General features: G+C 39.1%; 1 pseudogene; it reads left to right on the plus strand.

Annotated features, from left to right (window-relative positions):
• Positions 1 to 20020: 20020 nt before the first annotated feature.
• On the plus strand, positions 20021 to 56569 carry LOC119522345 (annotated as a pseudogene).
• Positions 56570 to 72089: the final 15520 nt, after the last annotated feature.

Raw genomic sequence — 72089 nt, forward strand, 5'->3', positions numbered from 1 at the left:
TGGTATGTAAATCAACTTCTTACTTCCTACAGGTGTTAAAATGCAAATGCAGAAAAAATAATGATAAATCTAAGTTTTTGGACATACAGTGTACAAAGGTATAAAGATATAAATGAAACAAGAATAATGGTGGAGGGGAAGAGGGGTATAAGAAAACTATATGTCCATGATATTGAAGTTAAGTTGGTATCAAATAAAGTGTGATTGTTATATATTTAGTATGTTAAGTTTTAACCCCATGGTAACCAGAAAGAAAATAAAAAATACATCCTGAAAGAAATGAGAAGGAATTCAATTTGGTACAATATAAAAAATCAAATAAAAATGAAAGTAGGCATTAATAGAAGATTGAGGGGGAAAAAGGTATAAGACTTAAAATGAACAAAGAGAAAGTGGCAGAAGAAAGTCCTGTATTATCAGCAGTTACTTTAATTTTAAATGAATTAAACTTTCCAGTCAAAAGGCAGAGATTTGCAGAATAGAAAAAAAGCATGGCCCAACTATATGTTTATAAGACACTACCTTACAGTAAAAGACATAAGTAGGTTAAAAGTGAAAGGGCATAAAATATTATATACCTTGCAGGTAGTAACCAAATGAAAGCCAGAGAAACTATAATAATATCAAATAAAATAACCTGTTATGAGGGAGAAAGACAGTCATTATATACTGATAAAGGGCTTAATTCAATGAGAAGATGTTACAATTATAAATATATATGCATCTAACAGCAGAGCCCCCCAAATATATGAAGCAAATACTGACAGATTTGAATGGAGAAATAGAAGGTTCTACATTAATAGTAGGAGACTGTAATGCACCACTTTGAATAATAGATAGTACATCTAGACAGAAGATCAATAAGGAAATAGAAGATTGAACAATACTCTAAACCAACTAGACTTAACAGAAATATATAGAGCATTCACACAACAGCAACAGAGTAAACATTCTTCTCAAGTACACATGGATCATTCTCTAAGATAGGCCATAATTGAGTCATAAAACAAGTCTCAGTAAATAAAAAAAAAATTGAAATCATGCAAGGTATCTTCTCTGACCACAATGGGATGAAGCTAGAAATCAATTACAGAGGGAGAAATGAAAAATTCCATAATACGTGGAAATTAAACAACATAGTCTTAACAACCAAGGGGTTAAAGAGGAAATCTGGGGGGTGGGAGGGGAGAATCCAAGATGGCAGATTAGGAGAGACAGAGCAAAATGCTTCTCCATGAAAAACACTAGATAAAAGACAGAAAGTGCTCCAGAATACCAGTTCCAGGGTTCTACTGGCTGGACAAGGTCTGCTACATCCACAGTGACTGTGCCCTTGGTGAAACCAAGAGTCAGTGTTCAGAATCAAGTGAGTGTTTGAGGATGCTGGGGAAACAGCAGCCAAGCCACACTGTGGTGGGGAGAAACCTAGGGTCAGTATTTGGAAGCAGGTTAGTGTAAAAACCCAGAAAGTGGCTGTGGATCTGGCAGAGAGAGCGACACAGTCAAGTGTAGTGTGGAGTGCCTTCCATGCCCCAGGTACCCACCTCAGTATCTAGCGTGGATGATCACCTTTCACACACCCACAGCTAATTGTCCCAGAGAAAGGAAAGGGCCACTGCTGCAGGCAGAGGAATGTGGAAGTGGGAAATTACCACGCAACATACAGCCATTTTTCAGTGGGCTGGGAGACACCCCTTCACAGTGTCATGGCTTCTCTTGGGAATTCCACTCACTTGTGATGTTGCACAGTCTTCCTCTGTGGAGGCCCATGGAGTATATAACTTAGAGGGAAGGTCCCACATGGAAGTGCCAAGAACCCTACACCAATCCCAGGGACTTGAGGGCCTGTAGCAGTGAGAGACTATGGGGAATCTGAGCTGAGGGGGTGAACTTGTGCAACAGCACAAGGGTATTCCAGTCACAGCCCCAGGAATGGCTGGGTGATCAGATTCTTAAAGCTGTCTTCCCTGCCTGACTGCACAGGGCACAATCCCCACCCTCAGGGCTGGCAATCCCAATTGCACATGGAAAACTGGTGGACTATTAGGACCTCCACAAGGCTTGGACACCCACTCACAGCACTGATGAAGTTGGGGAGAGCTCACTTGAGGGTAATAAGTGGCTTGGGGGTGCCATCTGTTGGTAGGTCAGGGAAAGTGCACTCCAACAAGCTGTAGCTCTTTCAAATTATAGACAATTGTTCAAATAAGTCTGCATATCCTAAAAGAACCCTATCAAGATAAGCAAATGCCAAGAGGACAAAAACAACAGAAAATTCTAAAGCATATGAAGAAACCAGAAGATGTGGATAACCCAAATGCACAAATCAAAAAACCAGAGGAGACACAGAACTTGGAGCAATTAATCAAAGAAGTAATCATAAACAACAGGATCATGGCACAGGATATAAAGGACATCAAGAAGCCCCTAGAAGAGCATAAAGAAGAATTTGCAAGAGTAAATAAAAAAATGAGCTTATGGAAATAAAAAAAACTGTTGATCAAAATAAAAAGATCCTGGAAACACATAGCAGCAGATTAGAGGAACTCAAAGAATGAGTAAGCAAACTTGAAGAAAATGTTCTGGAGAGTGAAAGTACAAAAAAATGAATGGAGAAAAAATTAGGAAAATTTGAAATGGATCTCGGGGATATAATGGACAACATGAAGCTCATAAATATAAGAATCATTGGTTTTCCAGAAAGGGAAGAGAAGGGTAAAGGTCTAGGAAGAGTATTCAAAGACATTGCTGGGGAAAAATTCTCAACCCTTTAAATGACATAACTATGCAAACCATAGATGCCCAATGAAATCCAAATTGAATAAATCCAAATAAACCCACTCTGAGACATATTCTGATCAGATTGAGAAATGCTGAAGAGAAGGAGCAAATTCTGAAAGCAGCAAGAGAGAAGCAATTCACCACATAAAGGGAAACAAGATAAGACAAAGTAGTGACTATTCAGGGCCACCATGGAGGCAAGAAGGCAGTGGTATGAGATATGTAAAATTCTGAAGACAAAAGTTGCCAACCAAGAATTCTTTTTCCAGGAAAGCTCTCCTTCAAATTTGACAGAGAGCTTAAAATCTTCACAGACAAACGCTGAGAGAATATGCTAAAAAGAGAACTTCCCTACAAGAGATACTAAAGGGAGCCCTACTGGAAGAGAAAAAATAAAATGAAAGGATAGAGAGGTATGGAAAAGGGCTGAGAAATAAACAGTTTTAGTAAGGGTACATTAAAGGAAATAAAGAGATGGGGGAAATAAATCTGACAAATAAAAACCAAAGGATAGGATGGCTGATTCAAGAAATGCCTTCACAGTAGTAACATTGAATGTGAATGGATTAAACTCCCCAATTAAAAGATATAGGTTGGCAGAATGGATTAAAAAATATGAACCAACAATATGTTGCTTACAAGAGACTCATCTTAGATCCAGAGACACAAAGAAATTGAAAGTGAAAGGATGGAAAAATATTCCATGCAAGCTACAGACAAAAGAAAACAGGAGTAGCAATATTAATCTCAGATTAAATAGAATTTAAATGAAAGGATGTTATAGGAGACAAAGAAGGTTACTATATACTAATAAAAGGGAAAATTCAACAAGAAGAAATAATAATCATAAATGTCTATGCAACCAATAAAGCTGCTTCAAAGTACATGAGACAAACATTGGCAAAACTGAAGGAAGCAATTGATGTTTCTAGAATTATCATGGGAGACTGAAATACACCACTCTCTCCTATAGATTTAACAAGGCAAAGGACCAAAAAGGAAAGTGACAACTTAAACAATGTGATAAATGAATTGGATTTAACAGACATATATAGAACCTTACATCACAGGTGACCTGGATACACGTTCTTCTCTAGTGCTCATGAAACTTCCTCCAGAATAGATCATATGCTGGGCCATAAAAAAAGCCTCAATAAATGTTAAAAGATTGAAATTATTCAAAGCACATTCTCTGATCACAATGGAATAAAATTAGAAGTCTACAACCATCAGAGATTTACAAAATTCACAAATATCTGGGGGTTAAACAACACACTCCTAAACAATCAGTGGGTTACAGAAGAAATAGCAAGAGAAATTGCTAAATATATAGAGATGAAGGAAAATGAGAACACAACATATCAAAACTCATGGGATGCAGTGAAGGTGGTATAGAAGGGTAAATTTATAGCTCTAAATGCATACACTAAAAAGGAAGAAAGAGCTAAAATCAAAGAACTAATGGAACAATTGAAGAAGCTGGAAAATGAACAGCAAACTAACCCTAAACCAAGTAGAAGAAAAGAAATGACAAGAATTAAAGTAGAAATAAATCACAGAGAGAAGAAAAAAATAGAGAGAATAAATAAAACCAAAAGATGACTCATTGAGATCAACATTGACAAGCCCCTAGCTAGACTAACAAAATAAAAAAGAGAGAAGACCCAAATAAACAAAATGATAAATGAGAGAAGCAACATTCCTGCAGATCCCAAAGAAATTTAAAAAATATATAAGAGGATACTATGAACAAATGTATGCAAAAAAACTAGATAATGTAGAGGAAATGGACAATTTCTTGGAAACACATGAACAGCCTAGACTGACCAGAGAAGAAAAGAAGACCTCAACAAACCAATCACAAGCAAAGAGATCCATCAGTCATCAAAAGACTTCCCACAGATAAATGCCCAGGGCCAGATTAGGGGAATTCCAACAAACTTTCCAAAAAGAACTAACACCAATCTTACTTAAAATCTTTCAAAACATTGAAGAAAATGAAACAGTACATAACTCATTTTATGAAGTTAACATCACTCTAATATCAAAACCAGGTAAAGATGCTACAAGAAAGGACAATGAGAGATCAATCTCCCTCATGAATAGAGATGCAAAAATTCTCAACAAAATACTTGCAAATTGAATCCAAAGACACATTAAAAAAATCAGGGAGGTGTGGCATGGTGGTGAAGTGGTGAGGTGTGGGTTTTAGTTACTCCTCTGGGGCAGCTGGTTGATAGCCAGGAACTGGGTGGACCAGACACCACAGAGGAATTTGCATTTGGACACATGTCATACAACACTCAAGAGCATGGGGGTAGCTGAGATCAGTGAAATCTGTAAGTTCTCATGGCCACGGGGGCCCATGACCCTCTCTGCTAGGCACAATCCTGAGGGAGGAGGGGCCATTGGTACTGGGAACCAGGAGAGAGAACTGCAGTTACAGAAATGATTAATAAACTCTGACTGCTGAACAAAAACTCCAACCATAGATAAACTGAGGCCAGACACCTGAGAATGTGGGAGCAGTCAGTCTGGTGGAGGGGAGATAGGGCTAGCAAAAATACAAAAATTAACACAGAGACTTTTGGAGTTAGGGGTGAACATAATATGAGAAGAGCTGGGCTCAAAAAGAATCAGGCACATATGCAAACCAAGGGGACCAGGGCCCTTCTCTGAAAAGCTGTTTTTTTTTTCTGGTTTCTTGATTGTTCCTCAGTAGCTTCTAACTCCTTGTCTTTTTGCATTTCAGTAGCCCATCAGAACTGCAAAGACTGAATTAAAGGGCTTTTCTTTAAATGGTCTACACTGGGGCCTTGTTTATCTTTTCTTTATTTTTTTATCTTTTTCTCTTTTTTTAAAAAAATAACTATTCTAAGTAGCCCATTATAGAAAACCACAAAGACTTGCAATTTGGGGCCAGGCAAGAGTACAAAGCAATAAGTCTATTGGGGGAGAAAGTCCTCTAAAGGCCAAAACTTCCCAAAGAAAAGGGAGGCAAAGCCCAGCTCCAATGGCAACCTTACTTTGGGGAACTCACACCACAGGGGCTGGAATACAGAAACCAGCTTCAGTCAGCCACACACCTGACAGGGTCAGGGTTACCAGGAGAACTAAAGGCTCCATGTCTCCTCACACTAGTTGGAGAGCTGTGGGTGGGTAAGCACCACCTGCATGACAGCATAGAAAAAGCACAGAGTCTAAAGGCCTCACAGGAGGGTCTCATTCTCAAGGAAACTCCATAACCTCCTCCTGAGACCTGGGCCTCTCTGGACTGGAAAAATCTGACTGGAGTTGACCATATCTGAGGAGACACACACTAAAAGGCTACATAAAAGCAGGGCTATGTAGAAGCTATGTAGAGGCAAGGCAAGAAACAGAAAAACAAGTGTTGAAAAACTCCAATCAGCAAAATAGAACTTAAGTTAGAGGCCCAGAATAAGCTGAAATAAACAACAGTTATAGAAGAAAGCCAACCAACAAGAAAACCCTGGGTAAAAGAGTGAAAATGAGTTTCACAATAAACTAATCAAGAAACTCGGATGCCTGGACAGCTCAAGATAACAAGACATACTAGGAAACACAAAAAAAATATGGCCAAGCCAAAGGAAGAAACTACTAGGTAAAATGAGATCCAGGAGTTGAGGCAACTAATGCTTAATCAATTCAATGAAATGAAGGAAGAACTAATTAAAGATGTTCAAACAAATCTAAATCAATTCAAAAATGAAGTCAATGAACTGAGGGAAGATATAGCAAAAGATATTAAGGATATAAGGAAGACACTAGATGACCATAAAGAAGAATTGATAAACTTGAAAAAACAAATGGCAGAACTTATGGGAATGAAGGGAATAATTCAGGAGATGAAAAAGACAATGGAGGGTTAAAAGAGTACATTTGAACAGGCAGAGGAAAAAATCAGTGAAGTGGAGGACCAGATCTTTGAATTCATACACACAAAGCACAGATGGTGAAAAGAATGGAAAAATATGAGCAGGGTCTTAGGGAGCTGAGTGACAGCATGAAGCACATGAATATATGTGTTATGGGTATCCCAGAGTTAGAAGATGTGGGTAAAGGGGCACAAAGAATAATAGAAGAAATAATCACTGAAAATTTCCCAACTCTTAAGAAAGAAAATTACAGCTTCAAGAAGCACAGCACATCCCAAACAGAATAGATCCCAATAGACTTACTCCAAGATTCTTATGGATCAGATTGGCCAATGTCAAAGACAAAGAGAGAATTCTGAAAGCAGCAAGAGAAAAGCAATCCATCACATACAAGGTGTCCTAGTTTGCTAATGCTGCAGAATGCAAAACACCAGAGATGGATAGGCTTTTATAAAACGGGGGTTTATTTCACTACACAGTTACAGTCTTAAGGCCACAAAGCATCCAAGGTAACACGTCAGCAATCGGGTACCTTCACCGGAGGATGGCCAATGGCATCCGGAAAACCTCTGCTAGCTAGGAAGGCAGCTGGCGTCTGCTCCAAAGCTCTGGCCTCAAAACGGCTTTCTCCCAGGACATTCCTCTCTAGCAAGCTTGCTCTTCTTCAAAACATCACTCCCAGCTGCACTCAGTTCCCTCCCCCTGAGTCAGCTCATTTATATAGCTCCACCGATCAAGGCCCACCCTGAATGGGTGGGGCCATGCTTCCATGGGAACATCTCATCAGAATCATTACCTACAGCTGGGTAGGGCACATTCCAAGCAAATCCAACCATCACCAAAACGTCTGTCCCACAAGACCACAAAGATAATGGCATTTGGGGGACACAATACACTCAAACCAGCACACAAGGGAAGCTCAATAAGACTATGTACAGATTTCTCTGCAAAAACCATGGAGGTGAGAAGACAATAGTATGATATATTTAAAATACTGAAAGAGAAGAACTGCCAACCAAGAAATCTATATCTGGCAAAACTGTCCTTCAAATGTGAGGGAGAGATTAAAATAGTTTCAAAGACAAAGACAATGAGAGAGTTTGTGAATAAGAGACTGGCACTACAAGAAATACTAAATGGAGTGCTACAGGCTGATAGGAAAAGACAGGAGGCAGAGGTTTGGAGAGGAGTGTAGAAATAAAGATTATCAGGAAGGGTAAAAGGAGAGAGAGCAAAAAATAAGACATGACCTATAAAATCCAAAGGACAAAATGGTAGAAGAAAGTACTGCCCTTACAGTAATAACACTAAATGTTAATGGATTAAATTCCCCAATAAAAAGACACAGACTGGCAGAATGGATTAAAAAACAGGATCCATCTATATGCTGTCTACAAGAAACTCACTTTAGACATGAGGACAAAAATAGACTGAAAGTGAAAGGTTGGAAAAGGATATTTCATGCAAACAGCAGCCATAAAAAAGTGGGAGTAGCTCTATAATATCAGGCAAATTACACATTGGAAGTAAAACTATTAAAAGAAACAAAGAAGGACACTATATATTAATAAAAGGGCCAATTCATCAAGAAAACAATATAATCATGAATATTTATGTACTAAGCCAGAGTACCCCAGAATTCAAGAGGCAAATACTGAGAACATCGAAAGAAGGAGAAAACTCTAAAATAAGGGTTGGAAACTTCAATACACTGCTCTCATCAATGGATAGAACATCCAGACAGAGGATCAATAAGGAAACAGAGATGTTGAATTGTACAATAAATGATCCAGACTTGACACACAGTTATAGAACACTACACCCCACAACAGCAGGATACACATTTTTCTCAAGAGCTCATGGAACATTCTCTAGGATAGACCCCATGTTCACATGTGTCACAAAGCAAGTCTCAACAAATTTAAAAATATTGACCGTATAACAAACACTTTCTCAGATCATAATGGAATGAAGTTGGAAATAAATAACAGGCAAAAGGTTGTAAAATTCACAAATATTTGGAGACTGGAAACTCTCTTAGAAAAGCAGTGGGTAAAGGAGTAAGTTACAAGAGAAATTAGTAAATGCCATGAGGCAAATGTCAATGAAAACACAACATATCAAAACTTATGGGATGCAGCAAAGGTGGTGCTGATAGGGAAGTTTATTGCACTAAATGCCAATATTAAAAGAGAAAAGAGACCAATTGAGGAATTAACTGTCCACTTGGAGGAGCTAGAGAAAGAACAGCAAACTAACCTCAAAGCAAACAGAAGAAAAGAAATAACAAAGATAGAGCAGAAATAAATGAAACTGAGAACAGGAAAACAATAGAGAGAATCAACAAAACCAGAAGTTGGTTATTTGAGAAAATCAACAAAATTGATGGAACCCTAGCTAGGCTAACAAAAAAATGTGAGCGGGTGCAAATAAATGCAATCAGAAACAAGAAAGGAAACATAACTGCTAATCCTGCAGAAATAAGGGAGATAATGGAAGATACTGTGAGCAAGTATATGTTAATAAACTAGACAACTTAAGCAATCAATATTGACCCAAGAAGAAATAGACAACCTCAACAAACCAATCACAAGTAAATAGATTGAGTCAGTCATCAAAAAGCTCCCCAAAAGAAAAGCCCAGGCTTCACATGTGAATTCTACCAAGCATTCAAGAAAGAATTAATAACAATCCTGCTCAAACTCTTCAAAAAATTGAAGAGGAGGGAAAGCTACCCAACTCATTCTATGAAGCAACATCACTGTGATACTAAAATCAGACAAAGATACTTCAAAAAAAGAAAATGATATGCCAATATCTTTAATGAATATAGATGCAAAAATCCTCAACAAAATATTCACATATAAAATCCAGCAGTACATTAAAAGAATTATACACCACATCCAAGTGGGTTTATTCCAGATATGCATGGCTGGTTCAACACAAGAAAATCAATTAATGTAATACACCACATCAATAAATCAAAGCAAAAGAACCACATGATCATCTCAATCAATGCAGAAAAGGCATTTGACAAAATTCAACATCCTTTCTTGATGAAAACACTTCAAATAATAGGAATAGAAGGGAATTTTCTCAATATTATAAAGGCAATATATGAAAACCCCACAGTTAATATCATACTCAATGGGGAGAGACTGAAAGCTTTTCCTCTAAGATCAGGAACAAGACAGGGATGCCCACTCTCACCATTGTTATTCAACATCATGCTGGAAGTTCTAGCAAGGGCAATTAGGCAAGAAAAAAATAAAAGGCATCCAAATTAGAGAGGAAGAAGTAAAACTTTCACTCTTTGCAGATGACATGATTCTATATGTACAAAATCTAGAAAAATCTATAACAAAGTTATTAGAACTAATAAATGAATACAGCAAAGTGTCAGGCTACAAGATCAACATCCAAAAATCTGCAGTGTTCTTATACACAAGTAATGTGCAACAAGAGGAAGAAATCTAGAAAAAAAAATCCATTTATAATAGCAACCAAAAGAATCAAGTGTTTAGGAATAAACTTAAGAAAGACCACAAAAGACCTATACAAAGAAAATGGCAAAAAACTGCTAAAAGAAATTGAACAGGATGGATTGAGAGACTAAATATAATATAATTAAGATGTCAATTCTACCTGAACTGATTTATAGATCCAATGAAATACCAATTGAAATCCCAACAACTTACTTTACAGAAATAGAAAAACCAATAAGGAAATTTATTTGGAAGGGAAAGGTACTCCAAATAGCCGAAAATATCTTCAGAAAGGGGAAAAAAGTGGGAGGTCTCACACTACCTGACTGAAGCATGTTACAAAGCTACAGTGATCAATATAGCATGATACTGGAATAAGGATAGATATACCAACCAATGTAATCAAATTGAGTGTACAGCAATAGACTCTCACATCTATCGACAATTGATCTTTGAGAATACCATCAAGCCAAAGCAAGTGGGACAGAGCAGGCTCTTCAATAAATGGTGTTTGGAGAACTGGATATCCATTTCCAAAAGAATGAAAAAGGATCCCTATCTCACACCTTATACAAAAATTAACTCAAAATGGATCAAAGACATAAACATTAACACTAAGACAATACTCTTAGGAGAAATGTAGGGCAATTTCTTAAAGATCTTGTGACAGGAGGTGGTTTCCTAAACCTTACACAAAAAGTGTGAGCAACCAAAGAACAAATTGACAAATGGGATCTCCTCAAAATAAAACACATTTGTACATAAAAGGACCTTGTCAGAAAAGGAAAAAGGCAACCCACACAATGGAAGACAATATTTGGAAACCACATATCAGATAAGCATTTAGTGTCCTGAATATATAAAGCAATCCTTACATTTGTAAGCCTATGCTTATCGTGGCATTATTCACAATAGCCAAGAGATGGAAACAGCCCAAATGTCCATTAATGGATGAGTGGATAAACAAACTGTGGTACAGACACATGATGGAATATTATGCAGCTGTAAGACAGAACAAAGACATGGAACATAGAATAACATGGATGAAACTTGAGAATGTTATGTTGAGTGAAGTTAGCCAGAAATAAAAGGACAAATGCTGTATGGTCTCACTAATATGAATTAACATTAATGAGCAAACTTTGAGAGTTGAAAGCTGATAACACAGGCTACCAGGAGATAGAAAGAGGGTAGAGATTGGGGATTAGATGCTGAAGGACTACAGAATGTTCAGCAGGCCTGATTGTATAGACCCAGAGATTGATAGCATAATACTGTGTGATGGTAGCACAATATTGTAACTACACTAAACAAAGATGTCCATGAGTAAACCTGAAAGGGGTGGGTTAGGCACATGTATGACACCTGAGGTAAAGGTAGAAGATAAAGATTGGGACAGTTTAATTTAGCAAAAACTGGAGTGCTCAATAATTATTACTAAATGTACAAATATAAAACAGTTCTTGCATGTGAGAGAACAAATTAATGTCAACCATGCAGAGTGTTGGAAAGGGGATAGTAGTAGGGAAAAAATATAATCAAAGCAAACTGGAGTCTATGGTCAACAGGAACATTGTAATATGCTTCCATTAAATGTAACAAAGTCAATATACGAAAGCTAAATATGTATGAAAGGGGGATATAAGGGAGGGACATGGGATTGTTGGTAGTGGTGTTGTTTCCTGACCCTAATATTATGTTCTATTGTATTATATTTTATTTTTCTTTTTATTATCTTTTTTATTATTCATTAAAAAATCTTTATTTTCATAGTAATCAATAGGTTCAAGTGCTGAATGTGGTGATAAATGCACAACTGTATGATAATACTGTGAACAACTGATTGTATACTGTGGATAATTTTATGTTATGTGAATATAGCTCTAAAAATTGTATGGAAAAATACAAACTGGGATAAAAGTGATGGATAAAACATGGAGAGAGGGATGTACAAATTTACTGTTGGTTATGAGGCAGAATGGTATAGCTTTTCTGGAGGACAGTGGGGTGGTTCCACAGGAAGCTAAGCATGTGGGTGCCATGAGGTCCTGCAACCTCAGAAGGGGGCATTTATTGGAGGATCTGAGAGCAGGAACATAAATGGACAGTTGCACACTGGTGTTCTTGGAGAGAGTATGCATGATTTGCAATGGATAGAGGTGGCCTAAGGGTACATTGGCTGAGGAACAGAATGGTGAACTGTAGTGTGTGTATACAATGAAATAATGAGCTACTGCAAGGAGTGAAGCTGTGAGACACAAAATAAGGTGAATGGAACCTGTAGACAGTATTTTGTATGAACTACTCCAGAAACAAAGGCAAACACTATAATGCCTCATCAATATGGACTAACTACAATGTGTAAACTCTGAATTGAACCTTAGAGCACAGCTTATCAGGGGAATGCTTATTGTAATTGTCCCTGGATTGTAAGCCCTTACAGCAGTCACATCTATTCCTGAATTGTAATGGCTATCTCCAGATTCCAAGATGCTGCTCCCTTTGTGTATAACCAGATCAATCCCTGGAACTTTGGGTATCTGTGTGACACCTGAAACTCAGAGCTAGAACTCAGCAGATATGAATGTCAGTATTAGCACATATAGGAACTGTTAAGAAAACTGAAAAAAAGAATCCAGACTTCAAGTAGAGATATGAATGAAGCAGATGTGGTTAGGACTAGGGCATATTGGGCCATAGGGTAAAGGACAATGCTGACTGCATTTTAAAACCACAAATTCCATGTGAGACCAAGGGAAAAGATGTTTAATTGGTGCAAGATCTATATTACCTAAACAATTTAACTCAGTTCATTCTAATATCATAATTACATGGAACTTTTAATAGGAAGTGAGACCTGATAGGTTTGCATAGTTTAGTGTGAAATACTGACACACCCAAAACAAGTTGAACAGAGAATAAAAATATATATGCAGGGCCTCCCTGAGGAGCTGGGGAAATGCAGAGGTGTTGGGATTTCTTACCTGGATTGTTGCTGATGTTCTCACAAACATTTGAGGACTGGTGGTTTGATGTGCCAAGCCCTCTATCATGGGACTTGCACTTATGAAGCTTGTTATTGCAAAGGAGAGGCTAAACTTGCTTGTAATTTTGCCTAAGAGTCTCCCCCTGAGTACCTCTGTGTTGCTCAGATGTGGCCTTCTCTCTCTAGCTAAGCCAACTCAATGGGTGAACTCACTGGTATCCCCCTACATGGGATCTGACTCCCAGGGGTGTAAATCTCCCTGGCAAGGTGGGATATGACTCCAGGGGATGAATCTGGGCCTTACATGGTGGGATTGAGAACATCTTGACCCAAAGGGAGATGCAAATTAAATAAAATAATGCTTCAGTGACTGAAAGATTCTGAATGGAGATGAGAGGTCACTCTCATGGGCATTCTTATGCACTATATAGATAAACCTTTTGAGGTTTTAATGCATTGGAATAGCCAGAAGTAAATTCCTGAAACTAACAAACTGCAACCCAGTAGCCTTGACTCTTGAAGATGATTGTATAGCAATGTAGCTTACAAGAGGTGACACTGTGATTGTGAAAACCTTATGGATCACACTCTCTTTAGCCAGTGTATGGACGGATGTGTAGAAAAATGGGGACAAAAAACTAAATGAAAAATAGGGTGGGAGGGGATTTTTGGGTGTTCTTCTTTTCTTTTAATTTTTATTCTTATTTTTACTTTTTCCTGGTATGAGGAAAATATTAAAAAATATATTGGGGTGATGAATGCTCAACTATATGATGGTATTGTGAACAACTGATTGTACACTTTGGATGATTGTATGGTATGTGACTATATTTCAAGAAAATTGAATTTAAAAATATCATACACCATGACCAAGTGGGGTTCATTTGAGGCATACAAGCATGATTCAACAGAAGAAAATCAATCAATGTAGTACAACACATTTACAAAACAAAAGGGAAAAATCAAGTGATCATCTCAATAGATTCCAAAAGAGCATTCAACAAAATCCAGCATCCTTTTTTTTTGATAAAAACACTTCAAAAGGTAAAAACTCAGGTAAACTTCCTGAATATGATAAAGGGCATATATGACAAACCCACAGCCAGCATATTACTCAGTGGTGAGAAACTGAAAGCCTTCCCTCTAAGATCAGGAATGAGACAAGGGTGCCTGCTTTCAATACTGTTATTTAACATTGTGCTAGAAGTGTATTCAGAGCAGTCTGGCAAGACAAAGAAATAAAAGCCATCCAGATTGGAAAAGTAAAACTGTCATTATTTGCAGATGATATGATCTTATATCTGGAAAACCCCGAGAAATTGATGATACAGCTACTTGAGCTAATAAGCAAATTTAGCAAAGTAGCAGGATATAAGATTAATGCACATAAGTCAGTAATGTTCCTATACACTAGAAATCACCTAACTGAAGAGACACTCAAGGAAAAGATTCCATTCGCAATAGCAACTAAAAAATCAAGTACCTAGGAATAAACTTAATGAAAGATGTAAAAGACTTATACATAGAATACCACATAACTATACTAAAAGAAATAGAAGGGGACCTAAAAAGATGGAAAAATATTCCATGCTCATGGATAAGAAGCCTAAATGTCATCAGACGTCAATTCTACCCAAACTCATCTACAGATTCAATGCAATTCCAATCAAAATTCCAAAAACCTACTTTGCTGACTTGGGAAAGCTAATTATCAAATTTATTGGGAAGGGAAAGATGCCTTGAATTACTAAAAACATTCTAAAAAAGAAAAATGAAGAGGGAGGACTTACACCCTCTGACTTTGAAGCTTATTATAAAGCCACAGTAGTCAAAACAGCATGGTACTGGCACAAAGATAGATGTATTGATCAATGGAATTAAATTGAGAATTCAAAGACAGACCCCCAGATCTACAGTCAACTGGTCTTTGATAAGGCCCCCAAAACCACTGAACTGGACATAACAATCTATTCAACAAATGGGGCCCAGAGAGCTGGATATCCAAATCCAAAAGAATGAAAGAGGACCCCTACTTCACACCTTACACAAAAATTAACTCAAAATGGATTAAATCCTTCATTATAAGAGACAATACCATAAAACTCCTAGAAAACAACATAGGGAAACATCTTCACCTCCTTGTACTAGGAGTTCACTTCTTAGACCTTACACCCAAAGCACAAGCCACAAAAGAAAAAAATAGATAAATGGGAATTCCTCAAACTTAAAAGCTTCTGTACCTCAAAGGAATTTGTCAAAAAGGTGAAGATGCATCCAACTCATTGGAAAAAAATATTTGGAAACCATGTATCTGACAAAAGACTAACTTTTTACATATATATAGTAATCCTACAAGTCAATGACAATAGTACAACAGCCAAATTATAAAATGGGAAAAAGATATGAAAAGACAGTTCTCTAAAGAGAAAACACAAATGGTCAAAAAACACATGAACAAATGTTCATCTTCACTAGATTTTAGGGAGTTGCAAACTAGACCACAATGAGACATCATCTCACACCTATCAGATTGGGTGCCATTAAACAAACAGGTAACTACAAATGCTGGAGAGGTTGTGGAGAAATTGAAACTCTTATTCATTGTTGGTGGGACCATATAATGGTTCAGCCACTCTGGAAGACCGTCTGGGGGTTCCTTAGAAAACTAGATATAGAGTTACCCTTTGATCCGGCAATTGCACTTCTTGGTATATACCCAGAAGGTCTGAAAGTAGTGACATGAACAGATATTTGCACACTGATGTTCATATTGGCATTATTCACAATTTCCAAGACATGGAAACAACCCAAATATCCTTCAACAGATGTGTGGATAAACAAAATGTGGTATATTCACACGATGGAATACTATGTGGCAGTAAGAAGGAATGAAGGTGTGAAATGTATGACAACATAAATGAACCATGAAGACATAATGCTGAGTGAAATAAGCCAGGCACAAAAAGAGAGATATTGTATGTTCCACTAATGTGAACTCTGTGAAAAATGTAAAATAAATGGTTTATATTGTAGAATGTAGGGGACCTAGTGATAGACAACAAATAGTGAAAGGGGAACAATAATCTAATAAGAACAGATAACTTATGGAGGGTAAACTTAATGATATGGGAATGTTCAGGAAAGACTATGGTTTGTTAGTCTTTGGGGGGTATGTTAGGAACAAGTTGACAGAAATGTAGTTATTTTAGGTTATTTGTTTTTCTTATTCCTTTGTTCAGTTATGGTTCGTTAATTTTCTTGGGGTGTGGTAAGAACATTTTGGAAGCAATGTAGTTATTTTAGGTTAGTTATTTGTTTTTCTTATTGCTTTGTTTTGGTTTTATGTGAAATGTTTTTTATTGTTGTTTTAATTTTTTGATAACGTTTACAAAAATAGAATATAAAAAAATGCAAATTGTCCAGTAAAGGAACACTGTTGTTTGTGCCTAAATATGAATGTGTTTAAAGAAACTTCTCCCAAAAAGAGTGTTCACAAGGAACAGGATAATAAAATGATGATAATGATTTAAAAAAAGAGGAAATCAGAAGCAAAATTAGGAAATATCTTGAGGCAAATGTAAATGAAAATACAACCTATCAAAAATTATGGTTTGTATTTAAGGCAGTGCTGAGAGGGAAATTTATAGCTCTGATAGCTTACATAAAAAAGAAGAAAGATTTCAAATCAGAGTCCTAACTTCAAAACTGGAGTTACTAAAAAAAGAAGAGCAAACTAAATGCAAAGTGAGCAGAAGGAATGAGATAAGAAAGATTAAAGCAGAGATAAATGAAATAGAAAATTAAAAAACAGTAGTCAACAAAATCACAAGTTGGTTCTATGAAAAAATCAATAAAATTAACAAAATGTTAGCTAGACTGATGAAGAAAAAAGAGGATACAAATAACAAACATAGGAAATGAAAAGGGGGACATTACTACTGACCCTACAGAAATAAAAATCAATATCAGAAAATTCTATGAACAATTGTAAATGAACAAATTAGATAACCTAAATGAAATGACAAATTTCTAAATACATACACACTATCAACATTGAGTTAAGACAAAATAGATCTCAACAAACCAATAAATAGTGAATAGATTGAATCAGGAATCCAAAACCTCACAAGGAAAAGCCCAGGACTACATGGCTACACAGGGGAACTTGACCAAGCATTCCAATAAAATTAATGACAACACTATTTAAAATCTTCCAAAAAATTCAGGAGGAGGTAACTCTCTCTAACTCATTCTATTGAGGCCATCATCACCCTCATATCAAATGAGATAAAGATACCACAAGAAAAGAAAATCACAGACCAAAATCTCTTCAGAATATAAATGAAAAAAATACTCAACTAAATACTAGCAAATGGACTTTAACAGCATATTAAAAGAATTATACAACCTGATCAAGTGGTATTTATTCCTGCTATGCCAGAGTGGTTCAACATAAGAAAATCAAGTAATGTAATAAACCACATTAAAAGAATGAGGGTAAAATACCACATGATAATCTCAACTGATGCAGAAAAGGAATATGACAAAATCCAGCACCTCTTAAGGATAAATCCTCTTAGAAAACAAGGAACAGAAGGAAACATCCTCAACATGATAAAGAAAATATATGAAAAACCCAAAGCTAACATCATATTCAGTGGTGAATATGCTTTCCCTCTAAGCTCAGGAAGAAGACAAGAATGCCCACATCACCACTGTTATTCAGCATTATACTGGAGGTTCTAACCAGAGCTCCTAGGCAATAAAAGAAATAAAAGGCATCCACAATGGAAAGGAAGAAGCAAAATTCTCCCTATTTGCAGATGACATGATCTTATATAGAGAAAATCTTGAAATTTCCAAAGCAAAGTTCTTAGGGCTAATAAATGAATTCAGAAAAGTGTATATTATACTAATACTGAAAAATCAGATGAAGAAATCAAGAAGAAATCCATTTACATTAGCAACTAAAATAATCAAATATCTAGGAATAAATCTAACCTAAGATGTAAAGGAATCGCACACAGAAAACCAGAAAACATTGCAAAAAGTCATCAAAGTAGATCTAAATAAATGGAAAGGACATTCCATGTTCATGTATTGGAAGACTAAGTATTGTTAAGATGTCAGTTCTATACAAAATGATTTACAGATTCAAGCAATCCCATTAAAAATTCCAAAAATCTTTTTAGAAGAAATGAAAAAGCCAGTCATCAAATTTTTATGAAATGATAAGGAAAAGAAGAATGAACTTGAAGGACTCCATTTTCCAATTCTTAAATCTTATAACAAAGGCACATTAATCAAAACAGCATGGTACTGGCACAAGAACAGACATACAGACCAAAGGAATCAAATCAAGAAGTCATAAACCAACCCTTACATTTATGGACAACTGATTTTTGAAAAGGGGGCAAAAACCACTCAATTAGGAAAGAATATTCTCTTCAACAAATGGTGCCATGAAAACTGGATCTCCATATGCAAAAGAATGCAGGTAGACCCTACCTCACACCACATACAAAGGTCAATTCAAAATGGATCAAAGACCTAAATATAAGAAGCATAACTATAAAAGTCCTAGGATAAAATGTAGAGGAGGACATTTTGTTAGGCAATGGTTTTTTAGACTTTATACCCAAAGCACAAGCAATAAAAGAAAAAAATATATAAATGGAACTTCATCAAAACTTTAAAACTTTTATGCATCAAAGTCCTTTATCATGAAAGTAAAACAACAACCTACACAATAGGAGAAAATATTTCAAAACCATGTATCTGGTAAAGTTTAAATATCAAGAATATATAAAGAATTCCTACAACTTCACAATAAAAAAACAACCAAGCCAAGTAAAAAATGGGCAAAAGACTTGAATAGACATTTCTCCAAAGAAGATATACAAATGGCCAAAAAGAATATGAAAAAATCCCCAGCTTCATTATTGAGGAAACACAAATCAAAACCCCTGTAAGATACCATTTCATACCTATTAGAATTGCAACTATTAAAAAATGGAAAATTACATGTTTTGGAGAAGATATGGACAAGTAGAGCACTCATTCATTGTTGGTGGGAATGTAAAATGGTGTAGCCACTGTGGAAGACAGTTTGGCAATTCCTCAGAAAGTTAAATATAGAATTACCATATGACCCAGCAATCCCACTTCTAGTTATATACACAAAATAATTGAAAACAGGGACTCAAACAGAAATTTGCACACTGATTTTCATAGCTGCATTATTCACAATTCCCAAAATATGGAAGCCACCCTTGTGTCTGTCAATTGAAGAATGGATAAACAGTATGTGGTATATACAAACAATGGAATATTATTGAGCCAGAAAAAAGAATGAAGTTCTGATACATGTGACAAGATGAATGAACCTTGAAGATATCATGTTGGGTGGAATAAGCCAGGCACAAAATGAAAATTTTTTATGATCTCACTGATATGAAATAATTAGAATAAGCAAACTCATGGAGTCAGACTCTGGAATTTAGGTTATTAGGGGGCAGTGTGGGGATAGGGAATAGGGAGTTAATGCTTAAGTTGTATAGAGTTTCTGTTTGGGAACATTAAAAATTTTTGGTAATGTATAGTGGTAATGGAGCACAGCATTGTGAATGTAATTAACAGGTGTGAATTACATATTTGATTATGGTTAAAGGGAAATTTTAGATTATAGATATGTTACTAGAATAATTTTTTTTTTTAAATCCATGGGACTGTACAACACGGTGTATGAATCTTAAGGTAAACCATGGACTTTAGTATATTCTGCAATTATAATAATGTTCTTTCATGAATTATAATGTGGCATGATAGCATAGGGATGGTGGCAGGTTGGCTGAGTGCCCAGGTGTAACTGCATGATCAACAGCTTCCTGCAGCTGCAAAGAATCCCCATTGGAATTATCAGAAACCAGCCACAAGGTGAGAGGCCCACAAGGGATGAGGGAAAAGAGGAGAATGGAAAAGTATTGGAACCAGTAACAGCCCATATAAAAGGCAGCCCCCAGCACCAAAGAGTGTGCTTCTGCTCTTGTGAGAGTGTCCACACACCCCTCTTGCATGTGTATTCAATAAATTATTTTGCTTGCTTGCTTGATCTGTGCTGTGCCCTTGAATTCTTTCTTGTGGCATGGCCAAGAACCTAGGAACCAATGCCGGCAACAATAACAAATATACCACACTAATGCGAGGTATTAATAATAGGGTGGTATATTGGAACCCTGTATTTTATGCATGATTTTCCTGTATACCCACAACTTCTCCAATTAAAAATAGAAATCAATATAAAAACATAAAATTAAAAATTTCAAGAAGGCAATTTCAGAGTGTTAAACCCATGTCCATAACCCTTCTGAGCATGAGGCCCTGTGAGACTTCACTGGTCATATGTCCATGAAACCAGCCCTGTTTACCACCCACACAGTGGGTATTTGTACTCAATACAGTGAATTCCTGCCACCTCAAATCTATAAGGTCATTTTCATTCACACCCCCTTTTGCCATACCAGGTTAAGAAACTAATTGTAGTAGTCCCTGGAAATACCAAAATATATCAAGACTCTTCTTGGCTTCTCTCAAAGTCCATTTTCAGTTTTTGTTTGTTTGCTTTGTTTTTGCTTGATTTTCATTTTTTGCTATTTGCATTTAATAACATTGATTAAGGCATATCATTATATTTTGTAACAAGATAAAATGAAATATTGATCTTGGAAAAACTCTGTCTCACAGAATGCTTCTATTAACCCCAGAAATTCTACTATTAGAATGCCCTTCCCATATTTTGAGGCCATTGACATCTATTTAAATTCAAATCCCCCCTGGAAAAGGCCCCACCTTAAGCTTTGTCACTCATTGAAGCCTGGGTGTAAAGACATTTATCACTTCCTTTTCTGAGAATATGGCAGAGGAGGGAGCATGATGCCTGAAGGCACTCCTACTGTGGGATTGTGGTGGTGGGCAGACATAGTGCACAGAAAGAGGAAGCAGGAGCAGGGGAAGGCACATTCCCCCCTCCCTGGGTTTTGCTGTTGATCTTGAGTACCCAGAGGCCTGACCTTTAATCAGGACATTGGATCTAGAGCTGATTGCTGTTGAACTGACTAGGGTCTTGACTCTGCTCCCACAGTGATCTCTCACCAGCTGAGGTGTCTAACCATTTATCCTCCTGAGGACAGTGTTAAGTAAATCAATGGAAGTGGCCAAGTCCAGACATGTTGGCCTGGGAGCCTCTAAACAGTGGCATTTTATTAATACAAACAATTACATTTCTAAAATACAGTGCATTATTCTCAGGTTAATAGAGCAGTCCCTGAGCACAATTCAATGTTAAAGCAGGAAACATGATTACCAGCTTTAAGATACCTTTTTTACTCTTTTATCCCATCAAAGACTAGGAGTCTGGCCTCTTACGTGTCCTGCAGATTTAAATTTAGGCATCATCTTAGCGATTTATACTTGTTGAGACAAGTGTTTTGGAAATACCACCCCAGTGGCAGTTTCTTTCCCCAGGAAGATAAATGCACTGTGTATTTGTCACAAGGTGGGAATTTTAATAAAGTACTGTTCATTTGGAAATTGTAGACAAATTATTTTTTGATGGCCCATAGGCTGGTTAAATCACCACATATGTCAGTGCCTATTTTTGATATATGACCTTGATTAACACCAGATGCCTTGAGATGCAGGAAGCAGAGTATGAGGGGAGGTGGAACTTATCATCTGCATCCTTGCCACAAGCTTCTCTTGGAGTGATATTTACAATACTATTCAAACAATCAATGCATATTGAGAGTCCACTAAGTGCCCAGTCTTGTGGGGATTCAGAAATGGCTAGAATATGGCTCCTGCCTTTAAGGGGCTTATAACATGGCAAGGGAGATGAAACCTCTGATGATTATGATATCTGTGATGAAGATATTAATAGCTACCTTTTATTGCATGCCTACTATTTGCCCATTAATGTTCTTAGTGTTTTACATGCATTATCTCACTCCCTCTAACAGCCCTATGAGATCTGTACTGTTATGCCAACTTTGTAGACGCAGATACAGAGGCTCAGAACCATCAAGCAGTAAGACCAAGGCCACACAGCCAAAGATTCACATCCACAATTGCTTGACTCCAAAGCCTCTTCTTTTAACCACTGTGTAATAAATAATTATAGCATAACTCAGTGAGGTGAAGACAGATGCAACACGTGAAAATATGAAAGATCTCCAAAGGTCAGCTAGTTCAAGTGTTTTTCAAACTGGAGGGACTTGGGAGATATGGAAGCCACACAATTAAGATAATCTTAATTAGGCACACAAGTGGTGTCCTATATATGCCCTTATAGCAATGCTATGAGATATGGCAGGAATTATTATTAATATCATTTTTTTGTGTGTATGCATTTTATATTTTTATTAGCAAATTTCTTTCAAGATGAAAACAAGAAAATGATTGGAATGAATCAGCTGTAGTTTTTTTTTAATTCATTTTTATTGAGATGTATTCACATACCATTCAGTCATACAAAACAAAGCATACATTCAGTTGTTTACAGTACCATTATATAGTTGTGCATTCATTGCCAAAATTAATTTTTGACATTTTCATTACCACACACACAAAAATAATAAGAATAAAAATTCAGGTGACAAACAACAATTAAAGTAAAAAAGAACACTGGGTGCCTTTTTCCCCCCATTTTTCTGCTTATCGATGCATCCATAAACTAGACAAAGGGGAGTGTGGTCCATATGGCTTCCCCAACCACATTGTCACCCCTCATTAGCTACATTTTTATACAATCATCTTCAAAATTCATGGGTTCTGGGTTGTAGTTTGAGAGTTTCAGGTACTTACTGCTAGCTATTCCAATTCATTAGAACCTGAAAAGGGTTGCCTATATTGTGCATAAGAGTGCCCACCAGAGTGACCTCTTGGCTCATTTTGGAATCTCTCTGCCACTGAAGCTTATTCATTTCCTTTCACATCCCTGTTTTGGTCAAGAAAATGTTCTTTGTCCCACAATGCTGGGTCTAGAGTACTCGCCGGGAGTCATATTCCACATTGCCAGGGAGATTCACTCCCCTGGGTGTCAGATCCCATGTGGGGGGGGGCAGTGATTTCACCTGCCAAATTGGCTTAGCTAGAGAGAGAGGGCCACATCTGAGCAACAAAGAGGCATTCAGGAGGAGGCTCTTAGGCACAATTATAGGCAGGCCTAGGCTCTCTTTGCAGCAACAGTCTTCCCAAGGGCAAATCCTGTGGTAGAGGGCTCAGCCCATCAAACCACCAGATCCCTATGTCTGTGAGCACATCAGTGACCATTGAGGTGGGGAAGCCCAACACCCCTGAATTCTCCATGAGCTCCTCAAGAGGGTGTTGCATATTTTTTTCATTGTTTATTTTTTTAATTAACCTTTTTAAATCAACTATATCAAAAAAAAATTGTTAAAACACACAATAGAAAAAAACATTTCAGACAAACCATAACAAGAGAGTAAGAAAACGACATCTAACCTAAGATAACTACTTTACTTCCAACATGTTCCTAGTTGTTGACCACAAGAAAATAGCCTAATATAGCAACATTTCTGTGAACTTGTTCCTACCATATCCATCAGAAATTAACAGACCATAGTCATTCCTGGGCATTTCCAGAATGTTAAATTTACCCACGATAGGTTATCTGTTCTTATTGGGTTATCATTACCCCTTCCTTAATTGCTCTCTATCACTAGTTCCCCTACATTCTACATTACAAACAATTTGTTTTACAGTTTTCAATGTTCCCATTAGTGGCAGCATATAATATTTCTCTTTTTGTACCTGGCTTATTTCACTCAGCATTATGTCTTCAAGGTTCATCCATGTTGTCATATGTTTCATGACATCTTTCCTTCTTACAGCTGCATAGTATTCCATTGTGTGTATATACCATGTTTTATTAATCCACTCATCAGTTGAAGGACATTGGGGTTTTTTCCATCTCTTGGCATTTGTGAATAATGCTGCTATGAACATTGACATGCAGACATCTGTTCATGTCACTTCTTTCAGATCTTCTGAGCAAATACCGAAAAGTGCAATCGCTGGATCGAAGGGGAACTCTATATCTAGTTTTCTAAGCAACTGCCAGACTGACTTCCAGAGTAGCTGAACCATTATACAGTCCCACCAACAATGAATAAGAGTTCCAATTTCTCCACATCCTCTCCAGCATTTGTAGTTTCTTGTTTGCTAAATGGCAGCCATTCTAATTGGTGTGAGATGGTATCTCATTGTGGTCTTAATTTGCATCTCTCTAATAGCTAGTGCAGCTGAACATTTTTTCATCTGTTTCTTGGCCATTTGTATTTCCTCTTCAGAGAACTGTCTTTTCATATCTTTTGCCTATTTTATAATTGGGCTGTCTGTATATTGTCATTGAGTTGTAGGATTTCTTTATATATGCAAGATATCAGTCTTTTCTCAGATACATGGTTTCCAAAATTTTTTCCCATTGAGTTGATTGCCTCTTGACATTTTTGACAAATTCCTTTAAGATACAGAAACTTCTAAGCTTGAGGAGTTCCTGTTTATCTATTTTTTCTTTTGTGGGCTTGTGCTTTGGGTGTAAAATCTGGGAAGTTGACACCTAATACAAGGTCTTGAAGATGTTTCCCTACTTAATCTTCTAGGAGCTTTATGGTACTGTCTTTTATGTTGATATCATTGACCACTTTGAGTTAATTTTTGTGTAGGGTGTGAGGTATGGGTCCACTTTCATTCTTTTGGATATGAATATCCAACTCTCCCAGCCCCATTTGTTGAAAAGACTGCTATGACCCAGTTCAGTGACTTTGGGGACCTTATAAAAGATCAATCAGCCATAGATCTTGGGGTCTATCTCCGAATTCTCAATTCAATTCCATTGATCAATATGTCTATCTTTGTGCCAGTACCATGCTGTTTTGACTACTGTGGCTTTATAATAAGCTTCAAAGAAAAGGGAGTGTAAGTCCTCCCACTTTGATTTTCTTTTTTAGAGTGTTTTTAGCAATTCAAGGCAACTTCCCTTTGCAAATAAATTTGATAACTAGATTTTCCAAGTCTGCAAAGTAGGTTGTTGAAATCTTGATTGAGATTACATTGAATATGTAGATGAGATTGGGTAGAATTGACATCTTAATAACATTTAGCCTTCCTATCCATGAACATGGAATATTTTTCCATCTTTTAAGGTCCCCTTCTATTTCTTTTAGTACAGTTATGTAGTTTTCTTTGTATAGGTCTTTTACATCTTTCGTTAAGTTTATTCCTAGGTACTTGATTTTTTTTAGTTGCTATTGAAAATGGTATCTTTTTCTTGAGTGTCTCTTCAATTTGTTCATTTCTAACATATAGAAACATTACTGACTTATGTGCCTTAATCTTGTATCCTGCTACTTTGCTAAACTTGTTTATTAGCTCTAGTAGCTGTATCATCAATTTCTCACGGTTTCCATGATATAGAATCATATCACCTGCAAACAATGACAGTTTTATTCCTTCCTTTCCTATTTGGATGTTTTTTATTTCTTTGTCTTGCTGGATTTCCCTGGCTAGAACTTCCAGCACAATGTTGAATAACAGTGGTGACAGCGTTCATCCTTGTCTTGTTCCTGGTCTTAGAGGGAAGGTTTTCAGTCTCTCACCATTGAGTACTATGCTGCCTGTGGTTTTTTCATATATGTTCTTTATCATGTTGAGGAAGTTTCCTTCAATTCCTACCTTTTGAAGTGTTTTTATCAAAAAGGGATGTTGGATTTTGTCAAATGCTTTTTCAGCGTCTATTGAGATGATCATTTGATTTTTCTCTTTTGATTTGTTAATGTGTTGTAATACATTGATTGATTTTCTTATGTTGAACCATCCTTGCATGCCTGGAATGAACCCACTTGGTCATGGTGTGTTCTAGTTTGCTAATGCTGCAGAATGCAAAACACCAGAGATGGATTGGCTTTTATAAAAAGGGGGTTTATTTGGCTAAACAGTTCAAGTCTTAAGGCCATAAAGTGTCCAAGGTAACACATCAGTAATTGGGTACCTTCACTGGAGGATGGCCAATGGCATCTGTAAAACCTCTGTTAGCTGGGAAGGCACGTGGCTGGCGTCTGCTCCAAAGTTCTGGTTTCAAAATGGCTTTCTCCCAGGACGTTCCTCTCTAGCAAGCTTGCTCTTCTTCAAAACGTCACTCACAGCTGCACTGAGTTCCTTCTCCTTGAGTCAGCTCATTTATATGGCTCCACTGATCAAGGCCCACCCTGAATGGGTGGGTCCATGCCTCCATGGGAATATCTCATCAGAGTCATCACCCACAGCTGGGTGGGACACATTCCAAGCAAATCTAATCAGCACCAAAATGTCTGCCCCACAAGACTACATCAAAGACAATGGCATTTGGGGGACACAATACATTCAAACTGGCACATGGTGTATGATTTTTTAATGTGTCTTTGGATTTGTTTTGCAAGTAATTTGTTGAGAATTTTTGCACCTATAATCATTAGGGAGATAGTCCTATATTTTTCCTTTTTTGTGGCATGTTTGCCTGGTTTTGTATTAGATTGAGGTTAGCTTCATAAAATGAGTTACGTAGTGTTCCATATTCTTCAATGTTTTGAAAGAGTTAAATTAAGATTAATCTCAATTGTTTTTGGAAAGTTTGGTAGAATTCCACTGTAAAACCCTCTGGACATGGACATTTATTTGTGGGAAGGTTTTTGATGACTGATTGGATCTCTTTGCTTGTGATTGGTTGCTTGAGTTCTTCTATTTCTTCTCTGGTCAGTCTATGTTGTTCATATGTTTCCAGGAAATTGTCCATTTCCTCTACATTATCCAGTTTGTTGGCATACAGTTGTTCATAGTATCCTCTTATAATTTTTTTATTTTCTTTGGGATCCACAGTAATGTCACCTTGCTCATTTTTTATTTTGTTTATATGGGACTTCTCTCTTTTTGATTTTGTCAATCTAGCTAGGGGATTGTCAATCTTGTTGATCTTCTCAAAGAACCAATGTTTGGTGTTATTTATTCTTTCTATTGTTTTTGGTTCTCTATGTCATTTATTTCTGCTTTAATCTTTGTTGTTTCTTTGCTTCTACTTGGTTTAGGATTGGTTTACTCTTCATTTTCTAGCTTCTTCAGTTGACCCATTAGTTCTTTGATTTTAGCTCTTTCTTCCATTTTAATGTATGCATTTAGTGCTATAAAATTCCTCCTCAGTACCGCTTTTGCTGCAACCCATAGGTTTTGGTATGCTGTGTTCTCATTTTCATTCATCTCTATATATTTAGCAATTTCTCTTGCTATTTATTCTTTAACACACTGTTGGTTTAAGAGTGTGTTCTTTAACCTCCAGGTATTTTTGAATTTTCTAAGTCTCTGATGGTTATTGACTTCTAATTGTATTCCATTGTGTTCAGAGAATCTGCTTTGAATAATTTCAATTTTTTTTAAGTTTATTGAGGCTTGTTTTATGTCCCAGCATATGATCTACTCTGGAGCAAGTTCCATGAGCACTAGAGAAGAATGTGTATCCTGGTGATTTGGGATGTAATGTTCTATATATATATCTGTTAAATCCAATTCATTTGTCAGATTGTTTAGATTTTCAATTTTCTTATTGGTCTTCTGTCTGGTCGATCTATCTATAGGAGAGAGTGATGTGTTGAAGTCTCCCAAAATTATTGTGGAAACATCAATTGCTTTCTTTAGTTTTGCCAGTGTTTGTCTCATGTGTTTTGTGGCACCTTGATAAGGTGCATAAATATTTATGATTGTTAGTTCTTCTTGTTGAATTACCCCTTTTATTAGTGTGTAGTGGCCTTCTTTGTCTCTCATAACATTCTTGCATTTAAAGTCTATTCTATCTGAGATTAATATTGCTACTCCTCCTTTCTTTTGGCTGTAGCTTGTATGAAATACTTTTTCCATCCTTTCACTTTCAATTTCTTTCTGTCCCTGTGTCTAAGATGAGTCTATTGTATGCAACATATTGATGATTCATTTTTTTGATCCATTCTGCCAGTCTATATCTTTTAATTGGGGAGTTTAATCCATTTACATTCAGCGTTATTACTGTGAAGGCATTTCTTGAATCATCCACCTTATCCTTTGGTTTATGTTTGTCAGATATATTTTTCCCTGTCTCTATTAATGTCCTTTAATGTATCCATACTGAATCTCTTTAGTACTGAACCTTTCTCCATAACTTTCTCTCCTTTCTTTGTTTCTCTTTCAGTAGGGTTACCTGTAGTATCTTAAGTAGAGCAGGTCTCTTGTTAGCAAATTTTCTCAGCATTTGTTTGTGAAAAATTTAAGCTCTCCCTCAAATTTGAAGAAGAGCTTTGCTGGATAAAGAAGTTTTCATTGGTAATTTTTTTGTTTCAGAATTTTAAATATGTCATGCCACTGCATTCTTGCCTCCATGGTGGCCGCTGAGTAGTCACTACTTAGTCTTATGATGTTTCCTTTGTATGTGATGAATTGCTTTTCTCTTGCTGCTTTCAGAACTTGCTCCTTCTCTTCAGTATTTGACAGTCTGATCAGAATATGTCTTGGAGTGGTTTTATTTGGATTTATTTTAATTGCAGTTTGCTGGGCCTTTATGATTTGTGTATTTATGGTGCTCAGAAGATTTGGGAAGTTTTCCCCAACAATTTCTTTGAATACTCTTCCTAGACCTTTACACTTCTCTTCCCCTTCTGTAACACCAATGAGTCTTATATTTGGACATTTTATATTATTTATGACATCCCTGAGGTCTGTTTTAATTTTTTTGAATTTTTTCCCCATTCTTTGTTTTGTTCTTTCATTTTATGTTCTGTTGTCCTCTGGGTCACTGATTCGCTGTTCAGCTTCCTCTAGTCTTGTACTATGAGTATCCAGAATCTTTTTAATTTGGTTGACAGTTGCTTTTATTTCCATAAGATCATCTATTTTTTTTATTTACTCTTGCAATTTCTTCTTTATGCTCTTCCAGGATCTTCTTCATGTCCTTTATATCCTGTGACATGCTCTTCTTCATGTCCTTTATATCCTGCACCATGATCTCATTGTTAATCTTTAGTTCTTTGATTAATTGCTCCAAGTACTGTGTCTCCTCTGATCTTTTGATTTGGGTGTTTGGGCTTGGGTTACCCATATCATCTGATTTTCTCATATGCTTGAAAATTTCTTTCATTTTTGGCCTCTTGGCATTTGCTTTACTTGATAGGGTTCTTTTAGGATATGTAGACAGATTCAAGCCCTTATCTCTAATTTGTCAGATCTACAGCTTTGTGGAGTACACTTTCTCTAACTAAACAGCAGGTGGAATCTGCAAGCCACCTATTCCCCTCAAGCCAGTTCTCCCCCACTTTGTCTTTGCAGTGAGTGTGAGTGTGCATCTTGTGGGGTCCAATAGGTGCACCAAGCTTGCATATTTAGTTGGCGTTGCCTACTCTGCCTATGGGGCATGTTTCTGAGCAGTTAGGGAGCGGGTCAGCTTTAATAATCAAATCTCCCAGGTGTTCCTGGAGATTTAAAGCTGTTGCAATAGTCTAATCCTTCAGTTCAGTCTTGCCACAGTTTATCTCTGCAACCGACCCACAAGTCCTTGGTATTGGCATATGATCCCTGGGACTTGTGTGTGGGTCCCTCTTCCAAGCCATGCACACCTAGGTCTTCTACTGAGGAATGGTAAGCACTGTCCCCTAAGGGAGGTTCTGGGCTGCAGGACTGTGCAGGGGCAATCCCATTCTGCTGAAAGGATGGCTGAATGGGGTGTGTTAATTTCCCCCTTTTCACACAGCTGTGCCTTCCCAGCTCTGGGACAATTAGCTGAGGGTGTGGGAAAGGCTATTGCCCATGCCCAGTATTGTGGTGTGTGCATGTGTTGTTGGAAACACTTCTCATCACACTGGTTTGTTTGGGGCAGCTCTGGGCTCTGGCATTGGTGGCAGGCAGGAGTGCTCCCAGCCTGCTGGGAAGATGGCTGTAAGGGGATGGCCCCTTTTTCTTGGGAAGCTGTGGTGTTTAGCAAATTTTCTCAGCCACTGGACTTATTGCTTTGTGTCTCAGAGCTCTCTTAACTCTGCTCTTGTCTGGGTCCAAATTGCAAGTCTTTGAGTCTTTCTGTTCTGGGCTTCTTAATTGTTTTAGAAAAAGATAAAAAGATAAAAAAAATGAAGGGCCCTCCTTGCAGATCTAATGGGCTATTGAAATGCTAAAAGTCAAGGAGATTAGGGCCATTAAGGAACAATCAATAAAGCAGAGAATCCAGCTCTTGAGACAAGGAAACTTGCCCTCTGGATTTGCATATGAGCCTGACTCTGTTTGAGCCCTGCCCTTGTCCATTCTATGTTCACCAGAATTCCAAAAAGTGTCTGTTTCTATTTTTGGTGGTTTTTTTTTTTTGCTGTTTTTGCTTGCCCTGTCTCCTCTCCACCAGGCTGACTGTTCCCAGATTCTCCAGTGTCTGGTCTCAGTGTATCTATGTTTGGAGTTTGGTTCAGCCATCTGAGTTTTCAATAAGAGCCACAACTGCAGTTCTCCCTCCTCATTGCCAGCACCAATGGCCCCTCCTCCCATGGGACTGAGCCTGGCAGGGAGGGTCATGGTTCCCCTGGCTGTGAGGACTTACAGATTTTGTTGATCTCAGCTGTTCCAAACATTCTTGAGTATTGTATGAAGTATGCCCAAGTAAAATTGCTGTCTGGTGTCTGGTCCATGCAGTTCCTGGCTTTCTACCTACTCCCCTGGAGGAGTAACTAAAACCTACACCTCACCACTCTGCCATCTTGCCCCACCTCATTAATATCATTTTTAAAAGGGACAAATTCATCATTATTAGTAGTAAATGATATGATTCCTCTGTACCTCAGTTTCCATATCTTGAAAAAGCCAGGATTAAAACCTCTTATTCCAAGAACCTAAGATGGTGGCTAGGTGAGACAGGGCAAAAAAAAAAAAAAAAAAAACACCTCCATGAAAAATACTGGAAAAAATCCAGAAAGTGACCCAGAACATCAGTTCCAGTGATGCACCAGCTGGACAAGGTCTGAAAAATCCACAGGGACCATGCGTTTGGTGAAACCGGGAGTCTGCATTCTGAAACAAGTGAGTAAGCCAGCTGAAAGTCTTGTGGCTACACTGTGGTGTGGAGAAACCATGGGTTGGCATTTGGAGATGGACCAGTTCTTTAAGAAAAAAAACAAACAAAAAAACCTGGGAGCGGCTGCAGATATAGCAGTGAGAACCATGCAGTGAATCATGGCAGGAGTGGGCTGTAGCCAATGCCACAGTGTCTGGTGTGGAGGATAGCTCTTCCCACACCCACTGCTGATTGCCTCAGGGCCAGGGGGAAGAGGAGAGCCAAAAGGAGAAAGAAACTGCACCCCTTGCAGCCATCTCCCCGGCGGGCTGGAGTCACTCCTGCCTGGGATGGAGCCATAGCCCAGAGCCATGCCAAGAGTGTTTCCCACAGCATCATGCACACACCACAGTATTGGCTGTGGACAGTGGCCTTTAGTGCACCCACAGCTAATTGTTCCAAAGCTGGGAAGGCGGAGCTGTGTGAAAAGGGGGAAATTAACATGCCCCATTCAACCATCTTTAAAGCAGGCTAGGAATGCCCCTGCATGGCCCAATGGCCCAGGGCTTTCCTGGAGGCCAGTGCACACTTGTGACATGGCACAGCTATCCCTCAGCAGAGGTCCTGGAATAGCATGGCTGGGAAGGGGGACCTGCTAGGGAATCCCAGGGACCCTACACTAATAACAAGGACTTGTGGGTCAGCAGCAGAGAGAATCTGTGGCAAGACTGAGATGAAGGTTAAAACTCTTGCAACAGCCTTAAATCTCTGGGAACACCTGGGAGGTTTGATTATTAAAGCTGCCCTGTCTCCCTAACCACCCAGACAAAAGCCCCACACTCAGGGCGGACAACACCAACAACACACCCAACCTTGGTGCACCAATTGAACCCCACAAGAATCAGATCCCCACACACCACAAAGACAAAGTTGGGGAGAACTGATTTGAGGGGAATAGGTAACTCACAGATGCCATCTGCTGGCTAGTTAGAGAAAGTATACACCACCAAGGTGTAGAGCTGACAAATTAGAGAGCAGTATTTTTTATATCCAGAAAGAACCCTATCAAGTGAAGCAAATGCCAAGAGGCAAAAACAACAGAAAATCTTAAAGCGTATGATAAAACCAGATGTTATGGAGAACCCAAACCCAAACACCCAAATCAAAAGACCAGAAGAGACAGAGTACTTGATGCAATTAATCAAAGACCTAAAATCAAACAATGAGAACATGGCACAGGACATAAAGGACATGAAGAAGAGCATGGCACAGGATATAAAGGACATAAAGGAGAACCTGGAAGAGCATAAAGAAGAAATTGCAAGAGTAAATAAAAAAATAGAAGATCTTATGGCAATAAGAGAAACTGTTGTCAAAATTAAAAAGACTCCGGATACTCATAATACAAGATTAGAGGCAGTTGAACAATGACTCAGCATCCTCAAGGACCACAGAATGGAAAATGAAAGAACAAAAGAAAGAATGGGGAAAAAAATAAAAAAAATTGAAATGGATCTCAGGGATATGATAGGTAAAATAAAGCATCCAAATTTAAGACTCAGTGGTGTACCAGAAGGGGAAGAGAAGGGTCAAGGTCTAGAAACAGTATTCAAAGAAATTGTTGGGGAAAACTTCCCAAACCTTCTACACAATATAAATACACAAAGCATAAATGCCCAGCGAACTCCAAATAATATAAATGCAAATAAACCTACTCTAAGGCATATTCTGTTCAGACTGTCAAATACTGAAGAGAGGAAGCAATTTCTGAAAGCGGCAAGAGAAAAGCAATTCACCACATACAAAGGAAACAACATAAGACTAAGTAGTGACTACTCAGCAGCCACCATGGAGGCAAGAAGGCAGTGGCATGACATATTTAAAATTCTGAGAGAGAAAAATTTCCCACCAAGAATACTTTATCCAGCAAAACTCTTCTTCAAATTTGAGGGAGAGCTTAAATTTTTCACAGACAAACAAATGCTGAGAGATTTTGCTAATAAAAGACCTGCCCTACTTCAGATACTAAAGGGAGCCCTACTGACAGAGAAACAAAGAGAGAGATATATAGAAAAATTTAACAGACATATGTAGAACATTACATCCCAAATCACCAGGACACACATTCTTCTCTAGTGATCATGGATCTTTCTCCAGAATAGACCATATGCTGGGATGCAAACAAGCCTCAATAAATTAAAAAAAAAAAACAATTGAATATATTCAAAGCGCATTCTCTGACCACAATGGAATACAAATAGAAGTCAATAATTTCTGGTTTGTAAGTCCACTATTTACTTCCTACAGGATCTAAAATACATAAACTCTAATGACAAATCAGTGATTTTGGACTCAATGTAAAATATGTAATTTTTGACAAGAACTACATAAAGGTGGGGGAATGTAGGAGTATAGGTACATAGTTTACATGTCCTATTGAAATTAAGTTGGTATCAAAGAAAAACAAGATTGTTATATATTTAAGAGTTTAAATTTAGACCCCATGGTAAACACAGAGAAATTATCAGAGAATATGACCATGGAGATGAAAAGTAGAGTATGGGTTAGGAGAAGTGGGGGGAGGGGAAATGGGGAGTTAAGAAATGAGTGTAGGGTTGCTGTTTGGGGTGAAGGGAAATTTCTAGTAATGGATGGTGGGAAGGTGATAGCATTACAACATTCTAAATGTGATTAATCCCACTAATGGAATGCTTGGGAGGGTTTGGAATGGGAAGATTTAGGCTGTATATATATTTCCACAATTAAAAATAAAAAGAGAAAAGACAGTCTAAATAGGAAATGACAATTAAATGCCAAGGATGATCCTGGATGGGATCTGAGGATGGAGGAGAGGAGGCTCAAAGAGACACAGTTGGGACATAAGAAAAAAATATATAGAATGTAAGCTTTGTATCAATGTTGAATTTCTTGAACTTCTTAGCTGCATTTAATGGGATTGCATAAAAGATTGTTCTTGTTCATGGGAATTGTATATGTGAATTATATTGTTTTTTCAAGGATGTGTGCAGCTTGCTCTCATATGTTCAGAAGACAGAGCAATAGATTATGTATGATACATGGGAGGGAGGGAGGGAGGAAGGGAGGGAGGGATGGAAAGAAGAAATGGTAGAGACAGGATGTTAAAGTTGGTGGATTGGGGTATCAGGGGAGGGGGTGGGGTATGCTGGAGTTCTGTGTATGGGTTTTGTATTGTTTTTGCAACTGTTCCTGTAAGTTTGAATTTATTTCAAAATAAAATAAAATAAGTCCTCTTATCCCTCCACCATGAAAATAAGAGAACTCCTACAAAATTCTATGAGCTCAGTGACAAGATGTTTTAGGGAGGTGTGGAATTATGTTCATCCTCTAGAGCAACTAGTAAATAGCCAGAGACTGGAACAACTCTTTGGGGAATATACGTGACAAGACACACATAGTACACCAGTCTGGAAAGAGTGGAAAGGTTAAGATAAGAGAAGGACTGTAAGTAAGTCTCCTAATCTGTGGAGGCTAGCACCCCTCTCCCCCACTATCACAGTAGACTGGTCTGGAGTAAATTCCCTGAGGGAAAAAGAAATAGTCACTACTAAGAGCAAGGGAAGATAGCTCAATGAAGCTCCAATTATAGATTTAATTAACAAATTCAGACTGCTGAATACAAATTCCAAGCACAGATAAACTTGGAGAAAGCATGAATAGAAAAAAGACCTCTCCACAGAAGAGAGAATGCAAGGCTAATGGGGAAAAATAGCCAGAAGTGTTTGGAGTATGCTGGGTGCAGAATACTAGGAAAATGTTGTGCCCCCAAAAACAGGCACAAAGAACTATGTACCAACTCCGGCTCTTTATTGCTGAACTGGGAGGTTGGGGACTGGCTCAGAAAAGGACTTCTTTTTACATTTTAGCATAAAGAAAGCAGCAGGCTTTTTCAGTTGTCAGCACTGCCCCAGGCAAGGGCCAAGTTAAAGAATATCTGAGAGACAATGTAACTAGTCAGGTGATGGAGATAATTCCCTGAAGGGCATATCTTCCACAAGAAAGGTGGGGGCAGGGCCCAGCACAAGTAGTGGCTTTCATTCAGAGAATTCACCCTAGGGGCTGAAAAGCAGAAACAGCTGCTTAAGACTGCCTGATGCCTCAGCCTCTTTCTCAACCACACCCCTGGCTGGAACAGGGTCTGCTGAGAATTAAAGACACAAAACCATTTTATGCCAGTGGGGAGCTGTGGGCTGAGTGCCACCTGTTGGGTTTGATAGAAAAAGCATAGAATCAAAAGGCCTCACAGGAAAGACTGGCAACCTGCTGGGTCTCATCTCCAGAAACCTCAATACTGATTACACCCACTTCATTAGCCCTGGGCCTGTTTTATCTGGGGAAAACTGATTGGAATCAATCCTATCTGGGGAGAGCCTCCTCAAAAACATTACATGTAAGCAGGAAAAGAACCAGGAAAACACAAATGGAAAAATACTGATCAGATAAACAGAAGTGTTGCTAGAGGTCTATAATAAGTTGAACTGAATGTCAAAGAACAGATAGAGAACAAAGCCAATCAAAAAGAAAATCCTAGGTAAAAGAGAGAAAATAACCTCAAGAATCAACTAATCAAAGAACTCAATGTCAAGAAACCAGCAAAAAAATCATGTCGTATCAGGAAGCCTGAAGACATGATTCAGTCAAAGAACAAAATAACACTCCAAATGAGATTCAGGAGTTGAAAGAACTAATTAAAGATGTTCAAACAAATCTTATAAATCAAATTAATAAGTGGAAGGAAAATGTTTTAAAAGAGATGAAGGATTTAAAGAAGATATTTGGCAAACATGAGGAGGAACTCAAAAGCTGGAACAAACAAATGGCAGGATTTATGTGAATAAAAGGCACAAAAGAAGAGAAGCAAAATACAATGGAGACATACAAGAGCAGATTTGAAGAGGCAGAAGAAAGGATTAGTGAACTAGAGGAGAAGACATCTGAAATAATCCATACAAAAGAACAGATAGGGAAAAGAATAGAAAACTATGAACAGGATCTCAGAGAATTGAAGGATAACGTAAAATGCACAAATATATGTGTTATGAGTGTCCAGAAGTAGAAGAGAAGGGAAAGGTGGCAGAAAGAATAATGGAATAAATAATCACTGAAAATGTCCCAACTCTTGTGAAAGACATCAAATTACAGATACAAGAAGCACAGCATACCCCAAACAGAATAGATCAGAATAGACCTACTACAAGACATTTAATTTGTCAGATTCTCCAATGTCAAATACAAAGAGAAAATTCTGAAAGCAGCAAGAGAAAAGTGTTCCATTACATACAAGGGAAGCTCAATAAAACAATGTGTGGATTTCTGTGCAGAAAGCATGTACATGAAAGGCAGGGGTATGACATACTTAAGACACTGAAGAAAGAAAAACTGCCAACCAAGAATTCTATATCCAGTAAAACTCTTTTTCAAAAATGAGAGAGATATTGGTGGGAGAGGTTGAAGGAAGATGGTGGAGCAGTGAGGGGTAGAATTTAGTTACTCCTCTAGGCATCTGGTAAATAGCCCAGAACTGTATGGAACAGCCATTTCAGGGTCCCCTATGACTGCTCATGCATCAAACACCAGTCTGGAATGGGTGGAATTTCTGAGTTCACAGCAAAGTCCCATAAATTTCCCCAGCCAGGGGGATGGTGCCCTAACCTCAGGCATGGCAGACTGTCTTGGAGCAGGTTCCCTGAGGGAAAAATAAACAATCTGTGCTGGGAGCAAGGAGGAGGTTCAACCCAGTCACAATTGCAGAATTAATTAACAAATTCATACTGCTGAAGAAAAGTTCCATGCACAGATAAATCTAGAGCAGGAACAAAAGGAACCCTGGGGATTCTGCCCAGCAGAGAGGAGGTGAGGTTAACAAAAACAGAAAATAAAAAACAGACTTTTGGAGGGTGTGTTGTTCAGAATACTGGAAAAGGGCTAGGCTCCAAGAAAAAGGGGCCCATAGCAATGGGCACCAACACAGGCTCTCTTTTGTAAACCCAGGGAACTGTGGCCCAGCTCTGAAAAGGGTTTTTCTGTTTCTTTGCTTTCCTTGCTTTCTGAGTCTTTATCTCACACCTTATACAAAAGTTAACTCAAAATGGATCAAAGACCTAAACATTAGTGTTAAGACAATAAAACTTTTAGACAAAAATGTAGGAAAACATCTTAAAGATCTTGTGATAGGAGGTGGTTTCCTAGACCTTGCACCCAAAGCATGAGCAATCAAAGAAGAAATAGTCAAATGGGATCTCCTCAAAATTAAACACTTTTGTACATCAAAGGACTTTGTCAGAAAAGTAAAAAGGCAGCCTACACAATGGGAGGCAATATTTGGAAACCACACATCTGATAAAGGTTTAATATCCAGAAAATATAAGGAGATCAAACAACTGAACAACAGAAAGACAAACAACCCAATTAAAAATGGGCAAAAGACATGGAAAGACACTTCTGAAGAGGAAATACAAATGGCTCATAAACATATGAAAAGATGCAAAAGATCACTGGCTATTGGGGAAATGCAATTCAAAGCCACAATGAGATATCATCTCACACATTCTAGAACAGCTATTTTCAAGAAAACAGAAAATTACAAGTGCTGGAGAGGATGTGGAGAAAGAGGCATACTTATCCAATGTTGATGGGAATTTAGAATGGTGCAACCACTCTGGAAGACAAGTGTGGTGGTTCCTCAGGAAGCTAAGTATAGAATTGCCATATGAATCCAGCAATTCCATTACTAGGTATATACTCAGAGGAAATGAAAGCTAAGCTGCAAATGGAGTTTTTTAAACCAATGTTTATAGCAGCATTATTCATGATTGTAAAGAGATGAAAACAGCCCAAACGTCCATTAACAGATGAGTGGATAAACAAACTGTGGTATATACATGTGATGGAATATTATGCTACTGTAAGACAGAACAAAGTCACAAAACATATAATAACCTGGATGAACCTTATGGATGTTATATTGAGCAAAGTCAGCCAGAAACAAAGAACAAACACTGTATGATCTCACTAATATGAACTAACATTGATGAGCAAATTTTGAGAGTTAAAAGCTGAGAACACAAGTTATCAGGAGATAGAAAGAGGGGAGGGATCAGGCATTTGATGCTGAAGGAGTATAGAATGTTCAACTGGATTGATTATATAGATCCAGAAATGGATAGCATAATAATGTGTGATGGTAGCACAAAATTGTAAGTACACTGAACAAAGATGTCTGTGAGTAAAGCTGAAAGAGGTATGCAAGGGGCAAGTATGACACCAGAAGGAAAGATAGATGATAAAGACTGGGACTGTATAACTTAGTGAAACCTAACATGGTCAATCATGGTGATTAAAAGTAAAAATATAAAAATGTTTTTATATGTGATAGAACAAATGAATGTCAAACTTGCAAGGCACTGAAAAAATAATGGTATGGGGGAAAATATAATCAAAGCAAACTAGAGTCTCTGGTTAACAGTATTGTAATATGCTTCCATTAAATGTAATTAAGGCAAAATACCAAAGCTAAATGTCTATGATAGGGAGATATAAGGGAGGGGTATAGGATTCTTGGTAGTGGAGTTGTTGTCTGACTTTATTATTATATTGTATCACGGCATTTTTATTTTTTCATCTTTTCTTTTTATTCTTTTTTTAAAATAATTTGGAGTAATGAATATGTTCAAGTACTGATTGTGGTGATGAATGCACAACTATATGATGATGCTGTGAACAATTCATTGTACACTGTGGATTATTGTATGGTACATGAATATATCTTTATAAAATTGCAGGGAAAATTATAAACAGGAGGATACAAGTGCTGGAGAACACATTGAGAGAAGGATGTACTATTGGTGGGGAAGTAGAATGATATAGCCTATTTGGAGGACAGTGTGGTGGTTTCACAAGAAGCTATGTATGAGGGTGCAATAAGGTCCTGCAACCTCTTTATGTAGTATATATTGGAATATCTGAGAGCAGGGACATGAATGGGCATTTGCACACTGGTGTTTATGGCAGCAGTATTTATGATTTGCAATGGATGGAGGTGGTCTAAGGGTACATCGTCTGATGAGCAGAATGGAGAATACTGAACAGCGGCAAGAAGGAATGAAGCTGTGAGACATCTAACTAGGTGAATGGTTATTGAGGTAGGATTTAGAGTGAAATATGCCATAAATGAAGACAAACATTCTAATACCTCATTAATATGGACTAACAATAATGTGTAAACTCTGAGATTTGAATTTTTGATCCCAGTTTATTAGGAGAATGCTTATTGCAATGGTCCTTAGAGTGTAAGCTCTTAGAGCAGTCACATCTATTTCTGAGTTCTAATGGTTATCTCCAAATTCTGAGATGCTGAGCTCTTTGTGTATAACCTGGTCAGTCTACGGAACTTTGGGAATCTGTGTGACACCTGAAACTCAGAGCTAAAGTTTGGCAGCTATGAATGTCAGTACTTCCTCATACAGCAACTGTTAAAAAAGCTGAAGAAGAGTTCAGACTTCAATTAGAGATATGAATGACCAAGGCAAATCAGGCCAAAGTGTAAAGGATGATTTTGACTGTGTTTTAAAACTTCAACTTCTGTGTTAGACCATGGGAAGTGATGTTTATTTGCTGCCAAATCGATATTTTCTGCAGCCAACTAAATAATTTAAGTCATACAGTCAGTTTATTCAAACACCATAATTACATGGAACTTTGAATAGGATATGAAATGTGATAGGTTTCTACAGGTTACTGTGGAACCCTGATACATACCAAAATAATTTAGGCAGATAATAAAAATTTCTTTGCAGGATGCCCCTGGGGAACTGGGAAAAATGCAGAAATGTTGGACTTTCCACCTGGGTTATCACTCATATTCTCACAAACATTGAATACAAACAATTTAATAGGATGGCCCTCGATCTTAGGTGTGCCTTTATGAAGCTTCTTACTGCAAAGGATAGGCTAACCCTACTTATGATTGTGCATAAGCATTTCCCCCAGAGAATCTCTTTGTTGCTCAGATATGCTCCCCCCTCTCTAAGCCAACTCAATAGGGGAACTCACTGCTCTCCCCCCTACATGGGATATGACTCCCTTGGGTGTAAATATCCCTGGCAATGTGGCACATGACTCCTGGGGACAAGCCTGGATGCAGCATTGTGGGATTGAGAAAATCTTCTTGACCAAAAGTGGGAAGTGAAATGAACCAAAATAAAGTTTCAGTGGCTGAGAGATTTCAAATGGAGTTGAGAGCTCATTCTGGAGGACGTTCTTATGTGCTATATATTTTTACTGTATTGGAATAGCTAAAAGGAAATACCTGAAACTGTCAAACTGCAACCCACTAGCCTTGATTCTTAAGATGATTGAATAACTATATAGCTTACATGTATGACTGTGTGATTATGAAAATCTTGCAGCTCACACTCCCTTTATCCAGTGTATGGACAGTTGAGTAGAAAAATTGGGACAAAGACTAAATGAAGAATAGGGTGGAATGGGGGGTGGTGGAATACTTTTGGTGTTCTTTTTTTACTTTTATTTTAATTCCTATTTTTATTTTTTTGTAGTAAAGAAAATGTTCAAAAATGGATTGGGATGATGAATACACAACTATATGATGGTACTGTAAACAGTTGACTGTACACCATGGATGATTGTATGGTATGTGAATATATCTCGTGAAACTGAATTTTTAAAAATGAGAGTTTAAAATATTTTCAAAAGAAACAGGAACTGAGTGAGAATGTGCACAAGAGACCAGCTGTACAAGAAATTCTAAAGGAATGCTACAGGCAGATAGGAAAATACAGGAGAGAGAGATTTGGAGAAGACCATAGAAATGAAGATTACCAGTAAGGATAAAATCAGAAGGAAAGAAAGATATGTCACATGAAAACTGAAAGACAACATGGTAAAAGAAAGTAAGGAAGTACTGCCTTTACAGTAATAACATTAAATGTTAATGGATTAAACTCCCCAATAAAAGGACATAGAGTGGCAGAATGGAATAAAAAGCAGGACCCATCTATATGCTGTGTACAAGAAACACACTTTAAACCCAAGGATGAAAATAGGTTTAAGTTGAAAGGCTGAAATATATATTTCACACAAACAACAACCAGAGAAGAGTGAAGGTAGCTGTAGTAATATCAGACAAATAGGACTTCAAATATAAAGCAATTAAAAGAGACAAAGAAGTACACTATGTATTAATAAAAGGGACAATTCATCAAGAAGACATAACAATCATAAATATTTATGCACTGAGACAGAGTGCCCCAAAATACATGAGGCAAACACTGATATCACTACAGGGAGAAGTAGACATCTTTATAATAATAGTTGGAGTCTTCAACACACCACTCTCATCAGTAGATAGACCTCTAGACAGAGAATTAATAAGGAAACAGATTTTCAATAGTGTGATAAATGAACTAGACTCAGCATTTACAGAACATTGCACCCACAAACAGCAGGATACACATTTTTCTCAAGTGCACATGGATCATTCTCAAGGACAGACCACATGTTGGGACAGAAAGCAAGTCTCAATAAATTTAAAAAGATCAAAATTACACAAAACACTTTCTCAGATCATAACGGAATGAAGCTGGAAATCAATAATGGTCAGAAGGATGGAAAATTCACAAATATGTGGAGGCAAACAACACACTCCTAAGCAACCAGTGCATCAAGGAAGAAATTACAAGAAAAATCAGTAAATATCTCAAGGCAAATGAAAATGAAAACACCACACATCAAAACTTATGGGTTACAGCAAAGGCAATGCTAAGATGGAAATTTATTGCCCTAAATGCCTACATTAACAAATAAAAAGAGCAAAGTAGAGGACTTAAATGCTCACCTGGAGGAACTAGAGAAAGAACAGCAAACTAAACACAAAGCAAACAGAAGGAAAGAAATAACAAAGATTAGAGCAGAAATAAATGAAATTGAGAACAGGAAAACAATAGAGAGAATCAACAAAATGTGAAGCTGGTTCTTTGAGAAAATTAATAATATTGAGGGACACTCAGCTAGGCTGATAATGGGAAAAAGGAGGATGCAAATAAATAAAATCAGAAATGAGATGGGAGACACAACTACTGTCCCTGAAGGGATAAAAGAGCTAGCAAGGAGATACTGTGAGCAACTATATTCCAACAAACTAGACAACTTAGATGAAATGGAAAACTTCCTAGAAAAGCATGAACAACCAACACTGACTTGAAAAGAAACAGAAGACCTCAAAAAACCAACCAAAAATAAAGAGATTTAATCAGTCATCAAAAAAACTCCCAAAAAGAAATGTTCAGGACCAGATAGCTTCACACGTGCATTCGATCAAGAATTAAAGAAAGAATTAGTACCAATCCTGCTCAAACTCTTCAAAAAAATTGAAGAGGAGGGAAAGCTACCTAACTCATTCTATGAAGCCAACATTATCCTAATACCAAAGCCAGACAAAGATACTACAAAAAAAGAAAATTACATACTGTGCCAGTTTGAGTGTATTGTGTTCCCCAAATGCCATTATCTTTGTGGTCTTGTGTGGGGCAGGCGTTTTGGTGATGGTTGGATTTGCTTGGAATGTGCCCCACCCAGCTGTGGGCAATGATTCTGATGAGATGTTCTCATGGAGGCATGGCCCCGCCCATTCAGGGTGGGCCTTGATCGGTGGAGCTATATAAATGAGCTAACTTGGGGGGAGAAAAGAGAGTGCAGCTGGGAGTGATGTTTTGAAGAGAAGCAAGCTTGCTAGAAAGGAACGTCCTGGGAGAAAGCCGTTTTGAGGCCGGAGCTTTGGAGCAGACGCCAGCTGCCTTCCTAGCTAACAGAGGTTTTCCGGACACCACTGGCTGTCCTCCGGTAAAGGTACCCGATTGCTGAGGTGTTACTTTGGATGCTTTGTGGCCTTAAGACTGTAACTGTGTAGTGAAATAAACCCCCGTTTTATAAAGGCCTGTCCATCTCTGGTGTTTTGCATTCTGCAGCATTAGCAAACTAGGACAGATTTTGGTACCAGGAGTGGGGTGCTTTTGCTGCTGACTTTGCAAATACCAAACATGTTGGAACGGCTTTTTAAGTGGATAAGGGGAAGTTTCTGGAAGAATTGTGAGGAGCTTGATAGAAAAGGCCAAAACTGCTTTAAAGAGACTGTTTATGGAAATATGGACTCTAAAGATACTTCTGATGAGGACTTAAGCAGAAATGATGAATGTGTTGTTGCAAACTGGAAGAAAGGTGATCCTTGTTTTAAAGTGGCAGAGAATTTGGCAAAATTGAGTCCTGGTGTCAGATGGAAGGAAGAATCTGGAAGCAACAACTTGGAATACTTAGCTGAGGAGATCTCCAGACTACGTGTGGAGGACGTATCTTGGCTTCTCCTTGCAGCTTATAGTAAAATGCGAGCAGAGAGAGATAAACTTAGAACTGAACTCTTGGGTTCAAAGAAACCAGAAGTTGATGGCTTGGAAAATTATGAGCTTCCAGGGGGTGGAATCCCAGAAGCTACAGCCCAATGTGAGGATGTAACCAAACATGGAACCCAGCCGCCATTTGAGTACAAGCCAAGATTGGAGATGGAATTATCCAGAAAGGATTTGTGGAAACTCCTATTGTCTGATGGCTTTGACCCCTGCGTGCTTCATGCAAAGCCAACAGAATTTTTGCGAGATCTTTATAGACAGAGGCATTGCCAGTCTGGACTGGAGGAGACAGACAAGGAAAAAATTAAAGGAAAAATCTCTTCAAAGACAGAGCCATGGAGGTTGAGGTCTGGAGTCAGGAGGTCTCGGGCTGGGAGAGTGGAGCAGCCCACATGCATGGAAAGGGTGAGTTTGCCCTGGAGGTCGAGGGCGGGCTTTCCGCCTCAATGCTCTGGAAGAGTTTTGCCACCTCAGGTCCCAAAGAGGGTGGAGCACATTTCCAGGGAATTGGGGAGAGCCTGGCTGCCACCACACTGTTCTGAAGGGGTTGAGCGTGTGACCCGGAGATGGAAGGGAATCCGGGAGCTGCCCCGATGTTTGAGGAGGGTGGGGCCGAGAAGGTGGTCTCCCCAATGTGTGGATATATTGGAGCACTCACCTAAGCGTTTGGAGAGGAAAGGGCTGCCGAAAAGGCCCTTAGGAAGGGTTAGACTCCCGCTCTCTCAAGCCCCAAGGATGCAACATTGTTCTGTAAATGACTCTCGGACTTTGAAATCTAATGGACTTTGTCCTGTGGGTTTTAGGAACTGTTTTGCTCCTGTTAACCCTGTTTTCCTTACTGTTTCTCCTTATGGCAATGGAAATGTTCATCCTATGAATGTCTCTCCTTTGTATATTGGAAGCACATAACTTGTTCTAGGTTCACAGATCCACAGCTAGAGGGGAATTGTGCCTTGGGACTGACCACGCCTAAATTGATTTTGATGGGATTTTGTACTTAACTTTTGTTACTGAAATGATTTAAGTTTTTGTGACATTGTGATGAAATGAATGTATTTTGTATTTGGAAAGATAATGTCATTTTGGGTTCCAGGGGGTGGAATGTGCCGGTTTGAGTGTATTGTGTTCCCCAAATGCCATTATCTTTGTGGTCTTGTGTGGGGCAGGCGTTTTGGTGATGGTTGGATTTGCTTGGAATGTGCCCCACCCAGCTGTGGGCAATGATTCTGATGAGATGTTCTCATGGAGGCGTGGCCCCGCCCATTCAGGGTGGGCCTTGATCGGTGGAGCTATATAAATGAGCTAACTTGGGGGGAGAAAAGAGAGTGCAGCTGGGAGTGATGTTTTGAAGAGAAGCAAGCTTGCTAGAAAGGAACGTCCTGGGAGAAAGCCGTTTTGAGGCCGGAGCTTTGGAGCAGACGCCAGCTGCCTTCCTAGCTAACAGAGGTTTTCCGGACACCACTGGCTGTCCTCCGGTAAAGGTACCCGATTGCTGAGGTGTTACTTTGGATGCTTTGTGGCCTTAAGACTGTAACTGTGTAGTGAAATAAACCCCCGTTTTATAAAGGCCTGTCCATCTCTGGTGTTTTGCATTCTGCAGCATTAGCAAACTAGGACACATACCAATCACTTTAATGAATATAGATGCAAAAATCCTCAACAAAATGCTTCAAATTGAATCCAGCAGCACATTAAAAGAATTATACACCATGACCAAGTGGGTTTTATTCAAGGTATGCAATGCTGGCTCAACAAAAGAAAATCAATTAATGTAATATACATCAATACATCATAGGGGAAAGATGACATGATCATCTCTATTGATGAGAAAAACATTTGACAAAATTTAACATCCTTTACTTAATGCAATTTTATTGAGGTATATTCAAATACCACACAATCATCCAAAGTGTACAATCAATTGTTCAGTGTATCATCATATAATTGTGGATGAATCACCACAATCAATTTTTAATTAAATTTTATTGAGATATATTCACATACCCTACAATCATCCAAAGTGTACAATTTTTCACAGTACCATCATAGAGTTGTGCACTCATCACCCCAATTTATTTTTTGAACATTTTCCTTGTACCAGAAAAAGTGAGAATAAGAAAAAAAAATAAAAGTAAAAAGGAACACCCAAAACATCTCCTCCCACACTATTTTTTCATTTAGTTTTTTTGTCCCCATTTGTCTACACATCCACCCATACACTGGATAAAGGGAGTGTGAGCCACAAGGCTTTCACAATCACACTGTCACCCCTTGTAAGCTATACTGCTACACAATCATCTTCAAGAATCAAGGCTACTGGGTTGCAGTTTGATAGTTTCATGTATTTACTTCTAGCTATTCCAATGCATTAAAACCTAACAAGGGTTATCTATATAGTGCATAAGAGTGCCCACCAGAGTGACCTCTCGACTTCATATGGAATCTCTCAGCCACTGAAACTTTATTTTGTTTCATTTCACATCTTCCTTTTGGCCAAGAAGATGGTCTCAATCCTACAATGTCAGGTCCAGATTCATCCCCCGGAGTCATATCCTGCATTGTCAGGGAGTTTTGCATCCCTGGGAGTCAGGACCCATATAGGGGGGAGTGTGGTGAGTTCACCTGCCAAGTTGGCTTAGCTAGAAAGAGAGGGTCACATCTGATAACAAAGAGGTACTCAGGGAAGACTCTTAGGCACAAATATGAGCAGGTTTAGCCTCTCCTTTGCAGTAATGAGCTTCATAAGGGCAAGTCCCATGATAGAGAGCTCAGCACATCAAATCTCCAGTCCTCAATGTTTGTGGGAACATCAGCAACAATCCAGGTGAGGAAGCTCAACACCTCTGCATTTTCCCCCAGCTCCTCGGTGGGGGGGGGATCTGCATATATATTTTTATTCTCTGTCCAAATTACTTTGGGATGTGTCACTATTTCACACTAACTTATGAAAACCTGCATGGTCTTACTTCCTATTAAAAGTTCCCTGTAATTATGATATTTGAACAAACTGCATGAGTTGAATTGTTTAGGAAATATAGATCTTGCATGAACTAGACATCTCTTCCCTTGGTCTCACATGGAATTTGAAGTTTTAAAATGCAGTCAAGTAACCATAATCAATTTTTGAAGACTTTCATTACTCCAAAAAACAAAATAAAAATAAGAATAAAAATAAAAGTAAACAATAACACCCCAATATCCCATAACCCTGTCCACTCCTTTTATTAACTTACTTTTTGTCCCCATTTTTCTACTCATGTGCCCATACACTGGATAATGGGACTGCGAGCTACAAGGCTTTTACAATTACATGGTCACACTGCATAAGCTATATAGTTATACAATTGTTTGCAAGGGTCAAGGCTACTGGATTATGTTTCAAGAATTTCAGGTATTCCCTTCTAGCTAATCTAATATCCTAAAATCTGAAAAAGATTTCTACATAATGCATAAGAATAACTCCAGAATGACACCACAACTCAATTTGAAATCTCTCAGTCACTGAACCTTTATTTTGTTCCATTTCTCTTCCCCCTTTAGGACAAGAAGGCTTTCTCAAACCCATGATGCTTGGTCCCAGCTCATCCACAGGAAACATATCCCACATTGCCAGGGAGATTTACACTCCAGAGGGTAATGTCCCATGTATTAGTTAGGGTTCTCTAGGGAAGCAGAACCAACAAGATATACCTGTAAATATAAGATTTTATAAAAGTGCCTTACTCAAATGTGGGATGCATGAGTACAAATTCTGTACATCAGGCAGTGAGCTGGCAAATCCAATGAAGTCATTTGATGAACTCCTCAGGAGATGCTGGCTAGTCAAAGAAGCAAAGCTTCTTTCTCTTTCTACCTTAAAAGTTTTCAACCAATTGGATTAAATCCAGCCAATTGAATTCTCTCATTGAGGAAGACACACCCTTCATTGATGTAATCAGTCACAGGTGCAGTTAACTGATGATTTAATAAACCAGCTTCTGGTTTATTTACCAGCCACAAATGCCCTTGCAGATGGTTAGGCCAGTGCTTGCTTGAGCAGACACCTGGACAAGATCACCTGGCCAAGTTGACACATAAACCTAACCATAACAGTCCACCCCTTGTCAACTTGGCAGTTATGCACATCACCTTAAACCATACTTAATCCATAAATAGAGCACAATAACATACATATATTCCACCTAACAATACCAAGCTGTCCTGGGTACAACCGGAAATGCACTAAATGTCTTGAGTAGGAGGAAGTCCTTGGATAACATTGACTCTTAAACTTTATTTCCTATAACTTAAATACTGCAAAATGAACAATATAGATTATGTCATATGATAAGGGGATAACATAGAGAAGAAAACAAAGATGTGCTTTATGGACAAATACAAATATACTCATAACAAAACAAGGAGAATATATTCATGCCATCATAGTCCTTGTTTCTATAACTGGTCATGTCATCATAGTTCATATTTATCACTACCTTCTTCCACTATCCATTCCATGTTCCCTTTTCCCTCAGCAAATGCTTCAGCTGGCTGTGGTCCTCTGCCTGCTGGGGTGACCCAAACCTTCATACCTGAGGTTTCTGGGCCATTCATCACTCTGCCTGGATTGGGTTGTTGCCGTTTCCCATTGACTTTAATCACAGGTCATGTAGTACTAACAGATGCTCTAGGGGATCTCATGTAATCCAGGGAAACTCTGCTTTACCTCCATTGTTTAGTTGCAGTGTTATTTCCTCTTGATAGTCAGGATCAATAACCCCAAGTACAGTAATCCCCTTCCTTGCCTGTTGATTCAGCGGCATGAGAAGCCCAAAGTGGCCAGAGGGCAGTCTTAACTTCCAGATCAATGAAATGATTGTTGTGTCTCCTGGTGGAAGCACTCCTCCTTTTGGAAATAAGGCTTGTAGATCAGCAGAGCTTAAGGTTGCAGGGACAGGAAGCAAAAATTTTCCTAGTGAATCTCTAGGAGTGTTAGTGAGTGTTGCCACTCCCATTTCCACCCCTTGATTTCAAGACCCATGAATCCTGGCTATGGGAGAAACAGCACCCTAGAGTGGACACTGACTCAGAACATACACATCTTCCTGGGGAACATTGTCCCTGCTCTGGAAGTTATTGCCACCTAGTTGGCACTGTAATAGAGTCTTCAAAAGGCCAGTCCACCATTCTATCAACCAAGCTGTCTCTGGATGATGGGGAACATGGTAAGACCAGAGAAATTCATATGTTACAATTCCCTCATTTCATTTGCTGTGAAGTGGGTTCTTTGGTCAGAAGCAATGCTGTGTGGAATACCATGACAGTGGATAAGGCATTCTGTAAATCCAAAGATTGTAGATTTGACAGAAGCATTGCATACAGGGAAGGCAAACCCATATCCAGGATATCTGTCTATTCCAGTGAGAACAAATCACTGCCTCTTCCATGATGGAAGTGGTCCAGTGTAATCAGCCTGCCACCAGGTAGCAGGCTGAACACCTTGGGGAATGGTGCCATATCAGGGAATGAGTGTGGGTCTCTGCTTCTTGCAGATTGGTCACTCAGCAGTGGCTGTGGCCAGGAAGGCCTTGGTGAGTGGAAGTCCATTGCTGAGCCCATACATAACCTCCATCCCTACCACCATGACCACTTTGTTCATGAGCCCATTGGGCAATGTTAGGAGTGTCTGGGGAAAGAGGCTGACTGGAATCCACTGAGCAGGTCATCTTATCCATTTCATTATTAAAATCTTCCTCTGCAAAAGTCACCCTCTGGTGAGCATTCACATAGGACACAAATGTCTTTAAGTTTTTTGCCCACTCAGAAATGTATATCCACATAACTTTTCCCCAGACTTCTTTGTCACCAATTTTCCAATCATGTTCCTTCCAAGTCCCTGACCATCCAGCCAAATCATTAAAAATGGCCTATGGATCAGTATACATACACACCTCTGGCCAGTTCTTCTTCCAAGGAAAATGAATTACCAGGTGCACTGCATGAAGTTCTGCCCACTAGGAGGATTTCCCCTCACCACTGTCCTTCAGGGAAATCCCAGAAAGGGGCTGCTGTGCTGCAGCTGTCCACTTTCAGGTGGTACCTACATATCATGCAGAACCATCTGTAAACCAACCCAAATTTTCTCTTCCTCAGTCAACTGACTGTAAGGAACTCCCCAAGAGGCCATAGCTGTGGGTTTGGAAAGAGAAGGTAATGTGGCAGGACCATGGACATTTGGGCCTCTTCTTCATGTAACTTACTTGTGCCTTCAGGACCCATTCAAGCCCTATCTTGTATATGCCATTTCCATTTTATGATTGAGTGCTGCTTTGCACACCCAACTTTATGGTTTGGCAGGTCAGACAGCACCCAGCTCATGATAGGTAACTCAGGTCTCATGGTAACTTGGTGACACATGGTTAAGTGTTCTGTCTTTATCAATGCCAAATAGCAGGTCAAAATCTGTTTCTCAAAAGGAGAGTAATTACCTGCAGATGATGGTAAAGCTTTACTTCAAAATCCTAAGGGCCTGCAATGTGATTCTCCTAAAGGAGCTGGTCAAAGGCTCCAAACAGCATCTATATTTGCCACCAACACTTCCAGCAACATTGGATCAGTTGAATCATATGGTCCAAGTGGCATAACAACTTGCACAGCATCCTCAGCCTGTCAAAGAACCTCACCTTTTTTGGTCTCCACTAAAAACTAAAAGCTTTTCTGATCACTCAGTAAATGGGTCAGAGTAGCACAACCAAATGAGGAATATGTTGTCTCCAAAATCCAAAGAGGCCAACTAACAATTGTGCCTCTTTTTTGGTTGTAGGAGGGACCAGATGCAACAGCTTATCCTTCACCATAGAAAGGATATCTCAATAGGCCCCATACCACTAGACATCTAGAAATTTTACTGAGGTGGAAGGCCCCTGTGTTTTTGTTGGATTTACCTCTCATCCTCTGACACACAAATGCCTTTCCAACAAATCTAGAGTAGTTCCTACTTCTTGATCACTAGGCCCAATCAACATGATATCATCAATATAATGGACCAGTGTGATGTCTTGTGATAGGGAGAAATGATCAAGATCCCTGTGGGCAATATTATGACATAGCACTGGAGAGTTGACATACCCTTGAGGTAGGATAGTGAAGGTATACTTCTGGTCCTGCCAGCTGAATGCAAAATGTTTCTGGTGGTCCTTACTAACAGCTATTGAGAAAAAAAGCATTTGCTAGATCAATAGCTGCATACCAGGTACAAGGGGATGTGATTATTTGCTCAAGCAATGCTACAACATCTGAAACAGCAGCTGCAATTGAAGTCACCACCTGATTAAGCTTATGATAATCCACTGTCATCCTCCAAGACCCATCTGTTTTCTGCAAATGCCAAATAGTAGAGTTGAATGGGGATGTGGTGGGAATCACCACCCCTGCATCCTTCAAGTCCTTAAGAGTGGCATTAATCATTGCAATCCCTCCAGGAATCTGGTATTTCTTCTGGTTTACTATTTTGCTAGTCAGGGGCAGTTCTAGTGTTTTCTACTTTGCCTTTCCTACCATAATAGCCCTCACTCCATGAGTCAGGAACTAGTGTGGAGATTCTGCCAGTTGCTAAGTATGTCTATTCCAGTTATGCATTCTGAAACTGGGGAAATAACCACAGAGTGGGTCCATGGACCAACTGGATCCACTGTGAGATGGACCTAAACTAAAACCCCATCAATCACCTGACCTCCATAAATCCCTACTCTGACTGGTGGACCAGAGTGAAGTTTTGTGTCTCCTGGAATTAATGTCACTTCTGAGTGTCTAATAATCCCCAAAATATTTGATCATTTCCTTTTCCTCAATGCACATTTACCCTGGTAAAATCCACAGGTCCCCCTAGGGAAGGCTGGCAGGAAGATTAACAGTATAAATTTTTGTCAGTGTAACAGGGTCCTTCCCCAAGGGTACCTGGTCTTCAAGGGGCTCTGGGTCTGTAAACTGTCTCAAGTCTTGGAATTGATTAAGGGGCAGTAACTCTCTATTTTTGTAATTCAAAGTGGACTTTTGTTCACTTGACCTAGAATTCTTCTGCATATACAGATCAAATAAGTATTTAGTAGACTACCCACATATTTTACTTCTAGGTACTCCATGATCTATTAACCAATGCCATAAGTCTCTGCAAGTCAGATTATTTTGACTGCTGCTTTGAGCCTGTTTTCCACTATGGTAGCCATGCCCACCTTGTCTTTGGTGATTAACTGCTGCCATGTGGCTTCTGCCACCTCGGGATCCAAGTATCTCCATTGTGTTTAAGGATTGCAGATCAGTGACAGCAGTTCCCACAGCAATGTATGATCTACAGAGAAAGGTGACTACAGAGCTCTTCAGGGATGATGGAGCTAGTCTCACAAATTTATTCCTCACAGTCCTGGTAAATGATGTGTCCTCTGGACATTCCAGGGGTGTGTGAGCAGGTCTTCCATGATAAATCCACACAAACATTCCAACCTCTCTGTCTTTTAATCCCCTCCTCTGCATTATACCAGTGTAGCTCTGGCATTTCTTACTCAGGTAATGTTGGCTACCTTTTGATCCATGTGTTAGCCAACCACCCAAACTGTTAACACCTTTTCTAACCCCTCAAGCTACAACATTGAATGCAGAATCTCTAAGTGGGCCCATATAAATAAATTCAGCCTTATCCAACTTTATATTCCTTCCATCATTATTCCACACCATTAATTTCCTTTTCCACATATATTCCTCTGATTTCTTTCTATATTAATTAGAAACTCATGCAGTTCTTTTGGAGAATAAAGTACTTCATCATGGGTCATCCTGTGTACCTCACCATTTGGGGCCTGTTGGAACTTTAGTCTAGTTATAGGTCTTGAAGAAAAGAGTTGTTGTGGGGGTAGGTCATGAAAAGAATTAGAAGTATCCCTCAAGCCAATTACCTCAGGACATTCCATTGCAGTTTCATCACATGAAAGAGGATTAATCTCTCCAGACAGAAGAGTGAGGGCTGCTTCCTCATGTGAGTTGATTATAGGTTCAGCAGGCACTGAAGGGTTAATCTATTTAGGTGGAGGTTGGCTGGCAGGCTTCTCAGGGCAGACTGGAGGTTGGGAAGCTTTTTCCTCAAAACAGGCTGGAGGTTGGGTAGCTGACTCCTCAGGGCAGACTGTAGGAGGTGGGGCTGTTTCCTCAGGACAGACCACTACAGGTATGTCTAGCAAAGACTCAGCAAAATCCAGGTTCCAATGTCCTCACTGCCATTATTATCAATCCATATGCCCCTATCCCAAGTTTCAGGATCCCATTCTACAATCAATGCCTTTAATTTAACAGCAGTCACCCTGTGAGTTTGAGATTTTAGTTTATGTTGTAAATCTACTACTTGCATAATGAAACTCTGGGTCTCTTTTTCAGAAATCTGAAGTCTGTAGCCACAGGAAATAAGATTTTCTTTCAAGGCACACATAGAAACTTTTACGTCTGTCATACAGCATTTAAGTTTCAAATTTGAAGCTTTTAGCTTGTCCCTTTCTCTTATAACTTTATACAGTGTGTCTAAGAGCAACTAGCCAGCATCATTATACCTCTTAACTCCAAAACTTTGTTAAGTTGTCAAAAACACTGTCACCCAGAGCCTTGCTTCATACAACAGTATGATTAGGAGAATCAAATGGTGATATTTTGCATATCTCCATTGCCAATTCACACAATGGTCTGTCAGTGCCATCTTGATTATTGGAAATGGTATCATTAGTGCCTTTGAATCTAATCATAGTAGAAAACCAATTGTAAAAGCCAATTTTAAGATTCTGTTTCTCAAAAACCACTCCACCTCTGGTACCAAACAATATTAGTTAGGGTTCTCTAGGGAAACAGAACCAACAAGAGATATCTGTAAATGTAAGATTTTATAAAAGTGTCTCACACAAATGTGGGGATGCATGAGTCCAAATACCATAACATAGGATGTGTGAGTCCAAATTCCATAGGGCAGGCAGCAAACTGGCAACTCCAATGAAGGTGTTTGATGAACTCCTCAGGAGACACTGACTAGCCAAAGAAGAAGTGAATTTTCTCTCTTTCTCCCTTAAAAGTCTTCAACTAATTGGATTAAATCCAGCTGATTGAATTCTCTCATTGTGGAAGACATGCCCTTTGTTGATGTAACCAGTCTCAGGTGCAGTTAATTGAGTAATGATTTACTAATCCAGCCTTCTGGTTTATTAATCAGCTACAAATGCCCTTGCAGTAACAAGCCAGTGCTTGCTTGAATAGACACCTGGGCACCATCACATGGCCAAGTTGACACATAAACCTAACCATCTCATCCCACATAAGTGAGAGGGCAGTGAGTCCACCTGCTGATTTGGGTTAGAAAGAGAGACCACATCTGAGCAACAAGGAGTTTATCTGAGTTTGAGCCTTAGACACAATTATAAGTAGGTTTATCATGTCCTTTGCAATAACAAGCTTCATAAAAGCAAGCCCCAGATTGAAGACTTGGCCTTCTAAATTGGTAGTCCACAATGCTTGTGAGAATATCAGGAATTCCACAGGTGGTGAAGTTTAATATTTCCACATTTATTCCCTGTCCTATAAGGGGTCTTTGCAAATAATTTTTATTCTCTGCTCAAATTACTGTGGGATATATTTGGGCTTCACATTAACCTGTACAAACCAACCAGATCTCACTTGGTGTTCAAGGTTCTATATAATTATGGTGTTTGAATAAACTGATGATAGAAATTAAATTACAGAGTGTGCTACCAAAAATATTGATCTTGCCCCAAATAAGCATCTCTTCCTTTGGTCTTACACAGAAGTTTAAGTTTTAAAATGCAGTCAATATCATCCTTTACCCTTTAGACAGATTTACCTTAGTCCTAACCAAGTCAATTTTATTCATCTCTAATTGAAGTCTGATTTCTTTTTCAGCTTCTTTAACAGTTGCTGTATGCAGTAATACTGACATTTATAGCTGCCAAACTCTGGCTCTGACTCTTAGGTGTCACAACAATATCTGAAGTTCCATGAACTGACCAGGTTACACACAAAGAGCTCAGCATCTCAGAATTTATAAATAACCATTACAACTCGGGAATAGATGAAACTGCTGTTAAGAGCTTACAATCTAGGAATCTTTATCATAAGCCTTCCCATTACAACCTGTGCTCTCAGATTCGATTTTCAGTTTGCACATTATAGTTAGTCCATATTAGTGAGGCATTGCAATGTTTTTTTGTTTGTTTGTTTGTTTCTGGCTTATTTCAGTCAACATATTGTCCTCAAGTTCCATTCTTCTTGTTGTATGTCTCACAGCTTCATTCCTTCTTGCAGTGACTCAATCTTCTATTGTATGTATACACCACAGTTTACCCTTCTGTTTATCAATGTACCCTTAGGTCCCCTCAATCCATTGCAAATCATGAATACTGCCACCATAAACACCACTGTGCAAATGACCTTGGTTAAATTTATTCCTAAATAATTGATTTTTTTGGTTGCTATTAAAAATGGAATTTTATTTTTGATTTCCTCCTCATATTGCTCATTATCAGTGTATGGAAACACTACTGATATTTGCAAGTTGATCTTGAAACTTGCCACTTTGCTGTATTCATTTATTAGTTCTAGTGGCTTTGCTGTAGATTTTTCTGGATTTTCTATACATAGTATCATATCATTGGCAAACAGTGAAGGTTACTTCTTCCTTTCCAATTTGGGTGCTTTTTATTTCTTTATCTTGCCTAATTACTCTTGCTAGCATTTTTAGCACAATGTTGAATAACATTGGTTACAATGGGCATCCTTGTCTTGTTCCTGTTCTTACAGGGAAAAGTTTTAGTCTTTCCCCATTGAGTATTATTTTAGCTGTGGGTTTTTCATATATTGCCTTTATCATATTAAGGAAGGTACCTTCTATCCCTATCCTTTTGATTGTTTTCATGAAGAAACAATGTTGAAGCAGAGCCAGTCTGTCTCAGCTGGAGGAGCCAAGTTTATCTCTACCCTCATTTTGTGACCCACAGCCTCCACTGAAACTCCATAGCTCCAGCTAGGAAAGGCAGCAGTTGGATAACCAAGACCAATTCTTTGAGGAGCCAGAAGCCTGCCTCCTTTCTCAAGGACTTTGAGTTCGAAGTGCAAATCTGATCGAAGCAAATTCAGTCAGACAGGCAGAATCTTCTCAAGGAGATAGATAACCTGTACAACATTGAGATCCTGTGGCTCTCCAAGGTGCTGCATGAGATGAACTGACTGGACTACTTTGCCCTTGGAGGAAACAAGCAGGCCTTGGAAGAGGTAGCAACAGCTGACCTAGATATCACAGAAATAAACAAACTAACTGCAGAAGCTATTCAGACTCCCCTGAAATCTGCCAAAACACAAAAAGCAATACAAGTGGTGAAATGATAGTGGAAGAAGAAGAAAATAAAAATATGAATACTCAAACTGCAAGAGTCAGGTGTCCTCCAACCAAGAAGAGAACCCATTCCATACAAGGAAAAGGCAAAAACAAAAGGTCAAGCCACTGGAACAGTTACCCCAGTTGTGGGCCAACTGGAGTTGTCTATGGTGAAACCAACTTCAGGCCTGACACCCAGGTTTGATTCAAGGGTCTTCAAGACCCCAGGCCTGTGAACTCCAGCAGCCAAGAGCAGATTTACAATATCTCAATGAATGGCAGCCCCCTCACCAACAGCAAAGAGATTTTCCTTACTGTGCCAGTGGGAGGCAGAGAGAGTGTGTGATTATTGGCCAGTAACTTGCAGAAAATCAGTATCACACAGCTGGATCCAGAGGCCTTGGGAAGTATTAAGAAGCTCTCTAGCCATCTTGCCCAGATCTGCAGCAGCATACAGACTCACAAATGAGGCTACCATTCCGTGAAGCCAAACCTGACCAGATGGACTTTCAACGGGTACTTCTCGGACCCTGAAGAGACTTCTTCCCTTCAGGCTTATTGTTTGAGTGTGAAGTTTGACAGCAGGGAGCAGGGTTCCCAGGATTCTTCTTGGGAAATTTAGAAAGGAGGAAGGGGAGGCACACTAGTTCCCCCATCAGTTAAAGCTTTGCTACCGCTTTTAGCCTCATATCTCCCAACCTAGGTGACCCTAGACACTGCTTGTTGCAACTTCCTGTTGTTCTCTCAGCCAAATTCTCCTTCCTGCTCTCAGAGCTGCCTTCTGCCTCCTGTAACTCATCATCCTCTTTGTCCTGCCCCACCTCCAGTTGAGGTGGTGTGGAAGAACCACATGTTCTTGGGAGGACTGCCTACTCACTCTCATCAGAGAACCCTCTGCACCTAGCGCTTCTTTGCATGCTTGAGACTAGGAGGCTTAGGCTTGAAGTGAGAGTCATGGGCCATGAGAGGACAGCTGGGAGGAGCTGCACAAATCAGGCCAGGGCAGAATAGAAAGTATCACAGCAGTGACCCCAGTAGTACACCTCCCCCATCCCATGCCCCTCCCTTCTTTTTCTATGTTGGATACTAAATGGTGCTATGGAATCTTTAACATGCCATGCCCAGTAGTTCTTTTAAAGCTGGCCTGTGGGACAGTGTTTTGTTTTTATCCCTGTTTACTAAAGCCCCCAAATTAGTTTGGAGGCAACTTCCATGTTTTGCTCCTCTACCTCAGTGGTTAGTGGGAATTTGCATCAGGGAATTTCAGAGCTTAATTAGTCTAGAATTTTTATGTGACTAGCTGCAGAGTATTTCTAAACTATCCATGGTCCAGTGGTCCTTGACACCAGAGAGAACACCTCTTTTCTGGGGCTTATTGGGGGAGCAGGTGTAACTTGTCTGGCGCCCTCATTCCATGTATTTTGCCAGTGCTCTGAGCATGGACTAGTTACACAGCAGTCAGCAGTGTGGTTCATGCTCCAGCCAAGATCTCTTTCCCAAAGAATAATGGGATGTGTTCCAAGAATATGGGAACTGAGAGCCCCCTATGCCCAGGCTTGTGGGTACATAGTTTTCTCATTGTTGTGTTTTATATTGTTTTGCTAAGTGACCATTCTAGTAATCCAGTCCTGTTCAAGTTGTTTCAAATTGTATTATTCTCCCTTTCCTGAGACTTTTGTACATATTGTTTTCCTGAATAATGGTATCTTTAAGCTGATTGGTTTTAATCAGAGCTACTGAAAGTACCTGTTTTCAATAAATTTTGGGGTTTTATCAAGAAAAAAAGAAACAATGTTGAATTTTCATGTGCCTATTCTGCATCAATTAAGATGATCCTGTGGTTTTTCTCCTTTGAATTATTTAGGTGGTGTATTACATTAATTAATTTTCTTGTGTTAAACCACCCTTGCATGCCAGAATGCATCCTACTGGTTCATGGCATATAATTCTTTTAATATGCTGCTGAATTCAATTTGTGAGTATTTTTTTTTGAGGATTTTGCATCTATATTCATTAAAGATATTGGTCTATAATTTTCTTTTCTTGTACTATCTTTGCCTGGTTTTGGTATTAGAGTGGTGTTGGCTTCACAAAATGAGTTAGGCAGCTTTCCCTCTGTTCAATTTTTTTGAAGTTTTTCAGAAGGATTGGTACTAATTCTTTCTTGAATGTTTGGTAGAATTCACATGTGAAGAAGTCTGGTCTTGAATTTTTCTTTCTCAGGAGGCTTTGATGACTGATTCAACCTCTTTACTTGTGATTGGTTTGTTGAGGTTGTCTTTTTCTTCTCAAGTCAATGTTGGTTGTTCATGCTTTTCTAGAAAGTTGAACATTTTGCCTAAGTTGTCTTGTTTATTAGCATATAGTTGTTCATCATATCTTCTCATTTTCTCCTTTATATCTGTGGGGTCAGTGATTATGTCCCCTTTCCCACTTCTGAATTTATTATTTGCATTCTCTCTCTCTTTTTATGTTAGCCTAGCTAGTGGTCCATAAGCTTTATTGATTTTCTCAATGAACAAACTTCTGTTTGTTTTTATTTGATTCTTGCTATCATATTCCTGTTCTCAATTTCATTCATTTTTCCTCCTATTTTTGTTATTTCTTTCCTTCTGTTTGCTTTGGGGTTAGTTAGCTGGTCTTTGCTAGTCCTCTAAGTGAGAAGTTAAGGCTTCTATTTTTGCTCTTCTTTTTTAATATAGGCATTTAAGGCAATGAATTTCCCGTTCAGCACCACCTTTTCATCATCCCATATGTTTGATATGTTGTGCTTTCATTTGCCTTAAGATATTTACTAATTTTTCTTGTAATTACTTCCTTGACCCACCGGTTGTTTAAGAGTGTGTTGTTTAGCCTGTATATATGTGTGAATTTTCCAGCCTTTCACCTCTTATTGATTTCCAAGTTCATTCCATTTTGATCTTGTGCCAGTTTGAATTTATTATGTCCCCCCAAATGCCATTATCTTTGATGTAATCTTGTGTGGGCAGACCTATCAGTGTTAATTTGAGTGTTTCCATGGAGATGTGCCCCAGCCAACTGTGGGTGATGACTCTGATTGGATAATTTCTGTGGAAGTGTTGGCCCAACCATTGGGTGGGTCTGAATTAAATCACTGGAGCACTATATAAGATCAGACAGAAGGAGTGAGCTTGCCACAGCCAAGAGGAACACATTGAAGAAAGTACAGGAGCTGCAGGTGAGAGACATTTTGAAGATGGCCATTGAAAGCAGACTCTTGCTCCAGAGAAGCTAAGAGAGGACAAACACCTCAAGAGCAACTAAGAGTGACATTTTTGAGGAACTGCAGCCTAGAGAGGAATGTCCTGGGAGAAAGCCATTTTGAAACCAGAACTTTGCAGCAGATGCCAGCCACGTGCCTTCCCAGCTAACAGAGATTTTCTGACACAATTGGCCATCCTCCAGTGAAGGAACCTGATTGCTGATGTGTTACCTTGGACACTTTATGGCCTTAAGACAGTGACTGTGCAACCAAATAAACCCTCTTTTATAAAAGCCACTCCATCTCTGGTGTTTTGCATTCTGTCAGCATTCGCAAACTAGGACAGATTTGGGTACCAGAGAAGTGAGGTGCTTTTGCTGCTGAGTTTGCAAATACCAAACTTGTTGGAATGGCTTTTTAAAGGGATAAGGGGAAGATTCTGGAAGAATTGTGAAGAGTTTGATAGAAAAGGCCTAAACTGCTTTGAAGAGACTGTGGAAATATGGACTCTAAAGATACTTCTGATGAGGCCTTTAGCAGAAATGATGAATGTGTCATTGTCAAATGGAGGGAAGGTGATCCATGTTTTAACATGGCAGCAAATTTGGCAAAATTGAGTCCTGGTGTTGGATGGAAGGCAGAATTTGAAAGTGATGACCTGGAATATTTAGCTGATGAGATTGCCAAGCAAAATATAGGAGAAGTAGCCTGGCTTTTACTTGCAGGTTATAGTAAAATGTGAGAGGAATGAACTCTTGGAATCAAAGAAACCAGAAATTGATGGTTTGGAAAATTCCAGGCTTCTAGGGGGTCAAATCCCAGAAGCTACAGCCCAACATGAGGATGTAACCAAACATGGAACTCAGCCACCATTTCAGTACAAGGCAAGATTGGAAAAGGAGTTAAGCAAAAAGGATTTGTGGAAAGCCCTACTGTCTGAAGGCTTTGACCCCTGTGTGCTTCATGCAAAGCCAACAGAATTTTTGTGAGCTCTTTATAGATGGAGCTGTTGTCAGTCTGGACTGGAGGAGATAGACAAGGAACAAATTGAAGGAAAAATTTCTTCAAAGACAGATCCATGGGGGCTGAGGTCTGGAGTCAAGAGGTCTCAGGCTGGGAGAGAAGAGCAGCCTACAGGCATGGAAAGGGTGAGTTTGCCCTGGAGGTCAAGGTTGGGTCTTCTGCCTCAATACTCAGGAAGTGTTCTGCCACCCCAAGCCCCAAAGAGGGTGGAGCACATTCCCAGGGAATTGGGGAGAGCCTTGCTGCCACCTCACTGTTCTGAAGGGGTTGAGCATGTGCCCCATAGATGGAAGGGAATCCAGGAGCTGCCCCAATGTTTGAGGAGGGTGGGGCTGAGAACATGGTCTCCCCAATGTGTGGATATGTTGGAGCACTCACCTAAGCATTTGGAGAGGAAAGGGCTGCTGCAAAGGCCCTTAGGAAGGGTTAGACTCCTGCTCTCTCAAGCTCCAAGGATGCAACATCATTCTGTAAATGACTCTCAGACTTTGAAATCTAATGGAGTTTGTCCTGCAGGTTTTAGGAACTGTTTAGGTCCTGTTTAACCTTGTTTTCCTTACTGTTTCTCCTTATGGCAATGGGAATGTTTATTCTATGAATGTACTTCCTTTGTGTATTGGAAGCACATAATTTGTTCTAAGTTCACAGATCCACAGCTGAAGGAAAATTATGCCTTAGGACCAACCACACCTATAATAGATTTTGATGGAATTTTGTACTTAACTATTGTAACTGAAATGATTTAAGTTTCTGTGATATTGTTGTGGGATGAATGTATTTTGTATATGGAAAGATAATGTCATTTTGGGGTCCAGGGGGTGGAATGTGCCAGTTAGAATTTATTATATCCCCCCAAATGCCATTATATTTGATGTAATCTTGTGTGTGCAGACTTATCAGTGTTAATTAGATTGGAATTCTTTGAGTGTTTCCATGGAGATGCACCCCACCCAACTGTGGGTGATGACTCTGATTGGATAATTTCCATGGAGGTGTTGGCCCACCAATTGGGTGGGCCTGAATTAAATTACTGGAGCACTATATAAGACCAGACAGAAGGAGTGAGTATGCTACAGCCAAGAGGGACACTTTAAAGAAAACACAGGAGCTGCAGATGAGAGACATTTTGAAGATGGCCATTGAAAGCAGATTCTTGCTCCAGAGAAGCTGAGAGGACAAATACCTGAAGTGCAATTAAGAGTGACATTTTTGAGGAACTGCAGCCTAGAGAGGAACATCCTGGGGGAAAGCCATTTTGAAACCAGAACTTTGGAGCAGATGCGAGCCACATGCCTTCCCAGCTAGCAGACGTTTTCCAACACCGTTGGCCATCCTCCAGTGAAGGTACCTAATTGCTGATGTGCTACCTTGGACACTTCATGGGCTTAAGAGTGTAACTGTATAACCAAATAACCCCCCTTTTATAAAAGCCATTCCATCTCTGGTGTTTTGCATTCTGGCAGCATTAGCAAACTAGAACAGATCTCAAAAAGTGTTTTGTGTAATATCAATATTTTTAAACTTATTCAGACTTCTTTGAAGCCCAGTATATGTTCTATCCTGGGGAATGACAGATGAGCACTTGAGAAAAATGTCAACATCTTATCTTGATGAAAAATTTTCAAATGATAGGAATAGAAGGGAACTTCTTCAACATGATCAAGGGAATATGTGAAAAACCCACAGCTAGCATCATACTCATTAGGGAATGGTAAAAACTCTCCATCTAAGATCAGGAGGAAGACAATGATGCCAACTGTCATTATGGTTATTTAACATTGTGCTGCAATTCCTAGCTAGAGCAATTAGACAGGAAAAAGAAATAAAAGACATCTAAATTGGAAGAAATTTAATTGTTTTCAGATAACATAATCCTATATGTAGAAAATCCCAAGAAATCTACAGCAAAGCTACTAGAGTTAATAACTGAGTACAACAAAGTGGCAGGATACAAGATCAATGTGGAAAAATGAGTAGCAATTCTATACATTAATAAGAAGCAATATGAGGCAGAAATAAAGAAAAAATCAATTTTTAATAGCAACCACAAAAATCAAATACTTATGAATAAATTTACTCAAGGGCACAAAATACCTATACATAGAAACCTACAAAAAATTGGTAAAAGAAATCATGGAAGAACTAAATAAATGGAGGTACATACTGTGTTCATAGATTGGAAGACTAAATATAGGCAAGATGTCTATTCTATCTGAATCAATTTATAGACTCTATGCAATGCTAATTGAAATCACAACCAATTACATTGCAGAATTAGAAAAAACAATAATCAAGTTTATTCAGAAAGCAGGGTGCCTAAATAGATAAATGTATCTTGAGAATGAAAAAGGATTTGTGGGGTGGGGCAAGATGGCAGAGAGATGAGGTGTGGGTTTTAGTTACTCCTCTGGGACAGTAGATAGAAAGCCAGCAACTGCATGGACCAGACATGGCAGAGCAATTTGACTTTTGGCATAATTCATACAACACTCATGAACATGTGGAACAGCTGAGATCAGCAAAATCTGTAAGTTCTCATGGCCAGGGGACTGTGCCCCTCCCTGCCAGGTAAGTCCCATGGGAAGAGGGGCCATCAGTGCTGGGAACCAGGAGTGAGAACTACAGTTGTGGCTCTGATTGAAAATTCAGACTGCTGATCAAAAACTCCAAACATACATAGACTGAGACCAGACACCAGAGAATCTGGGAGAAGTCAGCCAAGCAGAGAGGAGATAAGGGCTAGAAAAAACAGCAAAAACAACCCATGAAAACAGAGTTTTTTGGAGTTTGGATGAATATAATACAGAGAGGGACAGGGCTCAAACAGAATCTGGTGCATATGCAAATCCAGAGGGGGAGGCCCCTTGTCTGAAGAGCTGGTTTCTCTTCTTTCTTGATTGTTCCTTAATGGAACTAAACTCCTTGTCTCTTAGGATTGCAATAGCCCATTAGATCTGCAAGGAGGCCCTTCTTTTTCTTTTTTAAAATATTTTTCTCTTTTTCTAAACAATTGCTCTAAGAAGACCATTACAGAAAGCCAAAAAGACTTGCAATTTAGGCCCAGGCAAGAGTAGAGCTAAGATAGCTCTGAGAGACAAAGCAATAAGTCTAGTGGCTGAGAAAATTTGCTAAACACCATAACTTCCCAAGAAAAGGGTGGCATCCCCTTACAGCCATCGTCCCAGCAGGCTGGGAACACTCCTGCCTGGCACCAGCACCACAGCCCAGAGCTGGGCCAAACAACTCAGTGTGATGGTAAGTGTTTCTAGCAACAGGCACACACAGCACCATATCTGGCATGGACAATAGCCTTTCACACACCTGCAGCTAATTGTCCCAGAGCTGGGAAGGTGGAGCTGTGTGAAAAGGGGGCAATTAACATGCCGCATTCAGCCATCATTACAGCAGGCTGGGAATGCCCCTAAACAGCCCTGCAACCCAGACCTTCCCTTGCTGGATAGTGTGTACATGTGACATGGCATAGTCTTCCCTCAGCAGAGGCCCTAGGAGGGCATGGCTTGGAAGAGGGACCCACACACAAGCCCCAGGGACCATAAGCCAATATCAAGCAGATGTGTGTCAGTGGCAGAGACAAACTGGTGAGACTGAACTGAAGGATTGGATTATTGCAACAGATTTAAATCTCCAGGAACACCTCAGAGATTTGAATATTAAAGCTGCCTTCCCTCCTCAACTGCACAGAAACATGCCCCAAGTTCTGGATGGGCAGCACCAATTACACACACAAACATGGTGAACCAATTGGACCCCCACAAGACTCAGACCCCAACTCACCAAAAAGACAAATTTGGGGAGAACTGGCTTGAGGGGAATAGGTGGCTCGTGGATGCCACCTGCTGGTTAGTTAAAGAGAGTGCCCACCAAGCTGTAGATCTGACAAATTAGAGATAAGTGTTTGAAACAGCATAAATATCCTAAAAGAACCCTATCAAGTTGAGCAAATGGTAAGAGACCAAAAACAACAGAAAATTTTAAAGCATATGAAAAAAAAGAGATGATATAGGTAACCCAAACCCAAACACCCAAATCAAAAGAACAGAGGAGACACAATATTTGGAACAATTAATGAAAAACTAAAGACAAACAATGAGAGCATGGCACAGGATATAAAGGACATGAAGAAGACCCTAGAAGAGCATAAAGAAGAAATTGCAAGAGTAAACAAAAAATAGATGATCTTATGGAAATAAAAGAAACTGTTGACCAAATTAAAAAGATTCTGGACACTCATAGTACAAGACTACAGGAAGGGGAGAACCTAAAATGGCAGCTAGGTAAGACAGGGCAAAAAAAACACCACCATGAAAAATACTAGATAAAAGCTGGAAAGTGACCCAGAACACAAGTTCCAGCAATGCACCTGCCCAACAAGGTCTGCTAAATCCACAGGGACTGTGCATTTGGTGAAACTGGGAGTCTGCATTCTGAAATGAGTGAGTGAGCAGGCTGAAAGTCCAGGGCCATGCTGCGGTGTGGGAAAACCATGGGTTGGCATTTGGAGATGGACTAGTTCTTTAAAAAACAATCCTGAAGTGGCTGTGGATGTGGTGGTGAGAACTGCACAGTGAAGCACGGCAGGAACATGCTGTGCCAATGCCTCAATATCTGGCATGGAAGATAACCCTTCCCACACCCGTGGCTAATTGTCTCAGAGCCAGAAGGGCAGAGGGGAGCCAAAAGGAGAAAGAAACCATGCCCCTTACAGCCATCTTCCTGGTGGGCTGGGGACTCTCCTGCCTGGGGCTGGATCCACAGCCCACAGCTGTGCCAAGGGTCCCAGTGTGACAGAGAGTGTTTCCCACAGCACCATGCACACACCACAATATTGGCTGTGGACACTGGCCTTTAGTGCACCCACAGCTAATTATCCTGGAGCTGGGAACATGGTGCTGTGTGAAAAGGGGGAAATTAACTCACCCCATTCAGTCATCTTTAAAGCAGGCTGGGAACACCACTGCATGGCCTGGTGGCCCACGGCTTCCCTGGACAGCTGGCATGCACCTGTGGCATGGCACAGCCTTTCATCAGCAGAGGTCCTGGAAGAGCAAGGATGAGAAGGGAGACCCTCTCAGAAATCCCAGGAACCATATGCCAATACCAAGGAATTGTGGGTCAGTGGAAGAGACAATCTGTGGCAAGACTGAAGTGAAGGCTTAGACTCTTACAACAGCCTTCAATCTCTGGGAACACCTGGGAGGTTTGATTATTAAAGCTGCCCTGCCTCCCTAGCTGCTCAGAAACACAACCCTCACTCAGGGTGGACAGCACCAACAACACAGCCAAACTCGGTGCACCAAGTGTACCCCACAAGTATCAGACCCCCACACACCACAAAGACAAATTTGGGGAGAACTGACTTGAGGAGAATAGGTGACTCGTGGATGCCATCTGTTGATTAGTTAGAGAAAGTGTCCGCCACCAAGCTGTAGATCTGACAAATTAGAGACTGGTGTGTTTCATATTCTGAAAGAACCATATTAAGTAAAGCAAATGCCAAGAGGCCAAAAACAACAGAAAATTTTGAAGCATATGATAAAACCAGATGATATGGAGAACCCAAACCCAAACACCCAAATCAAAAGATCAGAGGAGACACTGTACTTGGAAGAATTAATCAAAGAACTAAAGACAAACAATGAGAGCATGGCACAGGCTATAAAGGACATGAAGAAGAGCATGGTACAGGATATAAAGGACATGAAGAAGACCCTAGAAGGGCATAAAGAAGAACTTGCAAGAGTAAATAAAAAAATAGATGGTCTTATGGAAATTAAAGAAACTGTCAACCAAATTAAAAAGATTCTGGATACTAATAGTACAAGACTAGAGGAAGCTGAACAATGACTCAGTGTCCTCGAGGACCACAGATGGAAAATGAAAGAACAAAAGAAAGAATGGTGAAAATTCAAAAAATCAAAATGGATCTCAGAGATATGATAGACAAAATAGAACATCCAAATTTAAGACTTATTGGAGTCCAAGAAGGGGAAGAGAAGGGGAAAGGTCTAGAAAGAACATTCAAAGAAATTATTGGGGAAAACTTCCCAAACCTTCTACATAATATCAATACAAAAAGCATAAATGCCCAGCGAATTCCAAATAGAATAAATCCAAATAAACCCACTCCAAGACATATTCTGATCAGTCTGTCAAATACTGAAGAGAAGAAGCAAGTTCCAAAAGCAGAAAGAGAAAAGCAATTCACCACATACAAAGGAAACAACATAAGACTAAGTAGTGACTACTCAGCAGCCACCATGGAGGCAAGAAGGCAGTGGCATGAAATATTTAAAATTCTGAGAGAGAAAAATTTCCCACCAAGAATACTTTATCCAGCAAAACTCTCCTTCAAATTTGAGGGAGAGCTTAAATTTTTCACAGACAAACAAATGGTGAGAAATTTTGCTAATAAAAGACCTGCCCTACTTCAGATACTAAAAGGAGACCTACTGACAGAAAAACAAAGAAAGGAGAGAGAGATATACAGAAATTTAACAGACATGTACAGAACATTGCATCCCAAAGCACCAGGACACACATTCTTCTCTAGTGATCACATATCTTTCTCCAGAATAGACCATAGGCTGGGACATAAAACAAGCCTCAATAAATTAAAAAAAAATGAAATTATTCAAAGCACACTCTCTGACCACAATGGAATACAAATAGAAGTCAATAACCATCAGAGACTTAGAAAATTCAAAAACATCTGGAGGTTAAAAATGAGGGGGAGAGGAAAACATCCCTGGATAATCAAAAGCTGAGGGACTTCATCATCAGTAGATCAGTCCTATAATAAATGCTAAAGGGAAATGTGCAGGCAGAAAGGAAGGGACACTAAACAATTGACTGAAACCGCATGAAGAAATAAAAATTTCCAGTAAAGATCACATGGTAAATATAAATACCAATACTACTGTATTTTTGATTTGTAACTCCACTGTTTACTTCCTACAGGATCTAAAAGACATAAACTGTAATGATAAATCAGTGGTTTTGGACTCAATGTAAAATATGTAATTTTTGACAAGAACTACATAAAGGTGGGGGAATGGAAGAGTATAGGAACATAGTTTATGTGTCCTATTGAAGTTAAGTTGGTATCAAAGAAAAACAAGATTGCTATAGATTTAAGATATTAAATTTAAGCCCCACAGTAAACACAAAGAAAGTATCAGAGAATATGACCATAGAGATGAAAAGTAGATTACGGGTTATGAGAATTGGGGGAAGGGGGAATGGGGAGTTAAGAAATGAGGGTAAGTTTTCTGTTTGTGGTGGAGGGAAATTTCTAGTAATGGATGGTGGGTAGGTGATGGCATTGCAACATTCTAAATGTGATTATTTCCACTAATGAATGCTAGGGAGGGGGTGGAATGGGAAGATTTAGGCTGTATGTATGTTTCCACAATTGAAAAACAAAAAAGACAGACTAAATAGACAATGACAATTGAATACCAAGGATGATTCTGGATGGGATCTGAGGATGGAGGAGAGGAGGCTCAAAGGGACACATTTGGGACATAAGAAAAAGAAAGGAAATATAGAATGTAAGCTTTGTATCAATGTTGAATTTCTTGAACTTCTTAGCTGTGCTTAATGGGATTGCATAAAAGAATGTTCTTGTTCATGGGAAATGTATATGTGAATTATATTGTTTGTTTAAGGATGTGTGCAGCTTGCTCTCATATGTTCAGAAGACAGAGCAATAGATGATGGATGATAGGAAGGGAGAGAAGGAGTGAGGGAAAGAAAGAAATGGTGTTGTGGCAGGATGTTAAAGTTAGTGGATCGGGGTATCAGGGGAGGGGGGTTGGGATGTGCTGGAGTTATGTGTATGGGGTTTGTATTGCTTTTGCAACCCTTCCTGTAAGTTTGAATTTATTTCAAAATAAAATTTAAAAAAAAAAAGACTACAGGAAGCTGAACAGTGAATAAGTGACATTGAGGATATAATGGAAAATGAAACAACAAAGGAAAGAATGGGGAAAAAAGTTAAGAAAACAAAAAGGACCTCAGTGATATGAGAGATGACATAAAACATCCAAATATAAGTCATTGGTGTTACAGAAGGGGAAGAGAAAAGTAAAGGTCTAGGAAGAATATTCAAATAAATTGTTGGGGAAAACTTCCCAAACCTTCTAAACAACAAAAACACACAAATCATGAATGCCCAGTGAACTCTAAATAGAGTAAATCCAAAAAAACACCCTCTAGGAAATATTCTGATCATATTGTCAAACACTGAAGAGTGGGAGTAAGTTCTGAAGGCAGCAAGAGAAAAGCAAGTCACCACTTACAAATAAAACAGCATAAGACTAAGTAGTGACTACTCAGCAGCCACCATGGAGGTGAGAAGGCATTGGCATGACATATTTAAAATTCTGTGAGAGAAAAATTGCCAAGAATTCTTTATCCAGAAAAGGTTTAATTCAAATTTGAAGGGGAACTTAATTTTTCACAAACAAATGGTGAGAGAATTTTCTAACCAGGGACCTGCCCTACCTGAGATACTAAAGCCAGCACTACCAACATAGAAACAAAGAAAGGAGAGATAGAGAGAGAGGGGAAAAATATATCTGACAAACATAAACCAAAGGATCGGATGGCAGATTCAAGAAATGGCTTCACAGTAATAACATTGAATGTAAATGGATTAAACTCCCCAATTAAAAGATATAGATTGGCAGAATGGATCAAAAAATATGAACCATCAATATGTTGCATTCAAGAGACTAATCTTAGACACAGGAACAGAAAGAAATTGAAAGTGAAAGGATGGAAAAAATATTTCATGCAACTACAGCTAAAACAAAACAGGAGTAGCAATATTAATCTCAGATAAAATAGACTTTAAATGCAAGGATTTATGAGAGATAAAGGAGGCCACTACATACTAATAAAATGGGCAATTCAGCAAGAAGAAATAACAATCATAAATATTTATGCACCGTATCAAGGTGTCACAAAATACATGAGACAAACACTGGCAAAACTAAAGGAAGCAATTGATGCTTCCACAGTAATTGTGGGAGACTTCAACACATCACTTTCTCCTATAGATAGATCAACCAGAAAGACCAATAAGGAAAATGAAAACCTAAAATATCTGATAAGTGAATTGGGTTTAACACACATATATAGAACAGTATATTCAAATCACCAGGATACACATTCTTCTCTAGTGCTCATGGAACTTTCTCCAGAGTAGATTATATGCTGGGCCATAAAACAAGCCTCAATAAAGTTAAAATATTTCAAATTATTCACAGCACATTCTCTGGTCACAATGGATTACAATTAGAAGTCAATAACCATCAGAAACTTAGAAAATTCACAAGTACCTGGAGGTCAAACAACACACTCCTAAACAATCAGTGGGTAAAAGAAGAAATAGCAAGAGAAATTGCTAAATACATAGAGATGAATGAAAATGAGAACATAACATATCAAAACATATGGGATGCAGCAAAAGTGGTATTGAGGAGGAAATTTATAGCACTAAATGCATACATCAAAAAGGAAGAAAGAGCTAAAATCAAAGAACTAATGAACAACTGAAGAAGTTAGAAAATAAACAGCAAACCAATCCTAAACCAAGTAGAAGAAAAGAAATAACAAGGATTAAAGCAGAAATAAATGACATAGAGGGGGCAAAACGGCTGATTGGTGAGCTGTATGTTTTAGTTACTCCTCCAGGAAAGTAGGTAGAAAGCCAGGAACTGCGTGGACTGGACACCACAGAGCAATTTGACTTTGGGCATACTTCATAGAACACTCATGAACACATCGAACTGCTGAGATCAGCAAAATCTGTAAGTTTTTGTGGCCAGGGGCCCATGCCCCTCCCTGCCAGGCTCAGTCACATGGGAGGAGGGGCCATCAGCACTGGGAAGGAGAAGGGAGAACTGCAGTGGCAGCTCTTATCGGAAACTCATTCTACTGATCCAAACTCCAACCATAGAAAGACTAAGACCAGACACCAGAGAATCTGAGAGCAGCCAGCCCAGCAGAGAGGAGATAGGCATCACGAAAAACAGCAAGAAAAACTCCAAAATAAAAGCGGAGGATTTTTGGAGTTCTGGTGAACATAGAAAGGGGAAGGGCAGAGCTCAGGCCCTGAGGCTAATATGCAAATCCCAAAGAAAAACTAATCTCTCTGCCCCCTGGATCTTTCCTTAATGGCCCTAATTGCTTTGACTTGTAGCATTTCAATAACCCATTAGATCTGCGAGGAGGGCTTTTTTTTTTTTATCTTTTTTATTTCTGTTTCTAAAACAATTACTCTAAGAAACCCAATTCAGAAAGCCTCAAAGACTTGCAGTTTGGGCAGGTCAAGACAAGAGCAGAACTAACAGAGCTCTGAGGCAAAAGGCAATAATCCAGTGGCTGAGAAAATTCACTAAACACCACAAATTCCCAAGAAAAGGGGGGTGTCCACTCACAGCCATCATCCTGGTGGACAGGAAACACTCATGCCCATTGCCAGCCCCATAGCCCAGAGCTGCCCCAGACAACCCAGTTTGATGGAAGTGCTTCAAATAACAGGCACACACCACAAAACTGGGCATGGACATTAGCCTTCACTGCACCCTCAGCTGGTTGTCCCTAAGTTGGGAAGGTGGAGCAGTGTGAATTAACAAAGCCCCATTTAGCCATCAGTTCAGCAGACTGGGAGCATCCCTACACAGCCCAGCAGCCCAGAGATGCCCTGGGGGGATGGCACTCACTTGTGACATAGCACAGTCATCCCTTAACAGAGGACCAGGGGGTGCATGGCCTGGAATAGGGACCCACTCGCAAGTCTCAGGAGCCATACGCGAATACCAAGGACTTGTGGGTCAGTGGCAGAGACAAACTGTGGCAGGACTGAACTGAAGGATTAGACTATTGCAGCAGCTTTAAAATTCCAGGAATACCAGGGAGATTTGATTGTTAGAGCCACCCCCCTCCCTGACCACCCAGACACATGCCCCATATACAGGGCGGGCAACACCAACTACACACGCAAGCTTGGTACACCAATTGGACCCCACAAGACTCACTCCCCCGCTCACCACAAAGGCAAAGCAGGGGAGAACTGGCTTGTGGAGAACAGGTGGCTTGTGGATGCCCCCTGCTGGTTAGTTAGAGAAAGTGTACTCCATGAAGCTGTAGATCTGATAAATTAGAGAGAAGGACTTCAATTGGTCTACAAATCCTAAAAGAACCCTATCAAGTTAAGGAAATGCCAAGAGGCCAAAAACAACAGAAAATTCTAAAGCATATGAAAAAACCAGACGATATGGATAACCCAAGCCCAAGCACCCAAATCAAAATTTCAGAAGAGACACAGTACCTACAGCAACCAATCAAAGAACTAAAGATGAACAATGAGACCATAGTATGGGATACAAAGGATATCAAGAAGACCCTAGAAGAGCATAAAGAAGACATTGCAAGACTAAATAAAAAAAATAGGTGATCTTATGGAAATTAAGAAACTGTTGACCAAATTAAAAAGATTCTGGATACTCATACTACAAGACTAGAGGAAGTTGAACAATGAATCAGTGACCTGGAAGATGACAGAATGGAAAATGGAAGCACAAAAGAAAGAATGGGGAAAAAATTGAAAAAATCGAAATGGACCTCAGGGATATGATAGATAATACAAAACATCCAAATATAAGACTCATGGGTGCTCCAGAAGGGGAAGAAAAGGGTAAAGGTCTAGGAAGAG

This window comes from Choloepus didactylus, chromosome X (assembly GCF_015220235.1).
Source record: "Choloepus didactylus isolate mChoDid1 chromosome X, mChoDid1.pri, whole genome shotgun sequence".
Taxonomy (NCBI): domain Eukaryota; kingdom Metazoa; phylum Chordata; class Mammalia; order Pilosa; family Megalonychidae; genus Choloepus; species Choloepus didactylus.